Consider the following 72089-nt stretch of genomic DNA (forward strand, 5'->3'; position numbering starts at 1 on the left):
TGACTAGAGATATCAAAACATAGAGAACCAGAAGCATCTGATGTGTCTAAGGTAGAAAGAAGACTTCCAGTTCTGTAGACAGTAAGCATTCTTCCATTGCCTTCTGATGCCCTGAGAGTTTGAAAAGCACCATTTCCAGGCACCAAGATGACTCTTCTGAATTTTAGAACTTCAAGGTTTTGACTGCATGAGGAGTTGGGATACAGTATAAAAAGGGATCCATGAGAGAGAGTCTAGCAAATCTCTCCACTACTATCTTGTCACATGTCCAAAGTCTAATTTTATTTCTAAGACACTAGTTGTGTGTGTGTGTGTGCATGAGTGTATGTATGTGTGCACGTATGTGTGTGTGTGTGTGTGTGTGTGTGTGTGTGCATGAGCACATGTTCCACCAAAATGTAAGTGTAATGTCTTCTTTAGTCACCCTCACCTTGGTTTGGGAAGACTGGATCTGTTAATGAACCTGAAGCTAGGTCTCTTGGCTAGGCTTTTGGGAGCTACTCCTAGGATTTGGCTGTCTCTGACCTCTCCCCAGGACCAAGGTTACCAAACCAGGTGACTGCACCCAAATTTTATACAAATGTTGATGACTGATGATGGAACTACCTTCTCAACCTTCAGTGTCTGTATTTGTTGTCTATGAGCAAACTCCTCATGTGTCACTCAGGCAGCATTCTTTCCCGCAAATATCAACAGCCATCAGTGCTGAAGAGCGGGCACATGATCTTGTTCATGCCTGTGTTTACACAGGTCGGCATAGAGTTGTGCTGAACACGTTTGGTGAGTTTGACTAGCATGGCATTGCCATAACCAGCAGTGCTGGAGTCTTCATGCAATTATGGTTATTTTGAACTAAATATTTTGAATTATAATGAACAATTATACAATTGTACAATTACCACTCCATATGCAGCCACCAAACCCAGTCACTACTGCCGATGCCAAGAGGTACTTGCTGACAGGAGCCTGATATGGATGTCTCCTGAGAGGTTCTGCTAGAACCTTACTGATACAGATAAGGATGTTTGCAGCTGTTTGACTGAGCATTAGGACCACAAGGGAGGAGTTAGAGAAAGAACTGAAGGAGCTAAAGGAGTTTGCAACCCATTAGGAAGAACAACAATATCAACCAACCATACCCTCCTAGAGTTCCCAGGGACTAAACCACCAACCAAAGAGTACACATGGAGGGACCCTGTACTCCAGCTGCATATGTAGTAGAGGATGGCCTTGTCTGGCATCAATAGGAGGAAAAGCCCTTGGTCCTGTGAAGGCTCGATGTCCCTGTGTAGGGGAATGCTATCTATGGTAGTGAGGCAGGAATGGGTGGGTAGGCGTGGGACCATCTTCATAGAAGCAGGAGGAAGGGGAGGGGGTGGGAGAGGAAGGGGAAAGGGATAACATTTGAAATGTAAATAAATAAAATATCCAATAAAAAAGACAAATAACTATATTGAATGATAAATAAAGCATATGGAAGAGCGTTCTCCTGCCAGAGGTAACAACTGAGAATGAGAAACACACAAACTCAACAGCACTAGACCAACCATAGGAATAACATTGCCCTTTTAAAAAAAGGTGTCATGTGTATCTGTAGTTCCTTTTCTGAGCATCATCCTTTCTTCCCAGGAAAGAACTATCACTGCCCCCAAGTTCCCACTTTACAGTTGTCGCACTTCAAGACACAACTTCGATGCTACCACTCCAACCTGCAAGCAAAATGATATATCTTTCTTTGCTCCCTTAATAGCTTCATCAGCTATGAAATACATACTAATAACTAACTTGAATCTCTAGGTCAAATTTTATATGTTTATGATACCTCCCTTGGAGCCCCTAGCCTTTAACTGTCATCAGAGATAAAATTTAATATAGTCTTTGACTGCCTTGTTTTTCATTTTATATTCAAATTTGTTTTATATTAAATATGGATGGTGCTAAAATCTCAAATAAACTGTGCCTTAATTTGATGACCATTTATTAATTATAAGCACTACACTGCATGTTCTACATTTCCTAAATTCTAGAGAATCAAGGGCTATTTCTTCTCAACTTTTTTTTAAGCATATAAGCTAGTGCTGAAACATTCCTGGTTTAAATTACGAAAGGCAAAGAACACATATCCTGAAATAGCTTTCATTTTTAAAAATGATTTATGTATTATTTGGTTTTATTTTAGTTACATGAGTGTTTTGTTTATATGTATGAATTACACCATTTCTGTGCCTGGTAGTCACAGAGACCAAAAGAGGATACTTGGTACCTGGACTGGGATTAAATACAGTTGCGAGGTAACATGTGGGGTCAGAGACTTGAACCCTGGTTGTTGAGAAGAGCACCCAGTAATCTTTACCTCTGCATATCTCTCCAGTCCTCTGAAATAGCGTTTTTTTTAATTATCCAAAGTGATATATGGAGGGGGGAGAGAGAGAGAGAGAGAGAGAGAGAGAGAGAGAGAGAGAGAGAGAGAGAGTCATACACAGATTCGATACAGTAGAATTGGCATTTAGTTGACAGTAATATCTATAGTGAAACTTTAGATAACTTTCTTTGTAAACTACATAGATGGGACAACCTTCTACTGACAATGAGCTGTTCCAGTAAAAGTTCAAGAACATTCTGTAATCGAGGAGATTCCAACTACTTGTGATGAAAATGTCACTTCTCAGGTTTCTAGCAACAGACATAGACTGATGACCATGAAGACGGCCTCTCAGTTGAAATGACTCAAGGACCATCCATCAGGTTATCTGAATCCAATTGAAGCCACCCAAGGATAACCCGAGAGAACTTTTGCCAAACGATGGCTTCACACGTGAAAACTGCTATAAGAATTTGAAAGGAAGATTTCAAGAGCTTGGTAATTAGCCATTTTTTCCCAGACTTCATAGACATGCTTGCCAGAAGTTTGATAGGCCACCCAGCTCCTTATCCCACCCTCCTTAGGAATGTCATTGCCATATTTGTTTGGGTGGGGAAATAAGAGGGTGGGGGAAATAAGAATTCCTTGCTGTGCAGAACTGGCTAACGTTTAGTTTCTATTCACTCCTAAGGAAGACATCTGTCATATGGCAGCTGCATGCGGCACACAGCAGTTTTAAAGGTTAAAATGGGAGAGAGATAAAGAAAGTAAAAAAGTCTTAAAAGCACAACAAGGAGACCCAAGACCTTGGGGAGAGTTTCGGCATATGGCACAAGCATTAACAAGCATTAGGAAACACAGGATGATGATGACCTGTAGCCCTTAAGGAGAACACCATTGCGGTTAATGGAGACAGGAAATCCCAGAATGTTCTATAACTAAATGAGGGTGTGCCACTGGCATGTTGGCATGTGAAACAGCCTTCCCAAACACTTTCTCTACTCTTGGCAAGTTAAGCAACAAGCTTTGACATTCAGGAGGCAGAGTTCATTTGGAAAAACATGTAGCCAGGTTACAAGTTTTGACACAGAAATTCTAAAGCCTTTGTAGAGCGCGGGCAGATAAACCAATCCTGCCACAGCACAATTTGATCTGAGTTGAACTGAATTGATTTGAATGCCGTAAGATTTTCATCTACAGGAATGAGCGAATGTTTGCATTTTGTGTGTCCAAGAAGGATGCGAGTGTTGCCTTTCTATGATGCCAATGATCAGGGGAAGCCTAAGAAAATGGATCAGCAAGCACATTTAAAAGTAGGCAAACTAAGAACGAACTCAAAGTTCCCTATTTCTGCCCCATGGAATCCTGTCTAGTGTTATCATTCTGAATACCAAACACCCAAGTCAACTGTCCTTGAGAAGCCAGTTGATCTAAATTCCATAATTTTGAGAAAATAGAGCATATGCCACTAAAACTTAAACTGACAACAGGCATAGCCCTGATAGTAACCATGATGCTGGCCCAGTATTACTCACTTCGTATCTGGCTTCTTCTGGAGTATATCTATAACTGTCCCATTTATCACAGACAATAAACCCCACAGTAACTAGGTAACTAGGCTATTAGGTAACTAGGGCTCTTGTAACTGGAACACAAACAATGGAAATCTATCATCTCATAGTTATAGAGGCTGAAGTCCAAAGTTCGGGTGTCAATAGATAGTTGTTGGGGTGCTCTTGCAAGTCCTTCTCTAACTTCTTGTGGGTTGCTGGCAATTCTTGGTGTTTCTGTGTGGCAGAAGCATCACTCAGATGGTCATCTTCATTTTAACGACTTCTTTATCTGTCCAAACTTCCTACTGCTATCCACATACCAGTCCTACCAGCTCAGTTCTCCCACAACTGACCTCCTCCTCATCTGTCTGCCTTGGTGAGAACCTGATTTCAAAAACGATCACATTCTGAAGAGTACAACACATTAAAATGAACAAGCCTACTGTCTGTTTACACGAGTAGTTCCACGTGCACAAAGAAGTATTGTGATTTATAGAAGTTCGCAAAGGAATAGTATGGACAGCGTATGAGCACCTAGTTTGACAGGCCTCACTGAATGTGCCAGGAAGCTCCAGGCATCCATTTATTTGTCTCCATTTCCCCAACATGGGGACTGCGAACACATCTTCAAGCTGTTTCTCCTCATCTTCATTTTTGTCTTTGTCTCCATCTCTTTCTTCTTCTCTGTCTCCTCCTTTTTCTTCCTCTTCTTCCTTTGCCATCCCTTGTTCATCATCATCATCATCATCACCATCATCATCACCATCATCATCACCATCATCATCATCACCATCATCATCACAATCATCATCATCACCATCTTTTTCTTTTTCCTCCTCCTCCTTCTCCTCCTCTTCCCCCTCCTCCTTCTCCACAGCTTCTGAAGAGTGAAATCAGAACGTCGTGCATGTGTGGCAAACATTTTGTTGACTGCCTTATTTCCCCAGCTCAAATTTTAGTCTTGTGAGATCAAAGTTCGAGAAAATAAGCAGAGATTGTTTTAAGGCTTTTTAGTTTAATGCAACATTGGTCTCATTTGATAAAATATTAATTCCTCTCACACTGCTCTAAGGTAACTTCATAAGATCATTTAATATATCATGTTTGGCTTTGAGTAGGATTTGGGTTTTTATATAATTAATTATCGTATGAATAATAATTTTATGCTATCATGCCTCCCCTCCTTCTCCCGATCCTTTTCTGTTGCTTTCTGCAGTATCTAAGGAGTTAAGTTTAAGTTCATGGATTCTAGTGGTCTGTCTTAGACATAAATAAAGGCACAAATTTGCAAAAATGCTTTATTAACTCATCTGTATCAACTTGAAGTAAGCACAGAAAAAGAAACAAAAGGAAACCCAAGGGAACTTTTTTTAAAGGGTTAAGAAGGGCAGTCTTAGTTCTGTACTCCTCTTAAACAATGATAGAAAGATTCAGCAAAACCTGCTTTCCTGTCTTTAATTCCAAGAAAGGAAAATGCTTGGTTTTTTTTTTTCAGTTTGTTTTATCTTTGATCAGTTTCAAGCATCAGTCAGATCCCAAGTTTGTCCACAGTGTCAAAAAGAAATTAAATTGCTGCTAAGTAAGGGCATGATTTATGGCATCACCAACACCTTTTTGTGCCCTTGATATCTACAACTGCATTTTAAATAAGCAATATTTACTTTGATCTAGACTTGTGAAATAAAGGAGCTTGGTCTAAAGAAATGAACAGACTTTGATTTGCAAATAAAGCAGGCTATACCTGCATAGTGCATACATCTTTTACTCTTCCTCTCTCTCTCAAGTGGAAGACTCTATTTTTAGCCCATGCCTTAAGAGCCACCCGCTGGGTCTCTGTTAGATGCCAGAGACAAATGGCAGGATTGTTTCAGGAGATGTAAGACAGTCCCAGAGGTCAGCACAAAAAGACTCCTGACCTTCATACAAAAAGAATAGCTGGGAGTCAAATATCAGCTTGTGCATTTGTTCAACTTTTTATTGCTCCATCTTTTTTTTCTCTCTACATGAGGAGAAATGAAATCTTTCCAGTCTGAACTGTTTCTCCCATTTGTAATTCTCAGATTCACAGGCAGACACCATGATGATTCAAGTGAATCTGCTCTTTGGACCATGAATCTGGTTTATCAAATCAGACTTAGAGCTTTGAAAATACACTAACATTTTATACAGACACGATTCTGAACTAGAAAGATAGGCCAGGCTCTCAGATGCATTCATTCATTACCTCTTGACTTTTATTCAGCTAACCCCAAGCATCTATATCAGATATTCACACCATCTATTTCTTCCTTATCTCTCTCTCTCTACTTTTATTAATCATTTTTCATGATCACATAGAGTTAAATTACTCAGTAAGATTCATCATATCTATAAATGTCTTTATTGATTATACACAGTAAAGCTCAGAGAGCAAAGTCTTTTGTAAGTGTGTCTTCAAGCACATGAGGAAAGTGGTTCATTCTAATGTACAGTAGCTTTTTAAGAAGAGTAACAATCCCATTCGGGTTATTGATCAAATTACAGTGCCTCAACAAAAATGAGAACTTCACATGCACGTGAATTAGAATTAAGACATCTGCATAATTTGTGTACTTAATAATAAAATTATTGAAATTTTAATATGAGTTTGCTGGATGTAAAAGGCACCTGATTTCATGTCTCTAAACAACAGTTTGTTAAACATGGTTGTTTTAATGCTGAATGCTGTCCCTCATGTAACAGATCATTGAAGATGATTGGATCAACATAATCTAATATTCTTTGCTCCAAATAAGATGTACACCATCTCTGTCCTTTGCTGGGTTATAAGTCCACAAATAGCATCACTTAGAATGTCAAATTGAGTGCTAATGATGTTATTCATTAGCATGCATTCTTTAATGAACCCTAATTTAGATATGCAAAAATAGGGTGGTTTAGCTGACTGGCACCCTGGCAGTCAAAAACCTACTCCTTTGGCCTCACAGATTGCTCAGGGATAAAGGCACTTAGCTCCCAGTCTGAGGACTTGAATTCCATTTTGGGGGACCAAAATGTAAAAGGAAAAACCTTCTTCCAAAAATTTGTCACTGATTTTCACAAACATTATCCTACAAAATGTAAATAAATGAAGATAAATGTAATAAAAAGACTTAAACTCCTCCCGCATATTTTTATAGCCATGAACACTAAAGTATCATTCCACCAGAAAGATGTTGCTTAAAGCCTCTTTTATTAAAATACACTACACAAGGACTTTATAGCAATTACCCTCTATCTTCTATTTATAACAACAAATATACACAAAAGACAGAAGTCATGATCTCTGTGTCCATATGTGACCCAGTGGTGGTGGGGGGTAATATTTCAAACCCTAACAGCTCCTTTCTGGATAGTTGAGGATGTATTTCCTTAGTATTAATGGGAAGAAGCACACAATAAAAAGAAACTAGCTATCACAGTTAATTTGGTTTATTGTCTGATGGTTAAATATGCATTTTAATAGCCCCCAAGTAGACAACATTTATAATAGTACCTGTATCTTTTTCTCACTACATTAATTTTCAATATCTTTCTATTTAACCAAAATAATAATAAATAGTACTCATAATAGTCATGCAGTAGACACATGATGTTTAGAAAATATTTGCATTGCATTTGATTGTATATTTACTACAGTCAAAATATTATCTACATGTACAATTTCATTAGGCATGCTAATGTGAAGAATAAAAGTTTTCTGAGGCCTCACCAATAAACAAAGAATTACAGACAACTAAGGAACACCGGGAGAAGTAGAAATAGTCATCCCCAGGGATGAACCCTCTAATTACTTATTCAGGACATCAGCCCTCAAATTATATACTTACCAGTAACACTAGTGGCTGAATACATTTGCATTTTTATATTTGTGTACCCCATATGAATGCATGTGCACTCATATGTTACTAGCATTATAAAGAGGCCATGGTTTTGAGAGAGAAGAAGGATGATCAGGTACATTGAAGGGATGGGGGGAGAAAGGGAAGAGGGAAATGTTGTAATTATGTTTTAATTTATAAAAGTTAACCTTAAAATCTTTAGAAAATGAGTAACAGTAAGTTTTAAAAAAATAATGCACACTAAGATTTTGTCAAATGTCACAAAACTGCACCAAGGTCACTTATATATTTCCTAGTGTTTCTTTTGTGGGAAAGTGTGAACTCAGCAGAGGAGACTCACATTTACTCTGTGGTCAACGTTCAGAAGGGCAGGCAATTTGATGATGCTTCTTAGCAAAGAAACATTCAATTCATAATTAATCTTATCAACTCAAGTATTTTGAGGTAAAACTTTTAAGGATATTTATGATTAAATGCACATATGTTTTACTTGCTTAGGTTATTATATTTTATTTTGAGGAACATTTGTACATGTGGTCACACAGGAGGTTGGTTCTTTCTGTCCACCATGTAGGTTCTGGGGAGCCTCATAGAATCTAGACTGTTATGATTCTAGGTAGAATTCTATATTTCACTATCACAAATGTGTTTTTGATATATGAACTACTGAGATGTTATCATCGCACATAACGTCATTTTATCACAAATGATTTTCATGTACATAATGGGTTTATTTTACAAGCAATTAAAATCTTAGACAGTACCATACAGCATCCTCTAAGCCATTAGCTCTGTGTATGTCAGACTTATCTCATTGACTTTGATGCACTCTGGTCAGTAGAGATACGCCCTTTTCAACTACATCCTATTATTTCTACTTTCTCTCTGTCATTATTTTCTGCCCCTTGACCCATGAATCTTTATGATTGTGATTGATAGGAACTCTGTTACCAACATCAAGTGATGAATTTGCATTGTCCTCTGGGTCGAAAGAGAAATGATCATTGCCTTGTTAACCTTTGGTTTTTTTTAAGAATCCAATTTGCCTCATGTCTCTTATTTGTGACTTGAGGCCCAGGGCTGCATTATTTCTCTCTGAGAGCATGATGCCCAGTTTCACAAGGTCAGACGACAGAGGTGGGTGCTGGCCATTCTCTGAACAATGTCTTCAAGTATAGGGTAAATGGTAGGACCTGACCACCTTCGAGGGATAGTGTGCTGGTGTCAGCTGATAAAGAGACTCAAGCTTCCTTGAGTGTGTGTTCATGAGTACATGTTTGAACATATAAAAGAGGTTGTAAGTTGACAACTGTTGTCTTCATGTATACATTTCTGCCTTGATTTAAAACAAGGCTCTATCATTAATTTAGGACCTTGTTAATCTTGACTGAATGACTAGGATGTATTCATCTCTTGCCTTCTCAGCACCAGCATTAGAAATAGTGGGTCAGAGCTTTCCTTTGTTAGGTCTGGTAGCAAGAAGGCAGGGAGAACCTGCTCTTCAAATAAATAAGAGCAGTATGATACTTTTATGTCTATAATTTATCTATCTGCATACATACACATGCACACACATAACACGCACACACACACATATGCATTCATAAGTGTCCTATGTGTGGGTTATGCATGGAAAAAGTTATATTTAGAAAAAATTGGAAACTAGGAAGTTAATATTTGTAAATACCTTTAAACATAAGTTAATTCATATAAGTGTAAAGCATATCTCAACTGTCTATGATTCTTTTAGTACACCTGTGACCTTCATGTAGGCAGGTATACTGGAGGTAATGTATAATCCCACCAAGAATTGTAGCCCAACTAGTTTCCTCTTTCATATTTCTGATGACAGAATACATTTAACTACATAAAAGACTTGCATTCTATTCTAGCCAAGCTTGGTAAAAACTACAGGCAGAATATTCAGCCCAAAGGATTAGTTGATATTTACAGTGCTTTGTAGGGGCAACTAGGATTTAGAATGAGAGCCTGCACCAGCCCTTTGGTAGTGAGGACCTTCTGGTGACATCCATTCAATGTATAGCTTCAGTCTGTGGCATTGCCTGATCAGTTGCTTATGAAAGGAACTTTATTTCTTTGTATTTTCTGCAGAGGTTGAGGATGAACCGCATCAAATACAAAGATACCAGTTTTAGTTGTTTTTCTCTTGATAAACCCTAAAGTATTTGTTTTGATAAGTTAATGTGTTTGTAACTACCTTTGTTACAATTTTCAGTTTTTTCTATTGATTCTTTTCTGAAACAATGCAGAGATGAAGAACACTTAGTCATATGCCCAAAATTATAAGAAATAACTAGTTAATATTTATAAAGATCACTCAATGTGAATTAATCCATTTAAGTGAAATTCATACCTCAATTATACATTAGTGTCTTTAATATACTGCCAATTTGTATCTCATAGAGGTCTATTGGAGCTACAGAAGTCTAGATTCAAAGGCAATTCTCCTACAGTATTTTTAATTAGCATGAAAATGATATTTTTAGTACTCTCTTACTGAATGCATTAAAATAGTATTTAATATCTGTTTGTTTCAGATAATTACGACCTAGACTACTTTAAAAGAAAAGCTCAGTCAAATTGTGTACTTTCCTAGGAGAATTTTGAAATACACAGTTCTTTCTTAAGGATCAAAACTGGTTCTTCTCATGCATACCATATCCCTGCACATAGAGCATTAATATAAAACGATTGAAACAAGTTGTAATACAGCAAAGAACTGTTAATCATCTATTGCTCTGAGATACCTCAATAGTCATCAATATCACTATAACTGAAGGAAATTAAAGACGAAATAGATGGAAAATTATGGAAGAGACTTCAGAAACATGTAACACTATTGTTGTAAAGTATAAAAAATAAAAAAAAATATTGTTGTCTTCTACCTCACTAGGTCTGGCACCACAGTGTCCCAAGATATCTGCTAGGTATCTTAGCAGAAACACATCCCAACTCCGCGGCAGCCCAGTGTATCCTGCCGCCGCACAATTTGCTATACACAAATTGTCACATAAAAGAAGGCACAGCAAAATAATCTTTGGTCCAATTGGTAAGATATAATTCCCCACCTAAACATACACAGCCCAGTACCATCCATCCCTTAAGAACATTTGTAACAACCTGTAAAGATACAGATTGGAATCTTAACGTCAGCCTCCATAGTCCTGCCATGGCTTCTCTGCCTCTCCTCCTCCTCTCTTCCTCTCTCTTTGTTCCAATCTCCTCCTCTTCCTTCAAACTTTTCTCCTGCCCATCCTTCCGTCTCATCCAATGACAGGCTTCCTTCTATATTGTACCTGCCTCACCTGAAACATCATCCCACATTTCATCCTTTTTGTCTAATTTAAAAAAAAAACAAAAACTTTTCTCTCAAATATAAGCTGAGTACAACTATTATCATTTTGTAATTAATAGCATTAAATATATCTAACCCCCAGTCCAACACTATATCACTTAAGCAGAACATTTAGTTATTCATTCCAGCTTAAGAAAGGCTTAAAATCTATATTATATCTTGGCTAGCTTGTATACTATCTGATAACTATCTAATAAAATATGTATTTCCAGAATTAAACAGCCTGATAGGCTATGAGGCTGTAATCAGTCTTCAACCCCGTCAGAAATCTGAGAATGACCAAATATCTATAAACATAGGAAGCCTAATATGGCTTTCAGAACTGAGAGGTTGTAGAGACAAATCTCCACTAGCACAGTCCCCTGTTAGCAACATGTGAGTGCAAGGCTTCAGCCTTCTGGCCCAAAATCAACTGACAGACTCTTGAAATGCAGATTTTGAAGGGCAGATCATCCTGTCTTGGCAGGGTTTATCAGTCAACTATTCTGCATAATTTGTCCTTTTCTGGACAGCATTAGTCTGCAGATGAAACAGGCAGTTTTGTTCAGTGGCTGCCTAGACACAAAGTATTGCCTCATCTGGAGGTAGGGATGTTCAATCTTCATTAAATCCACCAAAGAGGAACTGTTAGAAGCAGATATGTCTCAAGAAAAGATAAATAACTTTAAATCTCAAATTTTGTGGATTTCTGACATTTTTGAAAACCATCTATCTATATAAGACAATGTGAACAGTTGTCTTTATATCTTAATATTGTCTTGAAAGTACTCTCACAAAGTCAGCCGTGAATTTGCTAGTTGACCCTTAACTCACATGTGTAATCAACCCAGAAGTTTGTAATGATATCATTAGAAGGACTGACTCTAAACCTTGTACCTTTAAACTCTTTTAACAAATTCTATATCAAAGCAAAGATATGATTTTAGCTTAGTTACCAAGTGAGATTATGACTGTACAACTCAATCTAGCTAATTCCTCCCTGTTAAATTACAACCAATTTTAAATTCCTCATAAAAACAACTTTAGAATAACCACTTCCAGCCCCCCAAAAGTCCAGGGAATTGAGGCGATGACTCCTCCATAATTTCTTCAAGCTGTACATAGACGTTGAGATATCCTTGGGTGTAAGGGGGTAGGAAGAATGAAGCAAATGCTGTAGCCGATGTGTCCTGACTGGACCCAGCTGAAAGTCCTTGAGACCAGGAATCTAAGAAAGCATATTCTGCAATATACAACTCTCAAGACAAAACTTTAGAATCGAGATATCTTGTTTGATTCTCCTGAATCAATTTTTTCAGGCGGTGTACCTCTATCAAATCTGGTCACTATGACTGTGAGGTTTCCAGCGCCTAATCACACTTTTTAAAAACACAAAGACAAAATCTTTCTCCCAAAATACTGAGTTCCTTAGTCTGTAACCAGAAAAACTTGTATCTTGCACTCTCTCCCAGAGTAATAATATAACCATAAAACTTAAAGTCATACCCATTATGAGATTAAATAATTTTTTAAAAAAGGAAGCAAGCTAAACAATGAGCTTGATAGGCTTTTTTACTCTGTGATATCAGGAAATGAACCCAAAATTCCCGTGGAGCCCACGTTAAGAGAATTCGAGCTTCCTGTTGTGGTAAACATCAAAAGTAACCACAAACCCTCACTAGCGGGCATCAACAAGCCATATGGCCTTTAGCAGGGTAATTCATAAAAACAAATTAAACACCTATTATCAATTCTAATATCAAACCAGGATTTTAGCCAAAAATATCTCAATCTGTCAAGCTCTCTACCCGGAGCCACAGATTTTTTACTTAACCTTAATAACTTGTAAATATCACAATACTCTACTTGGAGTCACTGACTAATTTTTCCCTAAGTCCCGAAACATGGATGAAAATCCCCATGTGATTCGGGTAATCTCTGTACTCTCTTTAAAACAAACCTAAACACCTTCTATCAATTCTAAAACCAATAAGCAACTTAAAACTCAGGACTTTAACCCAAAATATATCTATCTGATAAGCTCTCTACCTGGAGCCACAAATTTTTCTTTAACTTTAATAACTTCTATAATATATGTCTGCATTCACGCTGCCTGGTGTTATAGATATTTCATCACAACTCTCTACTTGGAGGTAGTGACTAATCTTTCCCTATCTAAGTTCTGAACAGTGGATGAAAATCCCCACCTGATTCAGGTAATCTCTTTACTCTCTTTTTTTCTAAAAACACACTTAATCACCTTTTAATAATACCTGTAATTAAGAAGTAACTTGTCTAACTAGGATTTCAACCTAAAATTCCCATGGAGCCCAAGTTAAAAAAGATTATGAGTATCCTGAAAGACTTTCTAAACAACTTTCTTAAAAAGCAGCTTTTAATCTCTAACTCTCTGAGCTGACATTACTTATCACACAGCCTGGGACCGACAGCCTGCCAGCCCAGGCTGCTTCCCCATTTCTTTGTTTGAATTCCCGCCCTTGAGATATCATATGACTTAACATGGCACCAGCCTCCTTTAACTTAGAAAATAAAAACTTTCTCTCAACTCTTAGGATTACTAGTGGATTCTTAACCAACCATTACCAAGAAATAAGAGTGAAGAAAGATTTATTATCTATGTACGGTAAGAAAAAATAAATATGAGAGTTATTTCTAAAATAATATTCTCTTGAACAAATTGTTGAACATTTTTTCAAAGAGCTTATACATACTAATATAGAAAAGCACCTTATTAGTGGAGACATATTTAAGCATGCACATTTTAGGGCTATATATATATATATATATATATATATATATATATGCATGTTCATATAGGGCATGCAGGGGCTATTGTTAAGAAAATATGACAGTCAGATTTTGAGGAAAGAGGATGTAATGAGTCACAGGCTTGATAAATTAAAATAGCATATGGAACACTTTGGAGAATACTCAGGCGATATAAATAAGATGAAGGAAAAAATACCTGTAAGTATTCCCAACATGCACACAAAACTAAGGTGAAAAACGAGATGCTTGAAGTTGCATTAATATAGAATTCTACCTTAATTATAACTACTCTTTTGTGGCTGACTGAGGAACTCATAAATAACATCATATTTTTGTAATCATCCCAACAGAGGCTGGGAACAAAGCAATCAGTATAAGACTGTGAACACAATATTGATTTTCATGATATATACAGATATTTCAATGTTTATATATGGATGTATTATAAATGACAAGCTAAAAAGTGAAATGATTATTTGCTTTCTTTATTCTCTATGTAGTTCTGTATGCTCATTTAAAACATATTTCTTAGTCATTTACATAGATCATTCTCTCCAAAATTAGTAGACAGTGTACTCACCAGTCTTCCTATGCACTAGGAACCAGCAGTGGCATCCTGCAGGTCAGATATTGGAAAACTCCCATTATAAAATTCTTTATAGCAAGTCTTGCTGAGACGTAACATGCACACATCACATACATGCACATCAGCACACATATACATGCATGTGTAGCTCTATGTAAATACACATACATTATATAATTTTGCTTTTTCTGATGAACCCTAACTTTGCCACATAAAAACTCCAAAGATAGATGGAAGAAAGGAACTAAAAGGAGAGAGAGAAGATAGAAATCTTTCTTAGATTTAGAGGATTCCTGAAATATATATGTGCCAGAAATAAAGTGCCAGAAAGGAAGTGGAATTTGTCTTTAGCTTGGTTCAGAAACTGCTCTCCAAGATTTGAATGTATGAGCTGGAGAAACAAGAACCTTATTGTAGAGACGGGAAGTTGATATTAAAATGCTAAAACTGAAGTGTGAGAGAAAGGTTAAGGTCATAACCTCACATACTGATAACTGAAGACAGGACCAAGTAGATGCCCCTAAAGTCATAAAGGTGATAGTTGTGGACAAAAGGCTGCAAAAATTAGTGGAATTGGGGAAATGACATATACAAGCTAGCCCAGTAAACACAGTGGGTAGGTCTTCAGTAAAGCCAATGTGTAGGTTTAAAGGCAACACGTAGGATTAGCAGACAGCTTAATATTTGTATTTGAGCTCTCTGCCTAGACCATGATGGCAGACAGAACTTAATTGTTTGCATATACAGTCTTCCTCTTATTTTTTTAAACAGCAAACACTAAAGTGATATATTTATCCTATAGGTTCAAATAACCCCACCCATGATTTAACAAGTGATATATTTGTCCTATATGTTCAAACACTCCCACCTATTTTCTAATGACAGCTTTTTATAGATTTTTTGCTGTTTCTTCATTATACACTTTTTGTTCTCTCCAAGAAACTCTTATTACCTGTTCGAGACAGATAATGATGATGGAAATAAGCACATTATAATCCTTGAAAAAAACAATTCACACCATGTGTGAACCTGTAGCTACACATGCAGAGAATGCCGTATATAAATTATAATACAGACTTGGATATTGGGGGAGGAAATGGTTTACTACTGTGTTCAAATATATAGATATACATATATGTATATATATGTATATATATTTAGAGAGAGCATGTACACGTGTGTAACATTTAGAAAAATAATTGATACAAAGATATTTGCTAAGTATTGCTTTTATATAAAGTATAAAATTCAATTATGAGTTCAAAATATACTTCAAAGGGAATTGGGAAACTTTGGGAAACTGAAAGAGAATAAAATTTTATCAACATTCCTTAGAAACAATTTTCTTTCTAGAGAGTAATGTTTGCTATGTTTTTACAAATGAGGCTATATGAAGTCGATATTATTCATTTATTCTAAAATATTGAGACTGGCTTCCATTGTTATGCAATTATGCCTTTGTATTTCTTCACATTTCTGGAAGCACTGACTCTATTTTGTGTTCTCATGTGGTGATAAAATATCAGTTGGTTAGAATAAGCTTAATCTGTGCTTGAAATGAACAAAATTATTTTTCCTCTGACCCATTTTCTTCTAATATGTATATTATTTCCCTTGGAAAATAAAATGTTTCTGAAATATCTACATTGTTACCAGCTCTGCAGAATAGATATTATTTTAGACTCAGTGATAAAAAAAAATAAATACATTGATATTGCAAAATTCCTGGAAAGCAAGAAAAACATATTATATGTTGACCTATCTACCCCAAGACCATGGACTGTGTCTAGCTTATATCTGGTAACCAAGAAATAGTTTGGACAAGAATGATCAATGAATGATTTAGCAAATATTATCACAATGTTTTATTTGACTGTGATCTTTTTTTTGACTGTTATCTTTTTGTTTGAGTATCTGCATATATTCAATATGAGCTATGTTAGTCAAAACTTTTATTGATTATTTGACAATTTGACCAGGCATGAGATAAGTGTAGCTAGCATTGCTGATGGTATTACACAATGGACAAAGCAGAATAGATTCTCGGACTGAATGTATTATACCCTCTCCAAGTTCTACTTTCTGACTTGATATTAGTGAATATTAGTCATTAGTCATAAAATTATTGTGAAGATTAGCCCTACAAACAAGCTTAAGTAGGGCTCAGAAGCAGATAGGCTACTGGGCATGCATAATATAATTATCAGAGTTTTAGACAACTGGAATTTATTCTGCACCCTAAACACTTCACACTAATGGTATAACTACAAAGAGAGTTGTTGCAGGATATTTGATTACACTCTGAGTCTCAGGATTGTGTTATTTACTACTGGAAAACCCGTTTTTAGTTGTGGTATGCTCAGACCTACCGTACACCTTTTATCCAAAAACTTTCTGCCTTAATACGGTAAACATGATTAAATAAAGTCAATAATAGGTCAAGAGCCGGAGACAGCAACCAGTTGCTAGGAAGTGATATCAGTATAATAATATAAGATTATTAAGAAAAAAAAACACACATCGAGAGTGAGAGTCAGGAAGATGGCTAGAGAGACAAACAGGAAGTAGAAGAGAGGGACATTCAGTTTGAAGGAGGTTTTGTGAGATGACATGAACATGTGAGAGAGGACATTACTGGAGGGAAGTCCGCTGAGGAGGAAGCTAAGCTGTGTGCTTTCTCTGCCCCTCTGAGTGGTCAGGCTTCGACCCCAGTATCTGGCTCCTGAGGTTTTATTGATAAATTGAACTGTTGAGATTTAAAAAAAAAACCTAGAAAGTACAAGTTGGAAATTTATCATATAGAAAGAAAACTTTAGTGGTTGAACTGATACCGGTTAAACCTATAGTCACTGACCCCCAACACATTTTTAATTGTACATAAATGGATAACTCCTACTTATTTCAGTGCCTAAGCCTATTGATTACTTTTGAAAAGAATCAAGCTGCAACTATGGATAGCATCTTTAAATGTATGAATGTCAGCCACATACTTGTATTTGGCTTTGACCGACTGAACCTCAAGTCACTATTAGTTTGCATCAGAAAATAAATCAGAACAAATAAAAATTGATTAAGCTTCCCAGACACAGCTTAAAATTCCAGTATATAAACACACACACACACACACACACACACACACACACACACACACACCACATCCATATATACACTAAATTACGGTAAATTACGGTGTCAGTATAATCTCCCATTTAGAGCAAAATAAAATCTATAAGCAGTTTAAGTATTTGTATAAATTGTTTGTAGGTTTACCGTAAATATTATATGTTTCATATCTATATTTTATATTAATGTAAATAAAGTATCTTATGTATGAAGATGCTGTAATAGAAAATATATGTAATATATGGTCATGTAACTTATGCTCAATGAAAGATGTAGAATCAAAGGAACAAGACATTAGAACCAGATGTCAGAAACATAGATCACATTACCAATACAGTTGACACATGCTTTTATAAATAAAGCTTAATTGGTATGCAGTCACTTCCATTTATTTTTGCTTTATCAATGATTGTTTTCAATCTACTATGTCTACAATTAAGTGATTTTGAACAGACACCATATAGACTACCAAAGGCTGGTGAATATACTGTTTTGTCTTTACAGAAAACATTTCTCATCCTTGTCTGAGACACAACTCAGAGGCCCAGTAAGACAAAAATGAAATCTAAAGGCAGAGACAAATGAGTCAATGGCTAGAACAGTGGCAGGTTATGAAGGATTGTCAAGAAGCAAAAGAGAAATATGCTAATAGTATGTTAATTATCCAAAGGAGTGTTGGATATGAAATTTAATAAAGGGTACAATGAGTACCCTTTGAGGTGCTTAGAGTGAAGCAGAATTAAAATATCTGGCTATAATAAAATGAGAAATAAAATTTAAACTTGAACTTTGATTTTTTTAATTAATTAATTTTTTATGTAACTCAAACAGGACCTGGGAGCAATATTAACATTCATGGGAGGCCAAAAGCAAGAGGACCATGAGTTCAAACCCCATGTGGGCAATCTATTGGTATCTTGTCTCAAAAAAAAATAAACAATATAATTCTATGAAAACAGTTCTAAGGAAAATGTTAAATATATTCTATAGAGAGATCTGATTTAGGCAGACAGACACAGTGCTATTTATGAGGAAATGGAAAAATACATTTTAAATGCACATTAAAACTCATGGGAGTCAAAAGCAAAGAAAAATGTTATCATAAACTACAGTAAAGAAAAATATAATTCAACACTAAAGAAATGACTTGGCACAAGTCAAGGAATATGAGTAATGAAAGGGAAGGCAAGACAATGAAAAGGTAAATGGAGAGAAGGAATTGTAAGTTGTGGTCATTAGAAGATGAACATTGAATATATAGACCATAAATATCTTGCTAACCCCAATGTACAAGATGTTTAAAACTCTCTTAAAATATAGAACATCATAGAATGGATTAAAACAAATGGCAATGTTCAATTTTTCAAGTCTATTTGATTCAGATAGTGTGCCCAGAAATTTGATCAAACAAACATTAATATTGGTGCTGTTTTAGAATATGCTTTTGGTTCATGTGTTGAGTATTTCTGATATCAACTTCATGGATGAAGAAATATATAGGAAAGGATAGTAATTAAATAAACATTTGGGTGTGTCTGTAAAGGTACTTACTGGGAAGTTTAATTGTAAACAACACACAGCATGAATGTATGTGTCACTATACCCTGGGCTAAGACCCACAGTGGAGAAAGACAGAAAGCAGAGAAAATCATTTGAGCATACTCATCTCCCATTCTCAGTTTTCTATTCTAATCAAATATGAGGTGTCCAAGCTACCCAAAGTCTACTTTTGCCTTCATGGTACATACAATTCTCTTAACAAATAAGCCAATGCAAATCCTTCCTCCCATAAACTGCTTTTTGTAGGCATTTAGTTATAGTAATGAGACAAGCAACTAATACAGATAGGGTTATTATTTTTAATCTATTGAGTAAAGCTTAGTTTTCCTTGTGGATGATACTCAGGAAGACAACTGAATATATGGGTGGGACCAAAGAATGACCTTCCAGAGATAGAAGAGGATTCTTAAGAACATGGCCATTGCCCTGAAACATTGTCACATTGTGGTCTTCAGCCTTCTGGGCCATCCTGAAGACTGGTATGGCTGCCAACCTCTGTCTCCATATTGTTATGATTCAATTCTTTGTAATCTCCCTTTTCTGGAGAGGACAAGAAGCAAATATATATATTTGCAAATATTTGTGTATATATGGGACAACGGACATAATTTATATAATATATAAATTCCCAAAAATCATTTTATATCCAAGTACAGAGACTTGATGTCAATAATATATGGTAGGAAAATATTAGTAGGTAATGAAGAAATTGTTCTATTAATGAAAGTTATGAAAGTTCATGTTATGGTAAAAGATCATTTGGTTTGTAAAATATAAGTTTTTACTTACAAAAGATAAAATTTGCCACGCAGACATCACATTTCTGTCCACATATATGATGATCTACTAAGAATAGCATTGACAGAATTATTTGAAAAATGACAAAAGATATTCTAACTAATTTTAACTTCTTTTCTGAGATAATCATAGATAATATGGACATAGATTCACTTAAACATTGGCCCTTCCTCTCTTTTTCATTTCCCACTGTGTGTTTTTTTCCCCAACACAAACTAGTTTATTATAGGTGAATAAAGCATCATAATTTACTGCAACTTTCATACATCTTCCATCACAAGCCAAATGCAAGCATCAATGTCTTCCCAATGCCCGTGGTCATAGTTATTTTCAGAGTCCAGTTGTCCAGTGGCATCTCCGAAGAGCATGTGTAATTGTGTTATGAAGTTGAGACAAGCACTAACTTGATTAGACAGTGATTTTCAAGTCCGCAGTACCAGCAGCTCTGCTAAATTAGGCTGAATTCCAGGAAGATATTTAGAAAGTAGGCATTGGGGCATTGGGAGGAGAGCTTTTGGGCTGGTATGACAGATTACTGTCTCAAACTTGAGGAGCCCAAAGAAATTAAAAACAACTCTATAAACAACTTCAGCTCAAAATTCTACCAGCGGTGTTATATAGCTTATGATTTCTGTTCGCCACATCTAAACTAGGCATTGAGGTCTGAGAGAGATAGCTTAGCTGCTATAGTTGGTTTCATGTAAGCCTGATGATCTGAGCTTGATATTTGTCTTCTGATAGAAGAGATAAGTAATTCCGGAGAGTGGTGCTGTGTCCCCCACATGTGTGCCATCATATGTGTGTGCACATGTCAATATGCACACTATACTCACACATAAACATAAAAATAGGTTGAAATTACCTTCACTGAAAACTAAGATCATTTATGGATATATATATATATATATATATTTCTTCTTTTTTCTTTTATTGGATTTTTTATTTTACATTTCAAAAGTTATTGCCTTTCCTGGTTTCCCCGACATAAGCCCCTATTCCCACCCCCACCCCTTCTATAAGGGTTTTCCCCTCCTGATCCACCTCCCCTTTCCGCCCCTCCCCAACATTCCCCTACCCTGGGGTTTCCAGCCTTGGCAGGACCAAGGGGTTTTCCTTCCGTTGGCGCCCAATATGACAAAATCAAATTTACACAATATCTTCCTACAAATCTAGCCCTACAAAGGATAATAGATGGAAAACTCCAACACCAGGAGGGAAACTACACCCTGGAAAAAGCAAGAAAACAATCTCCTTGAAACGATACCAGAAGAAGAGAGACACACAAACATAATTCCACCTCTAACAACAAAAATAACAGGAAGCAACAATCACTATTCCTTAATATCTCTTAACTTCAACAGATATATTGTTCTTGTTCATTTAAATTGAGTCCATGCCCAAAGAGACAATGTCTCCAAACTATACCCCCATATGGGGACAAACTATTGAAACAATTAATGGGAGGTATTTTATATAAAAGCCCAAACACTCCTGATAAATTCTGAAAAAAATTAATAATGAAAATATAGTGAATTCAAATAATTTTAGTTGTTTCAATTTTGACAGCAACTCCATTAACTAAGAACATCAGGATGTATCTCAGCGGGGCTACCCTAGCTTGCTGTGAGTACAACTCCCATATTACAAAAATGAAAGCCAGATCTAAAGTTGAACAGGAGCGTTCTATTATCACAAAGAAATCTGAAAGAGGCCTCCAATGGAAAGATAATAAAAGCAAGTGATTTTAAACAGCATACAAAATAATATACCATAAAGTACCTATACTAAACTTTTAGCGATATGGTTCAGTGTATACTCGAAGTCTACTATCTATTTTTATTCCCATGTAAATTTGAAGTTGGAGCACTTTCAGTTGACTCATTTTTAAAAGTTGTCTTAAATGCCATATCCAAATCCCTTTTTATTATTTTCTTAGCACACAGTATTTACGTGTGTGTGTGTGTGTGTGTGTGTGTGTGTGTGTGTGTATGTGTGTGCATGTATGGTGCTCGCACATGCTCATGCATTTGCTGCATGTGTGTGCACATGTGTTGGCAATTTTCCCATGTTGCCCAGGCAGTCCTGGAACTCGCAACACAGTGAAGAGTGAGTACACCTTAACTCTATGCTTTGACTTCCCAGTTTCTTAAATAATAAATATATCCACCACCATCCCCAGCTCAAACACTTTTTTTAAAGTTATCTTGCTTCTTTGTCAAGCAGGATCATTGTTTGAAATATTAGTGAAAATAGAAATGAGAAATTCAGAGCCCTTCTCACATATCCTAATAAAACATACTTATACCAAGGGCCTTAAATGTGGCTCACATTTTCAAAGGAGTATATAAAAGCTTTTCCCAACCAGCGCAACCTGAAACGAATGAGCCAACTGGATCATCTTGTTGGTTTTTTTTTTTTTTGATACATTAAACAAATCCATATGAAATGTCAGTGGTGTCTTTGAACTTGATTTCATGAGGCTTTCAAAAATGCTTTTTAAGTCAGGGGTCGACTGTCTAGTTTGCAGCTTGTGGTGAATTCCTGAACTTTTCTTGCCACTACAGCAATCATACAAACACAGAGTTCCCCTGGAGAAATGTAAGGCTTTGTTCTAAGAGACAAGAGCTAGATTTCAGACACTCTTCTTTAAAGACCACATTTATGAAACACTGTTTGAGGTCACTTAAAATATTTGGCTATTACCCAAGCCACAATACAGGTGAAAGGTCACATAATATTCCCCTCCTTGGTAAGAATGCATTCACAGAGACCAGGGGCAACATCAAATAGCCCTTGAAACTCTTGCCAGCCTTGTTCTCCACACTTGCCAGTCACCTATCTTTCTGCAATTACCCTCAAGAAAAAGAAAGGAGAAATTACAACACATTTTTTCACAAGTGTCATTCACAAACAAAAGTATAGATAGATTTCTCAGCAGACCAAAGGAAATGAGCCTAGACGAATATGTAAAATGTATCCTAAATTCTATCCCATGATCTCAGAGGACTCACCAAAGTTGTTATTAATAACCTTGGATTACTCGAGTTGCTTCCTGCTCAATGGATGCTGTTCTCAGAAACTAGGAAAGTCTGTAGTTACCAGTCTAGGTTTCTTGGTGAAAATTGGTTAATCTTGCATTCAAACCTCTGGTCCAAGAAATATTGAGTGAGTATGGGAATTGCTGGACCAGGTATTTGATTGCTTTCGGTTTAGCCTTCTAGCTTTGGGAGGACAGTGACTCTTGAGAATGTGCATAGTAGCAGACAGGCAGCCTACCTCTAAATATGTTTGCCATGACTGGTGTTCGAAAAATCAACAAAGTGCCAAAAACCTATTTTCTAACATACGCTATAAAACCTCCATGCAAACTTTTCTGGTAAAAATAAGTCTTCAAGGTATTAAATAAATACTGGCTGTATTTGTCCTAAGAACACAGTTCGTAAGGGCATACTCAGGATTACATTAGGTTTTGGAGTTGAGCCAATGCTATTTAGCGATATAAACAGGTGCACACGCTTTATGCAGACACAATTAAAATGCACCTAACCTGGAATTTATCTGAGTACACAATTAATTAAGCACTGCCTTTGATCTTGCTGTTTTATTTTTACTCCATGTAGTTATAAATGTGACATGGCTACATCCAGCCATTTGTGTTTCTGTGTCCCGAAGGCATATGTAATTTAAAAATTCATTGGACATTTATTGTCCAGTTTCCACAGGTTTTGGTAATATTCCTTATAAGCTCTGCCCATTTATTAGTAGGTCATAGGGTTTCTTTAAAAGATAATTTTCTCATCAATTCAGTGTGACAAAACCTGCCATTCCATAGTTTCCTATTACCCCTAAATCTGATAAAAATTACAGTTGTATAATGGACAAAGACTAATTATACAATTAGTTACTGCCCTACTGCATTTCAGAAACAGCCCATAATCCATTGCTCACTTCCTTTAGACTGAAGCTGACAGTCTTCAGGTTTAGAGGGTGATATTCTTTCTCAACGCATAACAAGTTTTTCTAATTTTTTAATTGATATTTTTCTCATTACAGACAAGTTTTGTTTTTAATTACATGTTACTATAAAAGTTATATTTTCACCTCTTGCTAATTTATTCCTGAGACTATAGCATATCCTCAGCTAAGATGTCAATACTTTTCATATAATAAGATATAGGTTTATTAGGGGAAAGTTTGGATAGCAAGAGCTCTTGACCACTTAGTTATCTGTACTTCCTGAGCATCAAAATATTAAACACAGGAGAGTGAAAGAAATGGCTTAGTTGGCTAGGGCATTTGCTCCAAGCCAGATGACCTGAGTTCAATTTCTGGAACCTATTTGGTAGAAGGTGAAAACTGACTCCTTCAAGCTATCTCCCATACTCATTGCCTGTGTAAACATACACGAATATACTTAAGAATTAAAAATTAGGATCAAGTATAGTCTCAATAAACTTAGAATTGATGACTTTTCTTCCAGCACTGAAGATTGAACCTGTGACCTTGTATATACTTTGAACCTACAGTTTTATATATCTAATTTGGTATACCTAGATAGAGGATAGGTAGTAAGAGGCATATGAAGCATAAATATGAATAAATAGAGGGCAGACAGGAAATAGACAAATAAGAAAGTATCTATATGATCAATCTAACTACAGAGAACTTTTAAAAGATATTTGTTAAAAAGAAGTCTCCATTGAATCTTCATGCACAATTGAGTTACAGTCATTTGAGTGTTGTACTCTAACCTCATTGCCTTCCCTGTGATCGTAATCTGTCAAAATTTGGGGAAAAAAATCACAGAAAAATTTTAAAAATCTCTTTCCTACTATAAAACTTTTCAAAATTCTAAGAGTTGTTTTATTTTATGTGTAAGAGTTTTGGTAAGGCCTTTTATTTCCCTTCACTTAGACAACCTATTCTTTTTTTTTTTAGTTTTTTTATTCTTTAAATTTTTTTATAGTCCAGTCATTATCCCCCTCCCAGTCTGCACTCCTACTGTACCTCATCCCATCCCCACTGCCCCCTCTCCAAGAGGATGTCCCCATTGCCCACCCCTATCCCACCAGACCTCCCCACTCCCTGGGGGCTCAAGTCCTTCAAGAGTTGGGTGTATCTTCTCTTACTGAGGCCAGACCAGACAGTCCTCTGCTGTGTATGCGTGCGGAACCTCATATCAGCTGCTGTAGGCTGCCTGGTTGGTGGCTCAGTCTTGATTAGGGTTTAGACAGGCTTTTTGAGATTGCCTCTGTTTACAACAACAGATACATTCTATTTGTAAAAAAATTTTAAACTAAACCCTTCACCTGAAAATGGACACAAATTGAATTGCTAGCCCTGTCTCTCGTTTGGTAAAAGGCCCGGCTCTACTCCCAGTTCTAAGTGGATGACTCAATGGAGGATTAAATACCTCCTGCTTGTTATTATTATGTCTCGAGTTTTGATGCCTGATTCGTGACGGTTCCTGATAGTGTTTTTGATGTGATGTGCTGTCAGGAGAGGGAAAACAGATGCTACCGCAAGTTGCGTTACAGGTTCACTGAGGCAATCTGGACGAGTAAGGACTGTCAAGAGCAATCACACTAACACCTACGTCTCTATTAGCTGCGAGCGAAGACATTTTGGCAGATTGGAAGTGAATAGTTCTGGTGACACAGCTCTCCCAGGTGACAGTAGTGAGAACTCAGCTGTCACAGATACTAACCATCCTGGTCATAAGGTGAATTTGAACTTTTGGCACAATTAGCAACAGACCAAGACTTACAGTCTAATGAAGTGGCAAGTGGTTTCTATAAAACCAAGAGTCTTGAAGGCTGATCCGTTTATGGGGGAACCTGAAAGGCCAAGGGGACCAGAAGGCTGTGGAGAACATTGTGAACATTCACTGAGTTGCTATATGGAAAACATTTCCCATAGACAGATATTTTGTTTTTTTCTTATTTCTAGCAATTGAATATTCCCATATGATAAGCCTGTTGTTAAGCAACCATGATCTTAGTGTGGTCTTTCAGACTGATGTCAATATACCATAAAGGTTAAGAGCTTGTCAGCTTGCAAAACAAGCCCACATTTTAGGAGCTGACAGTACCAGGCCATGGGTTATAACCCTGGTCAGATGCACTTGAATGCTTGGAATGCGGCAACAATGATGTCTGTTTGTTTCAATCAAGAGGAAAGAATTTATGGGCTTCTCTGAAAGGGCTCTTGCTCTGCTTACTTCCTAACCTTTGTACTGACTCTAGTCATTCACTGGGCAGCCTAAGCTGCCTATGTGTTTATGAGCAAATACGACCCAGATTGTGGTGTGAGAGCAAACTTGCATTGCCCTCAAACTACAGTGGGATGTAGCAACAACATTGCTTTGGAAAGCACAATTCAAAACAATCTTTGAAAAAAAATGTTCCTTCAAGGAATTAAATCACATTTGGCATTTTCTAATCAAAGTCCCAAAACCCATTTGCTTCATCATAAAAAATAAAACGCACCATGGCAATATAAATAGAAAATCCATTTTCTATTTAAAATTCACGAGATATTTATAGTTACTTTTAGATATAAATATTTGTGTAAAAAAAGTACTTTTTTTTTAGCTAAGAGAGAGAGAAAAGCTTTGCTCCCTCTCTTTCTGAAGCATATGATACGATTGAGGTGGAGTGTGCCTCAGTCTTTAGAGGGCTTTCCCAGCATGCTCTAGGGCAGGGGTGCAGTTCCCAGGAAAGAGAGAGAGGGGGAAGGGGGGAAAGAGGGAAGGGCGAAGGAGAAAGGGGTAGGGACAGAGGGAGGAAGGGGAACGAATGAAGAAAGGAAAGAAAGGAAGAAGAGGGGAGGAAGGAAAGAAAAAGGGAAGAATGGAGGGAGATGGCACAAACTAGGAAGGAGAAAGGGAAGGAGAGAATAGAATGGTGAGAAGACCAGAGAAAGGGAGAAAGGAGATGTTGGGAAGGTGGGAGGAAAAAAGAAAGGAAAGGAGGGGGAGACAAAGGAGAGAGCAAGGAAGTACCTTAACACTAGTGCTACAAGATATCATGTAAGACATAAAATGGCCATTAATGCCAGCAACTTAGGGAACTAAGTAAGCTGGTCATCAGTTGGAGGACAGCATGGACTCCAGAGTCTACTCAAGACCTTTCTGGGCTACACAGTGACTTCAAGTCCTTTCTCAAAATTAAAGTGTGAAGAAAAGGGATCTGGAGTATGAGAGACAGTACTTAGTGAACATGCACAAGGCCCTAGATTCAACCACTAGCTCTAGAAAAGCACAACAATCTACAATTAAGTTTATCCGGAGTAAACCAACACTATGGATACTGTAGACAATCGCATTGGATTTAAGCTTGCACCTTCGTGTGCTGTATAATATGTCACTTTTAATCAATAGAGGGGCGATGCATCACAGCAAATGTAGGCACACTGCATAGTACATGTGTGCTGTATCTAAATTGTTCATAAGAATAAAAATAGAATCAAAGAATTCACAACCACAAAAGAAAAAAATGGCTAATTGAACCATTAATGTTAAATGAGCCATTTTAAGGAAACATATAGCATGCTTATTATGAAGTACTTATCTGCTCGTTAAAGAAAAACAACAGAATTCTCTAATAAACAATTATTTTTAGAAATAAAAAGACCAACATTATCTCTGTAATTTTAGTAATCAAGATATTTTCAATTTATGTGTTTAAAGTGTTTTTTAAAAAGCCAGTATATGTGGAAGAGACTTTGAAGCATTTGGAAACCATAGTGCCGTGGGGGGGGCATTTGGTAATTATTGTAATTATTATTCAGGAAGGCATTTTTGAACACTGTGCATAATGCCTTAACCTTCATGATGGATGCATCAATGCACATTGTTGTGACTTGCAGCACACTTCTAAAATCGAGGTGGAGCACTGCTGAGTGATTCAAGGAGCTTGCCCTTCATACATGCTTCCTGGGTCCACGGATACTTACAGTGGTGCATGTGCCTCCCCTCTGCAGTCTGCCTGTCATGTCTACTTATGAACAGAAAGACAGCAGAAGATTATCAAGGAAAGTCTCCAGTTACCTGACTCGGGGGCTCTTCTCAGTTCTAGTGTGCTCTGGACTAGATGGGATGGACCTCTGTGACTCTTTCTAGGCTAAGGACAGAGAGCAATGGACAGAATTAAAAATATAAAGAGTGTAAAGTCCTGTGTCTGGAAGAGCACTAATGTTTAATGGCATTTAAAGGGCAATACTAGGAGATGAGTCAAGAGGTTATAAAGCAGAAGAAGCAGAACGTTGTAGGAGGGGTTGGCTATATAAAATACTCCCTAAAGGAGAAGTGAAATGTGGGTCTCACAATAAGCTTTGGACTTTCAAGCAAGGAAGTTGTTTTACCTTTCATGGTCCTAACAGTAAACATCGATGTGACATTTCATGTGACATTCTCGACAGGATGGAAGATGAAAACTCAAAACCAAAATATGAGCCATTCTTTCATTATTATTATTTTTCATCTTTATTAACTTGGGTATTTCTTATTTACATTTTCATTGTTATTCCCTTTCCCGGTTTCCGGGCCAACATCCCCCTTAACCCCTCCCCCTTCCCTTCTCTATGGGTGTTCCCCTCCCCATCCTTCCCATTGCCGCCCCCCCCCCCATAGTCTAGTTCACTGGGGGTTCAGTCTTAGCAGGACCTAGGGCTTCCCCTTCCACTGGTGCTCTTACTAGGATATTCATTGCTACCTATGAGGTCAGAGTCCAGGGTCAGTCCATGTATAGTCTTTAGGTAGTGGCTTAGTCCCTGGAAGCTCTGGTTGCTTGGCATTGTTGTACATATGGGGTCCCGAGCCCCTTCAAGCTCTTCCAGTCCTTTCTAAGAGTCCTTCAACGGGGGTCCCCATTCTCAGTTCAGTGATTTAATGATGGCCTTCGCCTATGTATTTGCTGTATTCTCAGGAGACTTCTACATCCGGTTCCTGTCGGCCTGCACTTCTTTGCTTCATCCATCTTATCTAGTTTGGTGGCTGTATATGTATGGGCCATTCTTTCAAATCGTACGCATCTAAGTTAAGATACGTGGCCTTATAACTCTAAAGAAACTTATAAAGTGTCAGAGCCCAAGGAGATGAATGCCTTCAAGGAAACAGCAAGTTCTTGACAAATGATGCGGGCATGGCGGGCACCCCTAAGTCTGGTATTCTGGAAGCCAACAGCAGATGGCCAAAGCAAAGTAACTAACTATCCTAGCTGAATCTTTAAGCTCTGGTTTGAGCAAAAGATTCTGCCTCAATATAGAGGGTAGAAACCAGTGAAAGAAGACACCTGACCTGATGCTCTGGACTTGTGCATGTGAACACATACATGGAAGCATGCATGTGCACACCATATCCACATACACAGACAAAAGACAGAACCTTTTAAATGTTCATTCTTATTTGTTTTTTCCAAGCAGCATATATTTTTTCTCTCTAAGAATAAGTCCGGATTATAGTACATTGCTCCCTGTGACTTCTGTTTCCAAACTCCTGCCTCTAATCTTCATTTGTAAATCTTTATTTGTTATTGTAGAAAATAAAATATGTTACTTTAACATTAATTTTCTAACTCTCAATATGCTTCCATATCTCATGGCCTGTTTGTATTGCTGCTCCGTTTTCCTTGGTCTCTTCTCCCTTTCTCGCTGTTACTTCTAATGCTATGGTGTTACAGTCCTTTGCCTGTTTATAGTATTTGCCCTTATGAAATGATAATTTTATGGCATAATTGTACTCTTGCATTATTTGTTTATAGTGTTTATAAAAACTGAAGTAAATGATGGCTATCATCTATATTGTTGCATACACTTGTACATAGTTTATGTACACCGCAGAACAAAAGGTTCAGAATCGAATATGAAGACACTATGATTCCAAGTCAATAAAAGATGCCACATGAAAAATGATGTGACTGAATTTTGGAAACACATAACAGAATCAATATCCTGTTTACTGTGCCCTGATTTTTTCCCAACGCATATCCATATCCTTAGTTTTAATGTTAATTGAATCCAACATATCCCATTTCTTGGGTCTCATTTGTTTCTCATTTCTAAGCCAATCTTTCAGAGGCAGGAAATGAGAGCTGTATTTTCTTGGCCCTGAATCTGTGCATGTTCTGCCTTTCCTAAACTCATTCACAGTCAGAAAGCACTAACTGGTTCAGTGGGCCATCAAAAACAAAAGACACAGGACATTAAATTGGGAAGGGACATGGTGCGGTGCCGAAGGGACCATGAGGAGTTGGATGTGGGAAGTGGGGGTGGATATGGTTAAAATACATCCAATAAATTACCAAAGAACAGTAAAAATATTAAGAGAGAAATAGGCATGTTTGCCTCATTTTCTGTAACTGTCACCATTACCCAATGCACTGTGTTCATCTTATAGTCAAATTTATCTTGCAACACTTTATGAAAAATCTCTAGGCGCAGAGTCAACATGCACTTCTTCACTGCCAAGACTGAATGGAATTTACCTGAATCAGTTGTCCTTTATGTTATTCAAACACCGTGACCATTTACTACTTGATTTATAGGTATGTCAATATATTATCTACCTAGAAATAGATCGCCAGGAAAATAAAGCCAGGAAAAAAATAACAGAGATGCATCTTTGGAAGCACACTGAAGAAAGACAATGTTATAACCCCGCGTTGAAGTGCTCAGAATTCCTAGTCAGCATACTGTGCAGATTTGAAAATTAAAGCATTGTACCTGATGTGATTTGTGATATTAGAGATTTATAGTATCTAGCATAAACGTATTTAAAATATAAATGTGTATCCTTAGGTGAGAAGGAAGGAAAATACTCTAAGGAAGCCGAGGAAATGGTTCACCTGGTAAAATGCTTGCTTGCAAGCATAGGGATGGAAGTCAGATTCCAAAAAGCCTAGTGAATATGGCCATCTGCTTGTAATTTCAACTATAGGAAGACAGAGGTAGAATGTTGCCACTGTGACTTTGGTAGTTACATTCCTTTTATCAGACAGCTCAGGACTCCAGTCCCAGTCCTCTACACCTCTCTATACACACACTCATGTATATCTACAGAAATATGTAGCCCACACACATACAATTGCCTGGGTACATTTATGTACCTTACACATACAGTTGTGCATGCATGCATGCATGCACACATGGATGCACTGGCACATGCTCACACATACAACCATCCACTGGGGCTGGAGTTACAGATGATTGTGAGCCATCCTATATGTTTCTGAGCACTGAAATGTAGTCCTTTGAAAGAATAGTACGGCTTTTAACTCCTGGGCTGCCTCTCTAGCAACTTCCTGCAATTATTATAGTTGTATGAAAGTATGGCTGGGTGAGGTGTTCAGTAATTTTTTTCCTCATGAATTTATCATTCACCTTCTCTCACTGTAATGTCATGTTAGTGCCCTCATAACTTTCTTCTCTTCTTTTGCCCCTGGCAGAACTGAAGTTGAAACTGAGAAATGCTGGTTTTCAAAGTAAGCCCAAAGAAATGCTGTGTCCTGAGAGCATGCTTAAATTTTCTTAACATATATTAGTTTCGTATAACAAAACATAACACTATTGTCATTTTTGTATGGATGTTTGGATTATATAGGTATGAGTGTGGACACATGTGCACGTCAGCATGGGTGTGAAAGTCAGAGGAAAACTTTCAGAAGTCGAATCATGAATTCCAGGGATTGAACTCACGTCCTCAGATTTATATGGCAAGAGCTTTTCTCCATTAAGCCATCTTTTTGCTGGTTTTAAATTCATTACTTCCTATCTCAACACTATTCTTAAATAGTTAGTTTAGTAGGTTAATCTCTCTCTTTCTCCGTGTGTGTGTGTATGTGTGGTGTGTGTGTGTGTGTGTGTGTGTGTGTGTGTGTGTGTGTGTTTCTAGTGTGGAATTATCTATTTCTTTTGTTATTTTAGATGTACTTACCCTCCGTGTGTTGGAGTTTTCATATCTAGTATTCTCTGTAGGGCTAAATTTATGGATAGATATTATTTAAATTTGGTTTGGTCAAGGAATATCTTGTGTTCTCCATCTACGGTACTTAAAAGTGTTGTTGTCTAGGCTGGCCCCTGTGGTCTCTTAGAGACTGCAAGACATCTGTCCAGGCCCTTATGGCTTTTAAAGTCTCTATTGAGAAGTCTGGTGTAATTCTAATAGGTCTGACTTTACATGCTACTTGGCCTTTATCCCTTGAGGCTTTTAATATTCTTTCTTTGTTCTGTACACTTAGTGTTTTGATTATTCTGTAGCAGGAGGACTTTCTTTTGTAGTCCACTCTATTCTGTGTTCTGTAAGCTTCTACACAATGGAATACTACCCAGCAATTAAAAACAAGAACGTCGTGAATTTTGTAGGCAAACAGATGAAACTAGAAAAAGTCATTCTGAGTGAGGGAACCCAGACTCCAAAGGACACAAATGGTATGAATTCACTTATAAGTGGATATTAGCCATAAAGTACAGTATAACCACACTACAATCCATAGACCCAAAGAATCCAAATAACAAGGAGGGCCAGGGAAGAATGCTTGAATCTTTCTCAGAAGGGGAAATAAAATAGATATCTGTCAAAGGTGGATGAAGGAAGAGAACTTGGTGGGAGAGGGGATAGGCAGGAGAAGGGGACAGAGGCATCACCTGTAGGGAGAGCAGGGAAGAGAGAACTGAAATCAGAAGGTGGCAAGGGGGCATCTCTAGGACTTACCAGAGACCTGGGAGAGGGAGAAGGCCCCAGCTGGTCTATGGCGGGTGGTGACTATAGATGAGACTCATAGCAGTGGGGACTATGGAGGCTGAAATGGGCACCTCCTAATACCACGCAGGACTCCCAGTAGAGGCATAAGGACAGCAGCCCTCACACAAAACTTCTGACCCAATATTCACAGAAACTGAGGGAACGTCTCAAACGGAGACCTCGCTCATGGGCAAGAGTACTTGACACTATTAATGATACTCTCTTATGCTTGCAGATAGGAGCCTAGTACAACTGTCTTCTGAGAGGCTCTACCCAGCAGCCTATGGAAACAGATACAGAGTCCCACAGCAAAAGATTAGATGGAGCTCTAGGACTCTTGTGAAAGAGTTGGGGGAAGGATTGAATGACCAGAAGAGGAAAGGGACTCCACAGAAAGACCACCAGAGTCAACTAACCTGGACCCTTGGGCTCTACACACTAAACCATCAACCAAAGAACAAGCATGGGCTGGATCTAGACCCCTAGCAGGTGTGCAGCTTGGTCTTCATGTGTTTCCCCATGTACTGGAGCAGTGGCTATCCCTGAATCTGTTGCCTCTCTGAGGATCCTGTTCCTCTACTTGGGTCACCTTGTCTGGCCTTAGTCAGAGAGGATGTACCTAAGCTTGCTGTGACTTGCTGTGCCAGGGAAGCAAGATGCCCAGGGGGCTTTCCCCCTCCTCATAGGACAATGGGAGAGGGGAAATGGGAGGAAGAGCTGTGTGAGGGAGCCATTGGAAGTGGAGGGGGACTAAAATTCAGATGTAAAGTGAATAAATAAGTAAATTAATGAAAAAGAAAAATTCTGGTATTTATTTATTTATTTATTTATATTAATCATCCATTCTTTTGCATCTCGAATGATAACCCACTTTCCGGTTACCCCTCCATCAACCTCCCATCTCACATCTGCCCTCTCCCCTTCCTTTTGCCTGTATGAGGGTGTACCCCCACCCACCCATAGCTCCACTGCTCCAGCATTACCCTACAGTGCAGCATCAAACCACCTCAGGACCACGGGCTTCCCCTCTCATTGCTGTCAGGCAAGGCCATCCTCGGCTACATATGTATCTGGAGCCATGGGTCCCTCCAGGTATGCTCATTGGTTGGTGGTCTAGTCTCTGGGAGGACTGGGTGGTCAGGCCAGCCTAAGTTCTTCCAATGGGGTTGCAAACCCTCTCTGCTCCTCCAGTCCTTCTGCCAGCTCCCCAATAGGTTCTCTGAGCTCAGTCTGATGGTTGGTTCCAAGCATCCACATCTGCATTGGCCAGTTGTGGGCTGGACCTCTCAATGAATCGCCACACATGGTTCCTGTGTGCCTTTGACCACAGCAACAGTGTTGGGTTTTGTGTCTGCAGATATGATGAATCCCCAGGTGGGGCAGTCCCCGGTTGGCCCTTCCTGTACATTACAGTATGATTACTCTCAGGTGTCACAACAGAAACTATTATTGCAATTTTAAACATAAAGATTTAAGGTTACTCTATGAAGGTTCAAATAATGCATTATTCTACCACATTTCATTAAAATAAATAAATTGTTAATTCTACAATGTGCTATGTGGGTCATGAGGTACTATTTGGACCTGTGCCTCAGTTTGATAAATGTAATCTTTGAGTATCTCTCAAAATCATAATACTGTTTTGAATCAGCTTGAAAAATTCTTTTTAGGTTGAAATGAAAATTAAGGCAATACTATGAAATAGGGTGAGATGAGAATGTCCCGCCCAAAGATGGTGTCAAAACCAATCAGAGCAAAGAAGCAAGTTAAAAAGAAGGAACGTTAGTTATGTTTCTTGCTGCCTAGGGAACTAAATTCTTTAGTTTCAGATTGAGGTGACCATAGGATATATGCAGAAAAGTATATATATATATATATATATATATATATATATATATATATATATATATTACGAACAATTAATGAAAAACAGGCCATGAACTTCAAATAGGGCAAGAAGAAGAGACATATTGGAAATTTGGAGGGAGGAAAAGATAAAATTATAATGCAATCTCAAAAGTAAAATAAGCATTTTTTACTCCAAAACATATTTTTAATATTACAGAAAATCTATACTCTTTGACTTTGGATATAATGTACACATATTTCCTTATCCTAAATTCCTGTAACCACTGTCACATGTTATTAACTAAGATTAATGTATTTAACAAATGACATATAGAGTGAATAAACAAAAAGATTCCATAAGTGGAAAACAATAAGCCTACAGACAATTATCTATGCATCATCAAAAATAACTGTATCAAAGGTGACCTGTCTAGTTTGTGACCTTGGCTATATAAACCACCTTTTCACACATGTGCTTCACTCATAAGTAGTGAATACTTATAAGTGAACATGGATGCGTTTTCTAATTCTTCTTCTCCACTTTGTTCCCTAAATCTACATATTCAGAAAGGAGCTTTGGTGTTTCATATCATGCCCAGTTTATTGTTTCAACCATAACAGAATTCCCATTGTGTTAGCAAACAAATAAGAATCAAACAGGAGCTGCTGATTAATTATGTGTAGTATTTTTGTTATTGTATTTTTCTGAAATCCACATAGTCAGAATTTGTAGTAGGTGTTAAGGTCTAACAGACTGCCCATTTTCTGTTTGGTGACACTGACAATACCCCTTTATTGAAAACAGGTGACTTTCTCACATATATCAAGATTATATTTCCCCTTCTTCCATTTCTCCCCAAGCTTTCTCACGTCCCCTCCCTTCAAAATCACTCACTTTCTGTCTCTCATTAGAGAAGAACACACTTCAAAAGACAACAACCAAGTATGACAAAATAAAATATATGATGAAGCAAAAACTATCATATTGAAGTTAGACAGGGCTCACTCCAGAAAAAGCAACCCATGTCCATCACTACCTGGGTAACCAAGAACCAGAGACGAGATAGCGCAGAGACATCAGATAAAACCAAGCATTTCTGGCCTATAAAAGGTATCAATAAAATCACACCTTAATAATATTGTTATACTTATAGACCTTTGCCGTATCCAGTTATCATCAGATAATACAATTTTTAAGACAGTTTAAATCTTCATAAAGTCTTACTTTGCATAAATGAAAATGTCCTTATTTTTCTTCATTTGTATTGTTTCTAACTGCAAAAGTGACTGGTATGCTTGGTTGTACTAGAGGCTGATGAAATCTATATAGGTAGTATGGTGATAAAATCCAACATTCAACCAAATATGGTAATGGTCAGGGCTTTGCATCTTGGAATGTGTATGTTTATGTCCCTCTAGGAAGTCCTTCTGTTAAGAAATTAGGAACTTTATTGATGGATGGAGGAGAAAATATCACTATCATCCATAGGGTATCTCTGTTTCTAGCTTATTGTAGTATAAAAATATGTGAGATTTGAATTCATGGAGAAACACAAATGTAAAACTCAGTTTGACTAAGATAGGCTAGTTCAGTGGTCTGAGAACACTCCAACCCTCAAAATGTCACAGAAGTTTGTTTTTGAGGATTTTAATTTAATGTTTATAACCCAATGCCTATGAACCAAACAAAAAAATTGGCTAAGATAAACAATGCTGCATCTGGGGAATGGAATCTTAGAGGGTCACTACAATTTAAATTAAATCTCTGTGAACTAGCACCAGTGCTGTCAATGAGTTAGTCAGGAAATTTTAAAAAAGTAGATTTTACAACAACATATTTTCTATGGTCAAATATGTGCAAAGCATGTTAACATCAATATACTTGTACTCACACACTGGAAACGTATTATGTCAATACCCAAAAATTACCAGTAGACAAGTCATCCAAACCAAAGGTAAACAAAGAGATGTTGGTGCTAACTGATTTTATAAACCCATGGACCTAACATTTCACTCAAACATGAAAGTCTTAGCAGCTCATGGAACCCCCAAAATTGACCACATACTCGGACACAAGGCCACTCTCAACAGATACAAGAAAATTAAGGTAACACCCTATCATTTCAGACCACAGTGGATTAAAAAGTTGGATATCAGGATATCAGCACCCAAAAAAAAAATCACATTACACACATTCTTCAGTATATTTATTAAAATTTGTGGATCTCAGGTATTTGCCATTATAATTACATTATAGGCAAAGGAGTCTCATAAAGTTTGAAGGGGAAATTGTGTGTTGTGCCTCTATTTGAACCAATTCTGCGAAAGTTAATTTTATATGCTTACCATGAATATACTTCAACTATTTTAAAATCATTTTGAAGATTAAACCCCCACTAATATTCTACATTCTTGTTTCATTACCAAATATCAGATATGCATTTTCCTTTCAGCTTTATGCAAATAGGCTAGAAAATGAATCCCGAGAGTAAGGACTCATTGCTCTGCAAATTGACAGAAAACGGCTATTATTGCCAATGTAAATTAAGTCTCATACTTTCATATTGTTTAGTGTTGTTCTCACAGGCAGTTTTACATCATGATTGCCAAATTAGCTCTTGTAAATTATGTTACCGATAATAAGATTAGATACTCATAAAAATATTACATTATCCCAAATATAAAAATTCAACTACAGATTCAAAAATTGGCTGAATTCTAATAGGAGAATTGAAAAAGTACAGCTTATTTGATTCTCTGAATTATCTGAAATAGTAGGTTTTCTTGAGAGATATTTTAATAGATTAATAGATAGATTAATAGAATCAATTTATGATTTAAACGCTTCGTTATGTATAATGTGCCTAGAGTCCCCATGTCTTAATTGAGAAAAGGATATTCACAGAGTCTTTAATAGTCACATATTTTCATAAAAAGTTTGCCTTTAATCCACAGCATTTTATATATTATGATATGAATATTATAAGAATATAAAATTAATTTTTATAGGAGACCTCAAACTATGGACAGTTTATAATATTCTAGATAAATTGGTTTGAGACAAATAGATAATCTTTCCCTTTGTGTAATTATATGGTGTATAAGGACACATGTACAGATAATAAAATGTTTCAGTCTAAATGGTCTTTAATTTGTAGCTCATTATTTGAAATTCCTTTGAAATGCATTTAGACAATGATTACTGAGTCCCGTGAAGACCTATTAAAATGTGATGGCCTTAATGATCAGATTTTAGCCAAGTCAGACCAGCTTTGTCATTTGTCTAGGAATATTTTGCACACACCACTCCTTATAACTTGTGACTATTATATTACCTTTTGCATTCCAACATAGACTATGACTATAAACAAAAATTTTCCATGCTTCAACAAAATGTATCTTATAGCTTGGTAAGATTCAGATTACAATTAATGTTTCATATTATTTTCAGTAGCTCCTACCACGAAATAACATGGGGATTTTTTTCCTTTAGTATTGAAGATATTATAGTAGAGTTTCTTAGTAGCTAAAGAATAAGTGACTTAATGATAATACATCATTTTCACATAAGAATTTAGAAAGGTATTCTTTAAAAAACTGTGTTTATTTGTTCTTAAACTAGTATCTTAGAATCCATACTTTGTGATTATTATTGTCTATGATGTTTTTGTCACTGTCCTTAAAATTATTAACATTTGGACTGAGGAGGTCAGTCAAAAGGTAAGAGAATTTGCTTGGCATGATCACCAGTGTCCAAGTCCTCAGCATCCTTATGAAAGCCATGGTTGTGCCTGTAACACCAGCACTGAGGAGTGGAGAGACATAGATACCAAAAACTCTCTTCTCCAACAGCCCAGCGAAAATAGTGAGCTTGACGTTTATGAAGAGATTATGCCTCACATCGTAAGAAAAAGAGCTATTTGGTAAGATGTCAGACTTCATGCTCTGGCTACTTCATGTTAATATACTGGTCCATGAAGCCACTCAGTCATATCATACCACACACACACACACACACCAGATTTATTAATTCAATCTTCGGCTTCCTATAAAATTGTTGGATGTCTTGCTTACAAATCATTACAGAATCATAAATTTTGCCACAAGATTCAAGAAAGGAGAGGATGGTCCATTATCATTTTAACATACTCTTTTAGTCATGGTAAAACTTTCACACAGGTTGGTGAATGGGCAATTAGTTGTGCTTGATATGTGCATGTTAGGCCCATCCCCACCACCAATGCAAAGATACAAGTCTGTAACTCCACTCCTTAGAGAGTTCACTGGTCAAGCTAGCCTAGACCAGAGGATAAACTCCAGTTTCAGTAAGAAACTCTATTTCAAAAAGGGCAGCGTCTAATGAGAAAGGAAAGTAAGCAAAGGGTGCATGTGAGTGCACCGCCCAAATGTGCGCGCACGCGTGCGCGCACACACACACACACACACACACACACACACACACACACACACATGCATGCACATATACATACCCAATTCCTGAAGAACTCTGTACAATTATGTAAGTCATTGTCTTAGAGTTTTACTACTGTAAACAGGCACCATAACCAAGGCAAGTCTTACAAGGACAATATTTAATTGGGGCTGGTTTACAGGTTTGGAGGTTTAGTCCATTATCATCAAGACAGGAGCATGGCAGTGTCTAGGCAGGCACGGTGTAGGAGGAATTGAGAGTTCTACATCTTTATCTACAGGCCAGTAGGAGACGACTGACTCCCACATAGTCAGGAGAAGGGTTATAAAGTCCATGCCCAAAGTGACGTACCTCCTCCCACAAGGCCACACCTCCCAATAGTGCCCCCTGCCTCGGGCCAAGCATATTCAAACTACCACAGTCATTTTGCTGGAAGCAGATCTAAGTTACTGAGTCACATTTTAAAAATCAAAGCTCTGCAAACACACACACACACACATGATAGTCTAAACATGTGTCTTCTTACAAGGTACATTTGGAGGCCAAAAACAGACTTTCATAATGGTAAGATCAGATATATTTTTTGGACCAAAATGTATTCTGAAAATTTTCTGTTGGTTATGAAAACAACCTGTTATAGAGAAGCAAAAACAGGAGGAACAACTGCCTTGATATTTTAAAGGTGAACTTACGATAGCCACAACCTGGAGCACGAGGACAAAAATGTCTTTAATTTGATCATTCTTTGCCTGCAAAATGCCACAGACATTATTATTTTCTTGAAAGCGCCGGAAACATGTCCTGATGCTTTAAAGCCTCTCATTCTTCTTAGTACACTGAGGTATTTCTAGTTCCTTCTTTCCTATTCCCAGCTTCACCCGTGTCATTAAAGTATACTGTCTGCTTTAGTCCGGGAGGCATTTATGGCCTCCACTGTCTTCTGAACTCTGGCAGAGATAATGCATCTGGGTTTCCTTAGTGATATTCTGAACACATTTTTGCTCTCTTCCACCCAGAGCACATACTTCTGGTGGAATTCCTGTTGTGTGGGAGGCCAGCTAAGCTGCATTCACACACTGGCACTCCCAGATGTGGTCTCCCTGGATTTGTTCCAGTCCCTCTGTCTCAGCAGCCAGACATGTGTTGCTGAAGTCTTTTCTTCAGCATCTGAGCTCGACAACCACAGGAGTCTTTGTGCTGTTTATTTATCTGATAGCTGTTGAGCCTCTGTCTCTCTCTGACTCGCTGTCTCTCTGTCTCTCTGTCTCTGTCTCTCTCTGTCTCTGTGTGTGTGTGTGTGTGTGTGTCTTTCCTTCTTTTATATGCTTGTGATTCCTTCTTTTCTATTAAAATTGTAAAACAGTTTGTTTCCACGGCAAAAAGTTAGGCTTTTAATGGGAGCCAGGAGATGAGATACTGTGTTTGCCTGTTTGTTTTAACTACAGGAAGGTCACTACAACTGTGACTGCAAGCAGACACCTGCACCATCTGTTTTTGTCAACAAGCCTTTCAAAAGAACACAATATACAGTCATTTCCCACCAGGATGTGTTCTTTCAGACCTGTGAAGAACTTTGGCTCACCTGAAACATGACTATTTTTTGAAAAAAAAATTTTTTTTGCTATATTATATGGTAGTAAGAATTGGGTGTTTGTGAGGAAAAAAGAAATCATGTCTGAAGTTAAAAGCTTGAGTCCTACCCCCCTTTGTCTCTCTGTCTCTCTGTCTTCCTGTCTCCTCCCAAACCTTCCTCTCTCTTGGTCCTTTGGTGATGATTGGGGAAATGAGACGACAGAGTTGGAGAGCAGTCGCAGCCACCCAGCCTTCACTGTTCAGACTGATTTGAATACTTGAGGTAGATACAAGATGATTGACATATAATACTACCAATGGTGGTGTGTATACAATTGAGGGAAAGGCATCATTCATAGGAAGTGATCACAATTCTTTGTCAACTGATCCCCATCACTAGGGAAATACCCAGTGAGTGAAATTCGAGGGCCTTCAGAGTCCAGTCAGGCATCACAGCTCTCTATTTGCTGTTATTTATTCTGTGATGTACACAAAAGCCAAACAATGTATGCATCAGATATTTTTGTTCACATGTGAGAACAGACAGTGTCTTTATCATTTAAATAAGGGAAACTGAGACTACAGACAGCTCGGCAAGAAAAGGAAATATCCTATCTGGCCTCCTGAAAGTTCAATGATTTCATTAACACCTCCCCCCAACCCCCTGCGTCATAGTTATTTGTTTAAAACAGGAAACAGGCTTTTAATGTTAGGGATAGGATTGTGAGACCAGAAAACATCACAATGTGGATGAGGGCTGAGTGTGACAGAGAGTCATAGTCTCAATTCTTGACTTTCGCTTTCCATCCTAAGAACAATCTTAAACTTTGGCTTTTATCCAGAGGATCTCCCTGATCTCAGAAGAGCAAATATTCTACTGGTTTAATTTTCTCAGAGGAAATGGTTTTCCTCAGTCTTGACATCCCTAAAGGGGAGCCCATCATGGATAGATTTTCTATGTTAATGAGTTATTTTCTTTTACCTTTCTAAGTCATCTTCATAAACATTGCTTAGTTTGAAAAGGTGAGATTTTGTTTACTGTAGAAAAATACATTTTTTAGAGTATTCTTTTTCTTTTAATGTGAGACAAAAAAGAGAAGAAGGAAAACCCATAGCTTGTTTAGTGCAGAACAGAATGTTAGGTTAACTGCCTGAATCAGAACTTTCCCATACTGACTTAGGAATGAAGGCTTGTCCTGATTAGTAATCTTCACCAAGTTCGAAGGGTTAGAGGTGACTCAGGCTCCACGAATGTGTTCTGGTCTTATTTAAAGAAAGGCCCCTGAGTCATGTGGAGTTGTGTCAAAATGTGTGGTATGTCATGTTATTTTAAAAAGACAGCGTGGAGAGAGGAAATTGAACTATCTTCTTTTTTTTTTTCAGGGAACTTTGCCCTTTTGCAGAAGTCATTTCCCACACATCTCCCTTTCTCTGCAGTGAGGCTGTGGTGTATTTTTATCATAGATATATCCCTAATGACTTCTCATGTCAAGCTTGCAAAGTGAACTATTTTTCATTAATATTTATCCTCAGATGCTGTTAAATGCATTGCTTACAGATGAATACATTTACCATCGATCTCCTATCATTTGGAAGGCTCATTCATCTGAAAAGATGGCTAAACACATATATTTGTTATTTTTAACAATAGAAAAATTCACAAACAGAAATGAGCTTCATTTGTCTTAGCTAAGAAAATTTGAAAGTGTCAATCTTGTTTGTATTCTGGATTTTAAAGTGCATGTAAAAATTTTTTAGAAATGTTAAAAAAATGAAATTAAAAAGTATAAAGACCCAAAGGGCTGCCAGGGGAAGAAAAGGCAGCTTTCTTTAGAGCTGTGATTTGTGATACATTGACCATATTTCTGTGCATGCCCTTACATTCATGTGCAGGTAGAAAGCAAATTCAGTGGGTTGATTATTTATATATTGAAAAATCATAACAAGAAAATGAAATTGTGAGGATGTATGTGTGGATCCAGGCCTCCAACAGGAGAAGTATCAGAAGAAATGATTCCACTTGCATAAAATTCTCAAAGGGTAAATTAAAATATTACATAAAAATAAATATGTAAATTTTAAAAATGTTAAAAGCATTTTGATGGGAAAATTACACTTAGTTAAGATGGACTGTATCATTAGGGTTCATGATCAAGTATGAAATATTGAGTAAGGACTTGTCCAGCTCCATGAGTTGTTCTGTTATTATAAATCCACTTTTGCTTCTGAGTGTCTTTCTCTATACAACAGGACTAGTATATGTTTCTACTTCTGTTTGGGTAAGTTGCCTCTGGGTCTATGACTCAGTTCAATCAACCAAACAACCAATTAGAGCCATCCCCATCCCCAAAGCTAAAACACTGACTCAGGAATCCCTATCCCTATGTCCAGGTTGACTTGCTCCAACTTTACCAACTTGTTCCAACAATACCCTAAAGATATGCCGCCATTTTTATCCCTATTTTTTGCTGATGAAAACTGGCCAGACATGCAGCTGCTTGGGTGTGGATCCACAGTCTAACACAGTTGGCAATTGAGTCTAACTACAGATTTCAATGGCAATAAAATAATTGTAGGGCTAGCAGGAATCTTGATTGGACTCCCATTGGTGGGAGTTGCTTGTCACAGAGTGGTACTGAAGTCCTGGGACAGAACAGGCTGTGCCTCCATTGGGCTGCAAAGGAAAGGCTTTAAGAAGGCAGGACTCTATGTGGACATAGAGAGAAATCTTCACCAGAATTTGCTCATATATTCCAATCCCAAATTCCTGGACTCAAACAGTTCATAGTCCTTGCCCTAATTTTAATTAAAAAAAGTCCCATTAAGCTCTGGAATTCAGTGTGGGCTATAATTGGTCTAACCAAAACTGACATTTTATTTTCAGAAGTATTTACCCTCTGGCTGTGAGATAAGAATGCCTTTCCAAGCAAGATTTGTGAACTCCTTTTATAGAACATTTCCTAAGAATTTAGCATCCTGAGTTCATCACTCACATTCTCAAATTCTTCAGCATGATTATGAGAAACCAAACAACCTAATCGTTACCCTCCTTTCTGCATAAAATCTGTGCATTTGCTCATCTCTAAATATCCTTTGTCACTCAGAGCTTCACCCGAAATAGACACTAGTAGCACATAGGAAAAATATCTTTTTTTAAAAAATATTTATTTCTATATATGTATATTTGGATGATATTTCAGAGGATAGAATAGTGGGGTTGGAGTTACAGGAGGTTGTGAGCCACCTAATGATGATGCTGGAAACTGATAATTGGATCTGGGTAGGAAGAGTAAGATCTTAGAACTTGTGAACCACCTCTGCACACTCTCCACCCTCTGCACCCTCTCTACCTTCTCCATCTTCTCCCTTTACTCCATCCTCTCCACTGTCTCTATCCTCTTCATCCTCTCTGTCCTCTGTTCTCCACCCTCTTTGCCCTTTCCCTGTGGAGATAGGGTCTTAATATGTTGCCCAGATTTCAACGTCTGGGTTTTGGGCTTGGGGCTAAAGGTCACTGCAACACTTATCATATTCAGCTGGATCAAGAATAAAAAGAAGGGGGTTGGGGATTTAGCTCAGTGGTAGAGCGCTTGCCTAGCAAGCACAAGGCCCTGGGTTCGGTCCCCAGCTCCAAAGGAAAAAAAAAGAATAAAAAGAAATCTGAATGAGTTGCAGTGTCATCTGGAGTACCTCACATCAATACCAGCAAGTAAATGTCAAGTAAGAGTCGCATTGAAATGTTTCTTTACATCTCTGTGGTCCTCCATTGTCACTGCAAAATTCTTGAATGGCAAGAAATGTAGCTCATCCCTATATACCTGACACCTTGAAGACCCAATTTAATTATTCTCATGCTTCTGTCTTTCTCAATTTTCCCACTCCTAGAGTTCTTCAGATGTCCACACCTTGATGTAGAGTAGATTCTCGTTATTTTTCATGTTTATTTTTAGAGTCCAGCTATGTCGAGCATTGATTGAATGTCTGAGGACTTTCTCCTGGGGTTTCTAATTGTTTCAGCAATGCTTCTTAATGGATATGTTAAGGCATCTAGAAATAGCCTCTAAATTCCTACACTTCTATTAAATCTTAGCTACTTTGTCACACAGAATTTTCAGGACGGTTTCTATTATATCTCCATAGGCAACAGCATATTTTTAAGGTAGCTTATGTATAATATGAGGCCTGAATCTATTATTAGTTTCATAGGTCAATGTCTTAAGAGGCCTCTATATTGAATGATACTGTCATTCACATCATGTGAGCATCCTTGACTGTCTTCTGTTCTCATTTCGTGAATTCGCACCATACACGGAATAACCTAAGGAAGTGAAAGAAATTCCATAAATAGACTAGATGTATCTTGTATTTTTTCGTCAAGTCCTTTAAGGCTTGTGAAAGTCTGACATGAGAGAAATTAAAGATGAGGAAGCCAAGACCAGAGCGAGTAAAGAAGCCTTAAAAACAGATGGACACCAGACCAATACAGATAAAGATACACAGAGCCAACCATGGAACTGAGTCTGGAGACCCCACTGGAAGAGCTAGAAGGACTGAAGGAACTGAAGGGGAATGCAACCCTGAAGGAAGAACAACAATATCAACTAACTTGACCACCCAGAGTTCCCAGAAACTAAACCAGCAACCAGAGTATCCATGGCTCCAGATGCATATGCAATAAAGGATGGCCTTATCTGACATCAATGGGATGGGAGGCCCTTAGTCCTACGCAGGCTTTATGCCCCAGTGTAGGGGAATGCTAGGGTGGTAAGATGAGAGTGGGTGATTGGGTGGAGAAGCACCCTCACAGAGGTAAAGGGGAGGGGGAGAAGGGAGATGGAATGGAGTGTGTTAAGGGGTAACTGGGAAGAGGGACATTATTTGAAACACAAATGAATAAAATGCTTAATTAAAAAAAGAGATGGAAATAATCCCATATACTGTGTTCTTTGATTGTGCTGATCTTGTAGTAAGATTGAACCAGCAAAGGTTCTGACCCCTGAAAATTGATGGATCAGCCATTCAGCACTGTGGTACTGTGAGACGGCACGGCTGCTTATTCATAATACATTGTAAATACAGTGGCATTTGACTCACTTTTAATTGCTGGCATTTGGTGACAGGAGAAAAATCTAAAGGCATGCTTCTAAGAAGATCACAGCACAGACTGACATTGCTGACTCATTTTTAGCGGGAACTTTCTAAACAGTGGTGACACAATGCAGAAGGATTTAAATGTGCTTACTTAGGCAAGAAATAAGAGGGTGAAACGAAAACAGAGCTGAGCAGCAAGTGATGGAGGGATGCCTGAATGGGCGACATCTTGCCATAGATGTGTACAGACAGTTGGAATCCACAGAGCCACGTAAAACTGGGTGTAGTAGCAAATGTTAGTTCCAACACTTTTACCGGAAAGTGGGACACGGACATGGGAGGATCCCTGAGAGCTTACAGACTAGCCTGGCAAAAGCACTAGTGTCTTACATTTGAGGACCAGCAACAGCATGATATGTTATTCTCTGATTTACACTCATACACAGAGAGAGAGAGAGAGAGAGAGAGAGAGAGAGAGAGAGAGAGAGAGAGAGAGAGAGAGAGAGAGAAGAGGCGAGGGAGGAGGGAAAGAGATCAGAAGCATTTTTCCAACAATTTTTTCCATCTAGAATAATTTGGGTATTTCTTATTTACCTTGCAAATGTTATTCCCTTTCCCAGTTTCTAGGCCAACATCCCCCTAACCCCCCCTCCCCTCCTGTATGGGTGCTCCCCTCCCCATCATCCCCTCATTACCACCCTCCACCCAACAATCCCATTCAAAGGGGGGTCCATCCTTGGCAGGACCAAGGGCTTCCCCTTCCACTGGCACCCCTACTAAGCTATTCATTGCTACCTATTATTTTGGAGTCCAGAGTCAATCCATGTATAGTTTTTGGGTAGTGGCTTAGTCCTTGGAAGCTCTGGTTGGTTGGCATTGTTTTTCATATGGGGTCTCAAGCCCCTTCAGCTCTTCCAGTCCTTTCTCTGATTCCGTCAACAGGGATCCCATTCTCAGTTCAGTGGTTTGCTTCTGGCATTCACCTATGTATTTGCCATATTCTGGCTGTGTCTTTCAGGAGAGATCTACATCCAGTTCCAGTCAACCTGCACTTCTTTGCTTTATACAATTTATCTAGTTTGGTGGCTGTATATGTATGGGCCACATGTGGGGCAGCCTCTGAATGGGTGTTCCTTCAGTCTCTGACTAAACTTTGCCTCCCTATCCCCTCCTAAGGGTATTCTTGTTCCTGTTTTAAAGGAGTGAAGCATCCGCATTTTGGTCATCCTTCTTGAGTTTCATGTGTTATGTGCAACTTGGGTAATTCAAGCATTTGGGCTTATCACTTATCATTGAGTGCATACCATGTGTGTTTTTCTGTGATAGGGTTGCCTCACTCAGGATGATATTTTCCAGTTCCATCCATTTGCCTACGAATTTCATAAAGTCGTTGTTTTTGATAGCTGAGTAATATTCCGTTGTGTAGATGTACCACATTTTCTGTATCCATTCTTCTGTTGAAGGGCATCTGGGTTCTTTCCAGCTTCTGGCTATTATAAATAAGGCTGTGATGAACATAGTGGAGCACGTGTCTTTTTTATATGTTGGGGCATCTTTTGGGTATATGCCCAAGAGAAGTATAGCTGGGTCCTCAGGTAGTGCAAAGTCCAATTTTCTGAGGAACCTCCAGACTGATTTCCAGAATGGTTGTTCCAGTCTGCAATCCCACCAACAATGGAGGAGTGTTCCTGTTTCTCCACATCCAAACCAGCATCTGCTGTTGCCGGAGTTTTTTGATCTTAGCCATTCTGTCTGGTGTGAGGTGGAATCTCAAGGTTGTTTTGATTTGCATTTCCCTTATGACTAAAGATGTTGAACATTTTTTTAGGTGCTTCTCAGCCATTTGATATTCCTCAGATGTGAATTCTTTTTTAGCTCCGAACCCCACTTTTTAAATGGGTTATTTGTCTCCCTGCAGTCTACCTTTGTGAGTTCTTTGTATATTTTGGATATAAGCCCTCTATCAGTTGTAGGATTGGTAAAGATCTTTTCCCAATCTGTCCAACAAATTTTTAAGAAACTGACACTTTACAAGTCTGCTCTCCCCCTGAAGACCTCCACTCTCCAGCCATCTCTCTGCCCTCCTTCACCAGATTGCGGATCCTGAACCATACAGATTACATTGCCTTCCCCAACCTACCTTCCCTGCTTTCTGAGTCCTCTAGTGTACCTGCAGTTGCTCTGGGCAGTCAGCTTCCCCCACCATGGACTTCCATTCTCCTACTGCCTCTCTGACCATCATTTTCAGACCAGTGGATCCTGAAATATAAAGACCGTTGGGTCCCAAACTATATAGGCCAGCTGAACCAAAACCATAGAGCCCAAGGATACTCATCAGAGGCATGCCACACCAGAACTACCGAGGTTAAGAGGTTAAGCCCCTTCACAATACGTACTAAAACAAGAACATCCAAGAATCAAAACCAACCAGGTGCCTAAAGGCATTCAAAAGAATAAAAATCAATAAAATTCAGGGCAACAGGACACATTTAGAGCACAACTACTCTAGTGAAGATAGCCCTGACTCTCCTAACACAAGCAAAGCTCAAGACAGTAGACTTAAAACCAATTTTTTAAAGACAATGGAGGTCTTTAAAGATAAAATGAATAAATTTCTTAAAGAAGTACAGTAAAATACAAACAAACAGGTAGAGATCTTCAAATAAACAATTAAATCCATTAAAAATATATAGGAAAATCCAATTAAACAGGTGAAGGAAATAAATAATAATGTTCAAGGCCTGAAAATGGAAATAGAAGCAATAAAAATCTCCAGAAACTCAATGAATCCTGGAGATGGAAAACCTAGATATGAGAACAAGAGCAACTGATGCCAGCATCAATAGCAGAATACAGAAAATGGGAGAGAGAATCTCATGCATAAAAGATACAACAGGGGGTTGGGGATTTAGCTCAGCAGTAGAGCGCTTGCCTAGCAAGCACAAGGCCCTGGGTTCAGTCCCCAGCTCCGAAAAAAAAAAAAAAGAAAAAAAAAAGAGACAATAGAAGAAAATCATACATCAAAGAAAATGTTACATCTAAAAAATTCCCGACATAACACATCTAGGAAATCTGGGATACCATGAAAAGACCTAACCTAAGAACAACAGGAATAGAAGAAGGTGAAGAATCCCAGCTCCAAGATCCAGAAAATATTTTCAACAAAGTTTTATAAGAAAACTTCCCGAACCTGAAGAAAGAGATACCTAGAAACATACAGGAAGTTTATTCAACATCAATTAGTTGGTACCAAAGAAGAAAGTACTCCTGCCACATAATAATCAAAACACAAAATATACAGAAAAAGAAAAATATGTTAAAAGTAGCAAGAGGAAATGGCTAGGTAACATAAAAATGGCAAGCCTATTAGAATTACTCACAAATTCTCAAACAAGTCTCTAAAAACTCTAAAAAGAAGGGACTAGACAGATATTGTGTAAACTCTACAAAACAACAGATGTCAACCTATACTATTATGCCCAGCAAAACTCTCAATCACCATAGATGGCGTCAACAAGACAAATTCAAATTTAAATAATATCTATCCATAGATGCAGCCCTACAGGAAATATTAGGAAAAAAACTCCAACACAAGGAAGACAGCTACATCCAAGAACACAGGAAGTTATAACTCCATGCTGGTGAAAACAAAGGAAGCACATGCTTACATGTGCATGCAGGTACACACACGCACACACACACACACACACACACACACACACGCACACACACACACACACCATCCAGCACATAGTAACACCACCAACATTAAAATAACTGGAAGTAACAATCCCTGGTCATTAATGTCTCTCAACATCAATGGACTCAATTCCCCAATAAGACACAGGCTAACAGAATGGATGCAAAAGCAGGTTCCATTATTCTGCTGTATACACATAACATACCCCGGCGATAAAGACACACATTACTCAGAATAAACAAACAGACCAAAGAAGCAAGCTAGAGCAGCAATTCTAATTTCTAATAAAATAGATTTTCAATAAAAATTAATCAAAAGAAACAGGGAAGGATACTTCATATTCATCAAAAGAAAAATCTACCAAGATGGTATCTTAATTCTGAACATCTTTGCCCTAAATACAAGGACACCCACATTTGTAATACTTAAGCTTAAATTGCACAGTGAACACCACATTTTAATAGTGGGGTTCAAGATCCCACTCATAACAATTGACAGATTAGAAAGGAAAAAGTCAAAGTATTGCTATTTCTGAATGATATGACACTATACATACATGACCCCAGAAATTCTACGAGAGAACTCCTACAGCTGATAAACAACTTCAGCAAAGATGATGGATTAAAAAAAATCAGTATACCTCTGCTATACAAATGACAAGTGGGCCAAAAAAGAATTAAGAAAACATACCCTTCATTATATACAAGTAATATAAAATATCTCGGTCTAACTGTAACCAAGCAAGTGAAATCCTACACCACAAGAATATCAAGATGCTGAAGAAAGAATTCAAGGACGATATCAGAAGATGGAAAAGATCTCCTATGCTAATGGATGAGTAGAATTAACCGTGAAAATGGCTACCTTACCAAAAGTAAATTACAGATTCAAGGCAATTCCCATGAAATTCTAGTACAATTCCTTGATAGAGCAATTCTAGGTTTCATATGTAATAACAAAAAACCCAGGGTCGCTAAAACAATCATGAACAATGAAGAACTTTTGGAGGTATCACCATCCCTACTTCAATCTATACTACAGTACAGTAAAGATTACATGGTACTAGTACAGGGACAGACAGGTTGGTCAATGGAATGGAATTGAAGACCCAGAAATAAACCCAAAGGCCTATGGATGCTTGATTTTTGACAAAGAAACATCAAAAAGAATACTTCAACATAAAACTGGATACACTAAATCTAATAGAACAAACAGGGGGAAACCTTAAACTCCTTGGTATAGGAGAAACTTCCTGACCAGAATAGCAATGGCTCAGGCTCTAAGATCAGCAATCAATAAATGATACCACATGAAACTGAGAACCTTTTCTAAGGCAAAGGACAAAGTGGAAACTTACGGATTGGACAATGATCTTCAGCAATGCTACATTTGTCAGAGGGCTAATATCCAAAATTTATAAAGACCTCAAGAAGTTAGACATCAACAACTCAAGTAGCACAATTAAAAAACAGGATATACAGAGACAGTGCTCACTGCCAATCATTAGACTGAGCATAGGGTCCCCAATGGAGGAGTTAGAGAAAGGACTGAAGGAGCTGAAGGGGTTTGTAACCCCATAGGAAGAACAACAATATCAACCAACCAGATACCCCACAGCTCCCAGAGACTAAACCAGCAACCAAAGAATACACATGGAGGGACCCATGGATCCAGCAGCATATGTAGCAGAGGATGGCCTTGTGAGACATTAATGGGAGGAGAGTCCCTTGGTCCTGTGAAGTCTAAATGCCCCCGGGTAGGGGAATGCAAGGCAGGGAGGCTGGAGGGAGTAGTGGGTATGGGAGCACTCTCTAGAAGCAGGGGGAGGGGTGATGGGATAGGGGGTTTCTGGAGGGGAAGCCTGGAATGGAATAACACTTGAAATGTAAATAAAGAAAATATCCAATAAAAGAAAAGAAAAAAACAAAGCAAAATAGGATATAGAGTTAAAGAGAATTCTCAACAGAGGAATCTCAAATGGCTTAGAAGCACTTAAAGAAATGATCAAATTCCTTAGTCCTGAGGGAAATGCAAATCAAAACAACTCTGGGATTCCATTTTATACCTGTCAGAATGGCTGAGATCAAAAACTCTAGTGATATAGCATATGCTGGCTAGGACGTGGAGCAAGGGGAACACTCCTCCACTCCAGGACCATGACTTGGAAGTACAAGCCAAAAAAAGTCCTTCTCTCCTCTAAGTTGTTTTTAGTGATAGTGTTTTATCCCAGCAAGAGAAAACAAACCAGCACCTTGCTTGTCCACTCACCTGTCCCAAAGCATAAAAAAATCATAGACTCAGCAAGACTTATTGGGCTTACATTACATATAATTTTGCTTCCATTTTCCTGCCGTCTTCCCACTCTTCATTTCACTTTTCCATTTCCTTAACTCTTCAAGTCCATCTCAATCTGAGCTCATCTATACTTCCCCTGTCACCAATTACCACAGCGTTGACCACTTTCATTGTACGTACCCTCTTAAGAGAACTTATCCCTCCTGGTCAGATCTCACTCAACATTGACTGATTTCTCTAGTTACCATACTCTGTCATGTCTTGGCTTTCTCAGTTTGCTTTTCAGCCTTATGCAGGAACTTGGATTTCTTCCATTTTAAAATCACTTAAGTCTAAGTCACCTCCTTTATTCTACATTCTGTTCCTAGTCATGCAATGCATTGCAAATGTCATCTAAATCTCAGACCATGTAGACCAATAGCCCAAACACTCTTGAGATTGGGAAATCCCTGTTTTACTATACAGCTATAGATAGTCTCTCCTTAGGTGCATTATGTGGTAAATTTTATCAATGGCTATATTTTGTTGCACCAAGGCAACTACTATAGTCATTGTATTAATAATAGTCCTGTAATATCTTCTCTGTGGGCAAGGGCTATGGTTCAATGTGTTTAAATGATTTAAGTTTGAACCCTGGGATCTGTGCTTAAGGTAAAGAAGGTTGTTTTCTGATATCCACATATATCCTGTGGCATATATGTGTCTCTTACTAAAATATCAACATATTTTAAAACATGCAAACATCTCTATGCTGTAGTATGATAATTGTTGTTTAACTGCCAAGTCCATAAAAAAACTGAATGACAGGCTATTTCATATACATTAGCAAAGTTGTTAGAAAAATAAGAAACAAAAAACAACACTAAAATAAGCCATTGTTTTGTGACTCTGACCTGCAATTTCAGCACTTGGAAGACTGAGGAAGGGGTATTACAGAGACACAGTAGACTCACCATCAGCTATAATAATGAATCCAGACTGTACTCAAGAATGAGACCCTGTCACAAATCAATCAATCAATCAATCAATCAAACAAACAAAACCAAATCACAAACAACTACCATAAGCAACAAAACACCAGCTACATCTTAAATTAAAAACTGGAAATAATGAGCTATCTGAGTATGCTGTGTAAAATACTTCACACATGGGTTTCTTCTTGAGTTATTAGAAACAATATATACCAAAGATGGACCCACATTCTAAAATGTTGTTTCTTTGATTCAAAAGAGAATGGTTGAGTCTTAAGGGACCTCAAGTATAAATTATTTTACAAACTTTCTCACTATTTTTATACTATTTTCACCATTTACATCTATAAGAATCGTACATAAATTATCCAAATCCTTCCTTCTCTGCAATGTCTGATCCTGGAGAGATAAGCTCACCATCGTGCTTCAGGAACACTTCAACCTCCTGAGATTCTCGTAGGATGGGGCTGAAATTAACAGGCTACCCCACTGGGAACAGAATCTCACGAATATAAATAATGGGCTACATAAACCAGACTACATGAAACCAGGAAATAGCAGTGACCCCATATTTATACCTCCAAGGGCTCTCCCTAGAACATACTCCCCCAACGTTATTTTGCTAGCATCTCCTACTCTGGCTGGGTGCTGCTTGCATTGGGAATCTTGACTTGTTCTGATCCTTACAGAGGCTTCCTTCATATAGAACTATGGGTATTTTCCATCCCGGGCTTTCAGTGTGTTTCAATCACAGCTCTACAACACCCTATTGAACTCCATCATTCTTTGTGTTCAGAGAATTATTCCCAGTGCATAACATAATGTCTAGGGAAAGAAAAGATTTTAAACAATAGTATTTTTTAAAAGATCAAATAAATATGTATGCATGCTTTTCAGCAAAATCAAAATTGGGACCATCAATTTTCTGGTGGATGATCCTGAATGTCTCTTCAGAATGGTGGAAAAATTCTAAAAGATAAGTTGTGCTATTAGCACCATGTGGTCACATGAGAATTTGCTAAATTCTTTAGTCCTCTTTTAGTAGCTTAAAATATGAAATGAGTTCACAGAGGTGGAATAGTTTCAGGCAATTGAAGGCCAAGATTAAACTGCTTCTTATTTCCCCTCTGAGAAGAAATCATTTATCTTCAGTGGAACCATCAGAATTCTGGACAAAAATAAAAAATGTGAATTTATAAAATAGGGCTCACTTCTCCAAATGCTCTTCCAAGCAAATCGTGCAGTCTGTATTTTTATTTGAACTATTCTGATGTCATTTTCCTCCCTAGACTCAACATACATTTGGGCCAGTTCTACATTTGAACTTGGGAAAGTAGAAGGCTACTTGAGTGGACAGACTGTAAAACACCCCTGAGTGTTCCATGTTAGATATATGGCTTCTGATCATCACACACTTCGAAAAAACTGCTGATTCCATAGAGTTAAAAATCCATTGCATTATTTCTTTGGATATGCCTGATAAGTACTAACTAAAACATGAAAAGAAAGCATAAGAAATGCCTGTTAGAAATAATCACCTTTGGCACGGGGACATCTTTTGTAGTAATCATTGTCAAACAAGGTGGGTTTTTTGTTTATTTTGTTGTGTTGTGTTTTGTTCTTAGCCTCCTGAAACCCATAACAGGGGATATGCTTAAACCTGGTTGGACAAGTTTGTTTATTCTGCCTAGAGGTTTCCTACAAACAACCAGTTTAAAAGGCTACTAAATGTCCTAAAATGTCTAGAACATGCCCTAAAAAGTAGTTACTGAGCCCAAACCCAACAATAGGACAACACAAAGAGTGCTGGCATTCATACCATTCATTTATCTGTATGGTCACTAAAGACCAAATCCATCTTATAACCTGCCTTCCACTTGATTTAGAGCCATATTCCCATGATTCCTTCCACCTGAGAAACAAGAATCCATCCATCTTGTCCAGTTCAAGGGTGGGTCCTTAGTGGCCCATCAGTGTTATTTACTTGGTTTGGTCATTACAAGGGCAATTACTGTATTTGTGTATAGCTGATGTTTGCACATGTTTGGGGAATTCACTACCAAAGGAAGTTGATCTTTGATTTGTATCTCTTTGGGTGCTATTTATATTTATGGGTTCCATCTCCCCTCCCCTCCAGAGGGGCAGTTGCAGTGACCACAGAGTGGACATACTTGCCTATTATTAGATCTAGAATGGAGTCTGGAGTGGCTTACCCCAGTGGCACAGTTGAGAAGTACAGCTGTAGGTCCCAAGTTTCCTTTTTCTGAAGACGTAGAAAATGAAAGGTTGCTAATGGTTATAAAACCATTGGCCATCTGCCTTTGTGATCTCAGACAGGAGAACGATACACACAGAAATTGTAGTCAGTGCATTATTCTTCATACTTTGAGGCCTTAGCTTGAGTCCACAAAAGAGACTGCTCAGAACTCCTGAAGAATGTCATTGCCAGCTTCTCCTCATACTTGGAAGGTGATCGTTTCACTCTTGCCTTTGGTCTCATTGACAATATACTTGCTGTGGACTTTCAAGAGAGTAGAGATTGGCCTCATCATGCATGTCTTTTCGTTTGGGTAGCATACATAGTGAGAATTTTTGAAGGAAAAAAACCTATCATCCTGTGTGTATTCCCTCCTAAGTGATTATCATTTGAAACTCCTACCCGGGAGTGATGACACTACCTTTCTGCAAACTGCTTTAACCTGGTCTCCTCTTTTGCAAGGCTTAAAGCATTGGTAGATCCAGTGTACTCCCCAGATGCTGTGAACATTTCTGTCACACAAATTAGCATTCCTTTAAGCAAGGAATGCAGGTCAGTTTCTGGTACCAAGGAAAAGTGTGTCTTAGGTGAGAAACTGCCTCTATCAGATTGACCTGTGGCTTGTCTTGGGGGCATTTTCTTGATCGCTAATTAATGTTCAAAGTGTTTATGCTGTTGTGACCACTATCACACTTAGGTAACTGGGCCTGGGACATGGAAGAAATGTAGTTGAGCAATCCAGGGAATCAAGGCCACAAGCAATGTCCTGTTCCCTTGTTTTCTTTTTCAGTTCCTGCCTTGAGTTCCAGTCTTGGCTTCTCTTCATGATGGTCAGTAACCTGTAACTTAAGTAAACCCTTTCCTCCCCAGGCTGCATTTCGACAATGTACTTATCATAGTAACAGAAAGCAAACTAGAACACTGGGCATTTCCTTCTCCTAGGGAGAATACTTTCTGTTTGTCAAGTCAACTCCTGGTTGGTTTATGGATCATGCTAGAAGTTATAATAAGTTGGCGCCAACATTTCAGTTAGGGTAATGCAGTGTAGGCTTTCTTTTGTTCTCATTATAAGGTCCAGATACCAGGGTTGAGGATTGAGCTCAGTGGTAGAGTGCTTGCCTAGTAAGTTCAGGACCCTGGGTTTGGTTCTCAGCTCTGGGAGTCTGGGGGCTGGGGTTGGGGGAGGGGATAGTCCAGATACCATGCCTGGTTGTCAGGGAGCTTTCTCCATGTGGTGAAACAGACTTCTCTTTTTGTTCCTAAAGGAACTGTTTGCATTTAGTCTACTTATTGTCAGTGAAATCAGTAAAGAAATGGAAAAATATGGACGAGTCTGTAAACCTGTGACCAATTTTGAAAAATTGTAGCAAAGTAACAAGCATCATGTGGTGGTTTCAGCCTCAAGACCATTCTATTGTCACAAGAGGCAGGTAATACATGAATGATAAAAGGAAATAAAAAGGAAAGGACCATGACTGCTCCTAGGTATAGTGTAGGAAGAGGTTTATTATAGATAAAAGGAAGATCATAGCCACAGGGCCATGAGTGGAGGAGGACAGGTAAGGGAGGGGACAACAGGACAAAGGGGTACAGCAGCCAGGAACACAAACTTACAAAGAGAGTGGGCAACCAAAATTGTGGATTATATAGGGAAGAACAGCCCAGACCTCTGGGCTGGATAACTAAGAATAGGGGTCATGATATGTTAGTCACAAGGATCCTGTAACAGATAGGAACCCCTGGATGCCAGAGCTTGGCAGCTGGGCCCACTTGGGTATGTTAAATAGGTACCTTAGCCATTTGTCCTCAGGTTGAAACCTAGCATCATAGTGAGTGTGTATGTGTAAAAAAGAGAGACAAACACCAGAATTTTTTTATTTTTTATTTTTTACTTTTTTATTTTTTTATTTTTTCTTTTTTTCGGAGCTGAGGACTGAATCCAGGGCCTTGCGCTTGCTAGGCAAGCGCTCTACCACTGAGCTAAGTCCCCAACCCCAGAATTTTTTTAAAAATCAATTTCTATTGACACCTTGGGGAACAGGCATTTTGCCGTGCATAAGAATAAAGAAAGTAGAAACTAGATTGTTCTGTTTAATCAAAAGCAAATTAAGGAAGCTATGCAAAAACCACAGGACACTGAATGGAAGAGTTAGATATTCTAAAAGACAGGCAGATGCTGGGAGAGTGTCTGCCTGTTTTTTACTTTGCAAGGCCTCAGAGAAGGCTCTGATCTCTGAGGGGAGGAGGATCTATCAGTGCTATTCAGGAGTCCTAGGCTGACCTGGTGGCCGGTGGACCAAGGGAAGTTTCCTTTGTAATCATTCATTAACTAATATTGCACGACTGACTCCCTCTCCATATTTTTGGAAGCATCAATTCCTTCAATATTTTGTGACAAATTGTTTAACAAGTTATGTAGATATAGCTGGTGTTGGCTAGTTTCTACATCAACTTGATACAAGCTACAGCCACTTGGGAGTTCAATCTCAATTGACGAAATGCTTCCACCAGATTGCCTGTAGGCAAGCCTGAGGTGCATTTTCTTGAATGATTATTGATGTGGGTAGGCCCATCAGACAAGGATTGGTGCTACCCAGCTGTTCCTGGATGATATAAAAACGAATTCTGAGCAAGCAGGAGAAGCAAGCCCTTCAGTGGCATCCCTCCATGGCTTCTAATTCTGTTGCTTCTAGGTTCCTGATTTGAATTTCTGCTCTGACTTTTACACATAATGGACTACAAGCTGTAAGACAAACCAAACCTGTTTTTTTTGTTGTTGTTTGTTTTGTTTTGTTTTTCCCAAATCATTTATGGTCATAAGGCTGTATCTCAGGAATAGAAAAGTAATTAGATTATTATTTGTTTGAATCTTTACCACAAAAGTCCCTGGATGCCTGTATTTTAATTTTTATTTGGGTTGCAAAAACAACCACTATCAGGGACTAGAAAGCTGGCTCGGTGGTTAAGAGGGTATCCAGCCCCTTCAGCGGGTCTCGGTTCATTCCCTACTACCTACTCAGGCTGGCACACAATTACCTGTAATTCTATCTCCACCTCGACTCCTGTTCCAAGCGACCTGACATCCCCTCTAACCTCCTTGAGCAATAGGCACACAGGTGGTACATGTATAAAATAACCACATGTAAAATATTAATAAACAGAAAATAAATAAATTTAATCTATAGTATTAAAACAAAATGATACTCTGTCTCAGAAAATATGGTGGAGAATGATTAAGGAAAATATCCTGATGTCAATCTCTGCCCTAAATGCATACACACATACATGTATGCTGGGCACATTCATAAGCACACATGAGAACATGTATTCACACAGACACAGACACAGACACACACACACACACACACACACACACACAAAAGAAACAGAGACAAGAGACAGAGAGAGAGAAAGAAACACACAGAGAGAAACACAGACAAACAGGCAAGCAGACAGAGCTATTCGCACTTAAGCATACACACACACACACACACACACACACACACACACACACACACACACAATGATGCTGGTAAAGGCCTAGAAATTTGAATAATGATGTCTTCCATGTGGTCATGTGCTGCGAATCAGATGGGAAATTGGAACGGAGAAAGACTCGATTCTGATGAGATGATTATTTGAGCAATATGAGAGATTAGAGCCAACATCCTTAGGGGTGATCTTTAGAATCACAAGTGGGTCTGGGCAAATTATAAACTCGTGAAGTGAAAAAGTCTTCCAAGAAAACAGGAACCTAAATAGCAGGACTTAAATAAAACAACTGTGGTTTGTTATCAAAGTCCAGGGTGGCAGGACTTGTCTTTGTCACAATAAACTTTGGAAGGCGAGAGAATGTTCCATTGTATAAATACTTATGGTCCTTTGTGCTTTACACATTTTGTATAGAAAAACACCCCAATAAAAATCCACTAAGAGTGGTCTCAGGACCCTTGTATCTTGTATTAATTTCTTCCTATTATGTTGAGAAAATAATATGCCCTTATACAATATGCAAGGAGGTAAAACGCCATTCCATTCCTCTTTTTCTATGTTCTTTTAGGAGTGCTGAAATCTACTTTAAACCACAATTCCACTAATTTCTAGTAGTTTTGTTGTACAGAAAGAATTAAAGAATAAAATTTCCTTCTATGGTGTATATTACAAAAGAAAATTTTGTCTTTCAAGAGGTAGCTGTGAGGCTTAAATTACACCCAGAGAGGATAGTATGGTGGCTGTGATCACAGAAACTCTTTCAAAACAGCAACCGTATGATATCTTCTGCAGATAATGAGATGCTTTGAAAGACCTAAAAACATATCCCTAAGAAAAGAATTCAGCATTTATCTAATACGGTGGCTATTGGGTTGATTATAGAAAGTAAAAGAAATATTTTCAGTAGGAGACACTGGTAACAAAACTGTCTCTCAGAGAAACCAAACTCACTCTTTGATTAAATTTATCTGTTTTCTTCCCACTACATGAGAGAAGGTTGGGGTCTGTTCCAGTGACTGTTTCCTGGCCCAGAGTTCTTCGGTCAATAGTGGGTATGTCTCTTTGCTGGGTGATGGATGCTTGTTGCCAAAGATGAAATATTTTGTTTCAGTTGGTTGCCACTGAAGTCAAAAAGCCCCAATTGCTCATTTATCCCTAGTGTTCTGGAGAGAAAAAGAACTGTGAAGCCCAGTATTGCTTTCATCTTGAAGAGGTCATTGTCCTTGGCCATGGTGGACACCAACAAGCACTTGTCAGTGTATCAACTCCCATGTACAGATAAAGCATGGCTATCTGATGTTACTGATTGTTGTTTTTTTTTTTTTTTTTTTTTACTGTCTTTGTCTCTGATTCCATATTTTTTTTCTTTTTTCTTTTTTTCGGAGCTGGGGACCGAACCCAGGGCCTTGCGCTTCCTAGGCAAGCGCTCTACCACTGAGCTAAGTCCCCAACCCCTCTGATTCCATATTAACAGCATCCTTTGAAAACGCTTCAAAACAATCAACTTTATTCAGGAGGCTCACGCTGAAGAAAGAAGTGAGCAACATATTTGCTTTTATAGCAGGCAGTCCGCATAAAACTTCACCCTCTCCCTTCTTGGTTTCTCCCTCACCAATATAGCAGGATGCTGTCTCACAATACATTATACTGACAGTGAACAAATGGGTAGTCATAAATATTATGGTTTCATCTAATGCTTCAACTGTGAAAACAAATGACAGAAAATATAGTTCACATAACAGATACTGAGGTCAAAAATTATCAGCAAGGATATTCCATGCAGAGTCTCCAACAATACACACATTTCATAGAGGCCTTATTTATGGGAACATGGCATGAATCACAGCCATTCATAACATGATGTTCTATGGAAAATTCCATTCTCTGCTCTGACTAACGAGTGGACACACAGCACTCATGGCTGATTAATGAGCATCATAAACATACCCCACCAGGTATAATACGGTAGTTTACAGCTTTAACCTAAATGGATAGATATATTTTTTCCTCATAAAATAAGAAAAATGGGACAGAATAGAATCACTGCAATTCTCGGCAGGACAGTTTGCGGGCTGCAGCCATTCAGGGATCCTCTCATTACCCACTTACCAGAATTTTCTCTCCTGCATCATTTATTCATTACCTACACTGAAGCATTTAGTCTCTTCTATAAATATATTTCTAACTGGAATTAAGATAATGTGCTGTGCTTGTTAGATGTGGCGCAACGCAGTTCGTGCTCACTTTAAATCTCACCAAGTCAGAGAGCGTTTTCGCATTCCAGATGGAGCTAAAAATATTCACCCATTAAAATAGTAATCATCATTAAAATTAGTTCACTGATTTTGCTGATTAATTTTTTTCAGTAACAAGTATGCTTTCTCAAAAGTTTCAATTAAACATTTTTTTTGGACAGATCGAGACTTTTTTTAAATATAAAATATAGGAAGAAAGAGATAATTAAGGAAATAAAAATAGAAAATTTAAATCTAGGATTTTGCCACAAGTTTAAAATAATGGCAGACAAAATGAGTGGAAAGAGACCAGAATGGTTGCTATAACGGGAATATAGAATTGAGATCTCCACATGTGTGTATGTGTTCTGTGGTTCTCATACCTGGGGAGTTTGTCTATTTTTGATTACATGAAGAAAAAATAATCTAAAAAGCATAGTTATTTAAATTTGAAAGCCATTGGTGAGATTTTAACTTTTCTTTGTCCTTTTTCTGTCTTGATATATAACAGGCAGGGGCTCAAGTTCACAAGGTTGAAATCAGGAACATCAATGCAACTGAGGAAGCTCAAGATGAAATAAAGGACGGTTGCTGCTGGACAGCTCTTGACATACTTTCTTTGATCGTCCATAGCATTAGTGTGAAGACAGCCATCTTAATTGGATGGCTCTGACCCACCCTTCCAAAAATTATGGGAGAAGAACTGGTATGTTTCCATTCATTACTTTAAGAAAACTAGCTTTCTATTAACAGTTATACTTTAAAAAGTAAACAAGTGCAGGTGATTTTGATCTTAAACGTTACACAGATGTGTTTTAAATGGGGAAAATAAACATTAATTGTAAGACAGAAATCTGTTGAGAAAACAAGGAGGCAAAGTGTAGGAAAGGTTGTCTTAGCAATGTTTGAATATGTTTTTTCATATGATTAGATTCTAACTAAAGATATAAACACACCTCATCTGCAGATATTTCATGTAACAGATCATCATTAATGGGTATGTATATGCCACTATGCCATTGTATAACAACTGTCATGGAAACATTTTCTGACTTTATTCACATCATAGGTAGCAGAGTATCTAAGAAAGGACAGGGGTCCTTGTGAACATGGTCTCACATATGACAGTCAAATATCATCTACAATTGACCCAAGAGCATCCATATTTCCATGAGAACAATGCCTATATGAAAACACAATTACCCTATTTATCTCCTCTAATATGGATATATGTCTAGTTTAGCACATAAATTGAGTGGGATTTCATAAATAATAAACAAACAAAATAATCTATGGGTTTGTATGAATGTGTATGTGCACAAAAATCAGTAGATCAATGATAGGTAATAGTTATATTTATAGACAGAGTTTGAAAGATAATACATATGACAGATGGACATCATATAATGTTTAGTGTCCCTGAATTGCCAAACATTTTAAATACTTATTTTTAAACTAAATCCAGAGCATGTATAGGCAATTTTTAGTTATTTATCGAGGGCATGTGATTGGGGGAAGTCTATGTGTTTGCTTGTTTGAAGGACTAGGACTAATATCTTTTCCTGAACCTGGAGCTTATGTTTGTAGAGACTGAATGACCAGCAAATTCCAGTGACTCGGCCATCTCTACCTCTGCCATGCTAGATAAAGTGATAAGTCACCAGATGGGGTTTTCACACTGGTGGTAAGATCATACTCAGGCGGTACTGTTAACAAGGCAAACACTTTACTGCCTGAGCCATATTCCATCATGATATTTCTCAACTTTTCCCTTTGGAAAAATATTTTCCTTCCAGTAGCCAAAATGGATTTAAAAATAAAAAAAAGTACAAGTGTTTCAGATGCCCCCAATGCATGATAATCATACTAAAGATTTGTATTAGTTATCTCCACGTTATTGTAATAATAAACATGAAATAATTGTCTTAGAAAGAGTAAAGGTTTTGTTTATTACCTCATAGTTCTCAGAGTCCCAATCTAAATCAGGCATCGCTTTTTCTTTGGGGCTTCAAGCCAGGGTAACAAAAGAAATGATAGGGAACACATGTGCAACGACCTATTGACATCATGAACCAGTATCAAGAGAGAGGAAATGTGGTCCTACCCTTTCCTCTGTCTTAAGGACTCCCCTGTATTTCATAACAGTCTACAACATGTCCCAGTGGCACGACCCTGGGGAAAATCTTTTACCAAAGGGATTTCTGGATATCTTAGTGTTCTACGGTTGTGAGGAGTTACCATGACCACAACAACTCTTATAAAGGAAAACATTTAATTTAACATTGGAACTTGCCTGCAGTTGCAGAGTTTTAGTTCATTATTATCACAGCAGGAAGCATGAGAGAGAGAGAGAGAGAGAGAGAGAGAGAGAGAGAGAGAGAGAGAGAGAGACTTTGAGACTCTAGACTTGGAATATGCTTTTAGAAACCACAAAGTCCAACCCCAGGGACATACTTCCTCTAACAAGGCCCTTCTAATCCTTTCAAATAGTGACATTCCCTGATGACTATGTCTTCAAATCAATGATTCTATGGGGGTGGGGGGCCATTATCATTCAAATTACCACAATGGTAGATAGTACATGTATCCATCACACAGTAGAGAAATCTAATCTTCTTGTAACACTACCCGATTCTGCCAGGTCTTGTTCTGGTCCTTCTTCCAAATTAACCCCAACTTGGACTATACTGAGCTACTGAAAGTTCCAGACAAGAGCCCTTCTTTCTTGTGTTTCTGAGGGTGCTCTCTTTGAAACCTTTCTGGCCAGTTTCTTCTAATATTGTGAAAATTCCACCCAGACCTTCTCACACCTAGTGACAGATGTTATGGGCCTCACCCAGCAAATGGGGTTAAACTTGTATAGTAAAGTGCTACCTCTGAGCTCAGAGATGGACTTGCACCACTGGCTCCTAGAAACTTTTTAAGTGAAAACTTCTAGTTCTTTGGAAATTTAGTTATGTCAAATGATGATTTTTGCTGGGGTACACAGGTGCAAAGATGTCTTGCTGAAGCAAACACATGAAAGGCTGTTTTTCTGAAGCAGATACAGGTGAATAGACATTTTGATATAGCAAACATGTGGAAGGACCTGTAATGAAGGAATATAAATATGACCCCACAGACAATGGGAGACAAGCACTGGGCATTGGTCTGATTTGCTCCTCCTTGCTATTTGTCAATAATGACACGCATATATTGGTTCACCTTACACAGCATTACTGAGCTCAACTTGTGGTAATGTTGCCATTAAGAGAAACTCACCCAAGAACTGCTTGTGAGGTTCCTGCCACAGCTTCCATAGCCTGGAGTGCTGCAGGTGGGAAAACCTAGTGGTTTTTCAGGATTGATCTACAGCTGTCTGCTGTCTTCTTAGTGAAAGGACTGGGCTGTAGCTGCTGGTTTGTGCCTGGAGTCTTCCGGCCTAGAGAACTGTTTTGCAACTGCTGAATGGTATTTGGTATTTGCTATGGGACTGAACTTATGCCAAAGAAGATCAAGTTCGTTCCCAAAGAACTGTCCACTTCTCCCATATCCTAATAACTTTTCTCTTTCACTACCTCTGCTGGGTGGTGGTGCTGGGTAGAGGAGAGATTGAACCCTTAATAAAAGTAGATCGCAAATAATTTATGCCTACAAACCTTAGACATCTAGAGGTAGAAAATGACCCATGATTAGAGGGTGGATATTTGAAAGCCTACTCTTACGTTTTGTAACAAACTATGGAGTGAGGTTTCCTTAATATAACCATCCTTGAAAGAAAACAAAACAAACAGACTTCAGCTTAGACTGTCAGCCCCCCACAGCACATTCTTCATTTGGTCATAATTGCTATATTGGCTTCTTTTGGAAGTAACTCTTTAATAGTTTGTATGTAAATCCTTATCTCAGAGTGCTTCTCTGGGTGACTTGAAGTAAGACACATGGCAATACCAGTGTCACATCTTCCACCATTACCAAAAGTTGGCCTTTCTTCAAGGACCTTATATTTGTTTCAAAAAGCTCAGACAGAGGACTGGAGATCAGGAGCTAGTACCCTTGCTTGACGTCTCAACATCCAGCCCTACTTAAATGATTTCTGTTGTCTAGATTTACCCACTTTATGATACTATTTCTGCCTAAACTTTTGCATTTTCATCAACTAAATATTATTTCCCATCATTGTGATACCTATTCACATACACACACAAAAAGTCTTTGCTTTTCTCCTTTTTTGCTGGATCTTTGATGTCTGGGACACAATGGCGCATTCTCAATTCAGTAAGTGCTGGACAAAGGACTGGATATACACAAGAGGAGAAAATAGCATCTGTTTTCACCAGAGTTCTTACCTCTCTATTCGGACAAGCTGGACCATTGCCTTCATTGACCCTCAGTTTGTCAAGCTATAACTGTCATGCTGGCTTCTCAGTTCAGTGCAGGCTGGGCAGCTAGGTTGATGAAGGGATGAATTTATGAAGAGATGTAGTGTTCAATGGCCGGATGTTGGGTCCACGTAAACATAAAAGCCTTTGCAGGGGGCAAAGGGATAATAGTTAAGAAAGAATCATGCATTATTGAGTGTGTGGTACTCTTCAAACTCAGATTTATTTCTCCCAGTGAAGCTAGTGAAAGTGCAGTCTTCTTTGGATAGACCCTGAAGAGCTCAGAGAGTAAATAGGATGAGCATATTCTTCGGAAAAAACTTCTACAGAGGTTAGTTGAAGAGAAGCATGGGTCAGAAGTGGTAGGACAAACCTTTCATGTCCTGATGTCTTTCAGCAATGTTCTATGCTACTACATGAAATATGAGTGTCATCTCAAGACTTGAAAACTTGACATTTCACCAACACTGATCTGGATGTTCTAGTGATTCAATATGTATTTATTGACTGCTTTCTATATAGTAAATATGATACTGGACATTGAGGATATAAAAGGGACTGATCAAGCCTTTTTCCCCATTTAACTCATATTTTTATTAGGGAGAGAGAAACAAAACAAAACAAATTCCCCAAGTGTTTGTAAGTTGGCAAAAAAGAATTACAAAAACAATGATGGAATGATGATATCTGTTGAGAGGCTATGGGAATGTGAATAATATTCTGTGTGTGTGTGTGTGTGTGTGTGTGTGTGTGTGTGCATGCGTGCATGTATTTTGGGTGCCCATAAGTGTATGCGTATGTACACATTGACATGGAGGTCAGATACTGATATAGTTTCCTCAACCATTTTCTAATATATATATATATGTATATATATATGAAATATATATATAATATATATTGGCTTTTTTTTTTCAAGAGACAATGTCTCTTACTGAACATGAAGCTTCTGAGTCTGCTAGGGTAGATGGCCAAGGATCTCTGCAATCTATGTTTTCATTTCTTTAGAACTAGAATTACAAATTCATGGCAAGAGCGGTAGGGATCCAAATGCACTTCTCCACATTTGTCCAGCAAGTACTTAATTGACTGAGTCAAGAATTCAATGAGAAGCGATCAAAGTGGTCTATAGGAGCAGTACCTGAAAGTGTTTTCCAGAATTCTGTGACAGATCAAGCAGTAACTGAGAAGATCCCTGAGTATTTAGTGACACTTAAGAACAAATAGGAAATTTTAAAATCCTGCTCACGACAGTGCCATTAGTTAAAATTCTATGGTCATTCACCCAAGTACTTTCTCTCAGTAACCTACAGAATGAAAAAGGTAACAATCTGCATGCTCCCATGACTCTTTTGTCGTGGAATTCTAAGGGTCATGCTTCTGTCATACTCCATTAGCAGAATGGTCAATGGCAAGAGAATTATAGAATTCATTATTCTTTCAGATCTTTGGCATATTACAGGTTTTTTTCCCCTAGGGAATGGCAAGGTGTTGTGCATGAGAGATTGACAGGAATTTAGAATTTGAGCCTAATCTTTCTATATAGAAAATAATAAATAAGTAAAGGAAAATTAATTGTCAATGTACAGGCAAAAGCAAGTCATTATTTTTAACAGGAATTCATTGAATGATTAAAAAATTCTATGAACTCTTGCTCTGGGTAGTTAAAATGTGACTCATCACACACATACATGTGCATGCATGTGCACACACACACACACACACACACACACACACACACGCACGCACACACACACACGAAACCCTTACCATGCATTCTGAAGCATTATGGGTTTTATCTGATGAGTGCTATTGACTGCTCCCAGTGCGAACTGGAATGTACACAATGCAGTTCCTTAAACCTTATCTTCAAAGTGTGTACTTAGTCATTAGATTAAGTGTGTGCTTTAACTAGCTCCCTGTTACTATAACAAATAACTACAATAACCAACTGTTCTGGATCCCAGGGAGTTTCCAGCCGGTGGTTCATTGACCCCGTTGGGTTGGGTCTGTGGTCAGGCAGTACCCCCTACACAGAAATGCACAGTTCAACAAAGCTGAACACCTCAAAACCTGAATGAAAAGAATTAGAGAAGAAAAGTGAAGAACCCACAACCCCCTTCAAGGAAATAATTGCAAGAAGAAAAATCCAACTCTCGAAATATCATTAATGTCAGAATTTTAAGGCATGAGAGAGAATGTTTGGGATTAAACCTTTAGTATATGTTTTTTTTTAAAGTTTTCCACACTGAAAATGTTGCAAAGTATGTATAGGCACAAAAATCTTTCTGGAGGTATTTGTGTGTTCATTCTTATAATATGTCTGTGTGTACATGGGAACTCACAATGTCAAATCCACAGTCTCTCCTCATATATCTTATAGGCAAAGTTATATACTGTAATGACAAAAGAACTTGTTTCTCAGTGCGGCTGGTATAACATCCTGCATATGTGACTACATTCACATTATAAGCTGAAGAAGCCAATGCGGTCAATGACACATTTGAGAGCTCAGTACAGACAACTTCCTGATTAGAATCATTGCCAAGTTTCTCACAATAATAACTCCTTTTGTGGGTAGCGGGTCCAGTAATGCCTTTAAACCATGAGTGTTCTCTTAGATGCACGGCTTGTGTTGTTATCGGGATAGGCACATGTGTCTCTGGGGGAATTCCTTTTGGGCTTTGCATCGTGGAACTTCTGTTGTGTACTGAGTGAGGCACTTGTGCACTGGACCTAGAATAAGCTCTCAGGGGCTTCCTGTGGGGAAGACTTTTACTGTTTGGAATGCATAGTCATACATTGTGGTTTTAGCACTTCCCAACTGCTATACTCATAGACGGGAGGATCTTTCAAAAGACATTGTGTAGAAATATCAAAGAATGGATAAAATGGTCTTTTGAAAAAGAGAAAACTGAGCAGGTCTTCTCTTCACACACCTGTTGCTTGGCCTTTCCTTAAATTCCGTTGCATTTTATGAGATTTGGTGTTTTTAAGGAAATAGAGAAATCCTTTGTAGGCACCATAAGAGAGGGGTGTGTGGGTTGGAGCGCTTGTCAGCTTCATCTCCTGGTCTCCACTGAGTACTCTGAGTGTTGGGGGCATTCCAAGATGCCTATCTTTTTCATACAAACTTTGTTTATCATAGCAGTTCCTGTGAGGAAGAATTATGTTTTGTTCTCTGTGCTAGTCAAATAAAAGGTGCCGGCTGCACCATTCAGCTGTTTCAGACAATTTAATAAAAACAACAACAATGCAAACAAACAATAAAATGAGATGGGAAAATCGTTGAAGATCTTCCTGAGAATAATAAGAGTTTAACAAAAGTGTTCAGTCCTTGGAAAATTGGATTATGAGTCTTTGATAAAGTGTCATCATCTATGTGGAAAGTAAACATGGCTACCCTAGCAAAATATTGTTTGGAGGGATGTTGTTACAGCAACCAGCACACAGTGTGTATTTCAGATTATCATATGTACAGTTGGAATTAATTTTTGTTGGCTGTTATTATTGAAAACAGAAAAGAAAAAGCCTCAGTTAGTAGGAGGCTTTTGTAGCATGCCGAAGACTGGGTTCAATTTCCAGCTTTTCATATACCAGGCACAATGACTGAAGACTGTAATTTCAAAACTCCGAGGTGGAGGCAGGAGGATTGGAAATTCAAGGACATACTGGGAGTTTGAACACATCCCAGATATGAGAGCCTTTTTCAGGAAAGGTTGTGGGTGGCAGAGAATGACAAGGCATGACAAAACGAGATATGGAAAGTCTAACTAAACCAAAATACATTACCAAGTGAAATGTTGAGAAAATACAATAATTACTAATCATTCAAATTTCAAAGAATCAAGGTTTGATTGGCCAGAACTTTGATTTGAATGGATAACGAAATCTTTCTTCTACTTTATTGAAAATGATCAATCACAAAATACAAAACATAAAGAATTGTAAGTTAGGTTTAAGTATTTAATACTTATTACCATCCTTTATTCCTTCATTTTCTTGGTCAGGGCAAGGGAACAGGGAGCCAGGACTTCACATGTGCTAAGCAGGGGCTGCAGCGTTGAACTTTGTCCTTAGTGCAGTTTACAGATATTGTTTAGAATTGAACTGGGGAAAGCTTGAAATTACTTATTGGAGGGGGAGTTATTTTCATTTTGTATATTTGTGTGCATAAGTATAAACTTGTGTTTGTATGTGTAAATGTGTGTGTGCGCATGTGTGTATGTCCTGTGTTTGCATGTGTGTGTGTTTGCATATATGTGCAGGCAGGTGTGTGTGCTTGTGTGTGTACATGTGTGCATGTCTGTGTGTGTGCATGTGTGTATACATGTGTGTGCATGTGTGTATGCATGTGTGTGCATGTGTGTATGCATGTATGCCTGTGTGTAAATGTGTGTGCATGTGTGTGTGCATATGTATATATATCTGTGTGTGCATGTGTGTTAGTGTATGTGCGTGTGTGTGTGTGTGTGTGTGTGTGTGTGTGTGCATGTGTGTGTTTGAGAAGGTGTGTTTCAGAAAAAGGGTGCTAGACTCCTCAGAAATAGAGCTGCAAGTGTTTGCGGAAAACCAAGTTTGTTATGTCTTTGTGGTGCTAGGAGTTACATGCTAGTCCTCACGACTATATAGTAACTCCTGAGCCATTTTTTTAACATTGGATTTGAAATCCTGTTGGGCCAGGGCCTTGCTATATAACCTTGACTGGCCTTGAAATTATAAGTCTCATTCCTAATATTTCTACTTGCAGAAATTACAGAAAAGACCACCACTCATGGCATAGTAGAAATTTTAAAGTTGGGAAAACCTGCTTAAACTAGGCAGGTTGTTACATGCACTTAAATAGGGGTGAAAGAAAGGATTACAATAGGCTCTCATCTTCAGGATTTGGCTTACACAGAGAAACTCAGGTTGCCACCTGATATTAATGCTACAATTTAACCTAACTAAAACTAGGTGCCATAAAATGACAGAATCTACAACTCTTGTCCAGACTTCAACAGAAGTCTCAACATTAATTATTTTTCTTTTCCTGCAATTGTTACAAGCCTCAGAAGCAACACTGGGAAATATTTCAAACCAGCAAGAAGATAGAAAATTAGTGTGTTTCAGCACAAGACATGCACTCGAGGAAACTAAAAGGAGCTGATTTTCAGACCACAGTTGCTTAAGGTCGCTGCTCAGGGGCACAGGTTAAAAGAGAACATTAGGAAATCCTGTGATGATGAATGCTGCTTCCATGCAGAGAGCAGTTAGAATATCCCACTTCCTTAGTTGAATAGGATTCAAGTTTAGGCTTGCACAAGTGAATAAAGAAATGTCTGTAAAGGATACATTAGTTCATATATTTTAGCTTTTAAAGAACTCCTATGATTTTCAGCCGTGCAATCTCTCTCTCTCTCTCTCTCTCTCTCTCTCTCTCTCTCTCTCTCTCTCTATCTATCTATCTGACACACACACCACACATACACACACACCACATGCACACATAACATACACATCACGTACACATGCACACACACATGCACATACACATGCACACACACAAACACATACACACATACCACATACACACATACACATGCCACATGCACACACATCACACACACACACACACACACACACACACATGCACATACACACTGCTTAGTGATCATATGCCTTTAGTTTTTACCCTGGGAACAAAATGAAAAGAAATATAACTCAAAACACCAATCAAATAGTCGGTGATTCAGAAGTGACGGGTTCAATGTTCAGCTCTCACATGAGAACTATCACATGTCTGTATAGTGGACTGAGACCTGGGACTGGCATACTTCTTTAGTGGGTGAAGCCCTGGGTTTGATCTTCAGCACCATAACATAGAGGCATACACTATGATCACAAAGTTTTCAGTCTGTGTCAGTCTAACCCACATGTTTCCTCCTTGGGGCAACTATTAGAACAACCCAGTGTTGCTAGGACACTGATGGATGGCAGTATGCTATGAATATGCAGTTAAAAAATCAACATTCAGACAATAAAATATGCAAAAATCAAACATAAATTGACTCTGTAATCATGATTGCTAAGCATCCTTGGCTCCAATGGATGTGTTGGGTGATTATGTTTGGAGGAAAAAATATATAAATGTACATACATGTATGCACACATGCATATTTACACATATAAGTGCATGTATGTTTTCTCTCTTTTTCGTTATATATTTAATTTGTAGATGGCATAAATATGTATAAAACTAACTAGAGATAGTTTTGACATTACGTCCCCAAATGGGTATTAAACATTCATTTTTCTTTTGGTCTTCAGAACGGGCTGGAATAGGTTTCAGTCCATTTTTGAAAACTGCTGTAACTATTCTAGAGAGAAGTTTGCAAGCGGAGGGAAGCGATGACCTAATGCTTTGTTCCCTCTAAGTCTTTTGTTGTGTGGTTCCTGAATTTTTTGTAAGTTTGGCACTTAAAATTTTGGATCCTGAACAATTGCTCAGGAGGGGCCTGCTGGGGCCTGTCACCGTAAGAGAACACAAACAGACTCAGGAAGTGACTTGGAGCTGTGACTCAAGCTAGCTACTGTCTGCGTCTTTGTTCTTCCTGAGGGCTGGGAACGCATGGGAAGGCAAGAATCAGAGACTAACGTTAAACGTTGGCAAAAATCTTTTTATAAAGAAATATTCTTTGCTTTGACAAACTCATGTACGTATTTTGACATAAAGGAAGTGCGGTGTCAAAGAGAGGAAGTAATACAACGAAAACAAATTTCGAACGTGCCTAATAGAACCCAAGATATTGTATGATAATTAAAAGAAAGTATGTCACAGAGAGAAGCTGTCCATTTGTATTAGACAATATAGTGAATTTCAAAGTGAGATATTAATTTTAGTTTCTGCTTTTGCTGGTCAGGATTTCCATTCAGTATCTGTAGAATTTCACCGAGTGGGCTTTATGCCAGAAGATGAAAAAAGGTAGCTAGGGTTCCTTATAAGTCTATCAGTTCCGGACCATGGCAGCACAACTGTCATGTGTGAGAACCATAGTTTGATCATTTACACTTCATGTAATGTTAGAATTGTGCATATTTCATGTGATTAAATATTAGAGACATGAGAAA

Source organism: Rattus norvegicus, chromosome 17 (genome assembly GCF_021556685.1).
Source record: "Rattus norvegicus strain SHRSP/BbbUtx chromosome 17, alternate assembly SHRSP_T2T, whole genome shotgun sequence".
In the NCBI taxonomy this organism is placed as follows: Eukaryota; Metazoa; Chordata; class Mammalia; order Rodentia; family Muridae; genus Rattus; species Rattus norvegicus.